Source organism: Salmo salar, chromosome 24 (genome assembly GCF_965601325.2).
Source record: "Salmo salar chromosome 24, fSalSal1, whole genome shotgun sequence".
Classification (NCBI taxonomy): Eukaryota; Metazoa; Chordata; class Actinopteri; order Salmoniformes; family Salmonidae; genus Salmo; species Salmo salar.
In genome coordinates, this window is record NC_138314.1 from 45,795,801 (window position 1) to 45,867,889 (window position 72,089).

General features: G+C 40.2%; 1 protein-coding gene across 2 annotated transcripts; it reads left to right on the plus strand.

Moving 5' to 3' along the window:
- The first annotated feature begins 5,359 nt into the window (after positions 1-5,359).
- LOC106585940 (epigen) lies at positions 5,360-34,152 on the plus strand. 2 transcript variants are annotated; one of them, XM_014172691.3, is made up of 5 exons: positions 5,360-5,637; positions 28,264-28,397; positions 28,801-28,921; positions 29,094-29,252; positions 33,047-34,152. In XM_014172691.3, exons 2-5 carry the CDS (start codon positions 28,349-28,351, stop codon positions 33,102-33,104), a joined length of 387 nt encoding a protein of 128 aa, XP_014028166.1. In that variant the 5' UTR covers positions 5,360-5,637; positions 28,264-28,348; the 3' UTR covers positions 33,105-34,152. The 2 variants fall into 2 exon arrangements, with proteins under 2 accessions (XP_014028166.1, XP_045562693.1); XM_045706737.2 differs by having other exon boundaries at positions 5,361-5,637; positions 28,264-28,404.
- The last annotated feature ends 37,937 nt before the right edge of the window (positions 34,153-72,089 follow it).

The window sequence follows — 72,089 nt, forward strand, 5'->3', positions numbered from 1 at the left end:
ATAACAGACTCACGTCACGCCTCCACCTCATAACTATCAAGACAAAAACTGCTGATAGTTAGGACCGGGGGCGGTCAAAAAAAAAAAGAAGATAATTCCAAAAAACAGGTGATTATATTCACTAAGGCCCTCCCTGGAACATACTGTACCACACTTCATTGCATTGTATTTATAATAATAGTCTACGGCACATATCAACATCAGAAAACCCTTTCATCAAAAGGATCGTCATTTACTAATACAAAAATTCACACTTCACAGTCGATACATTCACAATATTATTGGCGCGCTGGTGGGAACCCGAGGACAGGGACAGGCGTCGAGGGGTCAAACAGGTGTTGTACCTCGTTTCCCTCTTTCAGGGAACAGTAGTTACAATCATAATCCCCTTTTCAGTCAGTCAACTATCGGTACAACTATGGGGAAGTACATTGAAGAACACCTTCCTAATATTTTAGAGTTTAGAGACCGGGCTGAGACCACGTACACCTTTTCAGGAACCACACAACCAGGGGGTGGGCCCCCGGCGAGACTCCGTCAATTCCCACATGACACGCTGAGATAGTGGCCATGTACACGTTTAACGTGGAGAATGACTGCCCCCTGCTCCAAAAAAACTCCTATAGGAACACAAGGCTGTCCCCTCACAGAGCACTGAAAAGGAACAAGTCCTTTATCTTGGCACCAGATCTCAAACGCTTTCCACTTATACACATACAGCCCTCTCGTGGAGGGCACCCTTGTAGACTGAATGGTAGCAATAACATCGAGAAAAATAGACGACACTGCGCGTTTTTTCCTTTTCGTGATGCATAAAGATCTACATCGGCCCTGCCGAACACTGTGGAACTTTGGTTTGACATAACTGTCTTTGTGCACGAAAGCCTGGTCCACTATAGGTTTCGAGGGCTCTGGCAATCAGTGAATAGCCCTTCTGTCACAACAAGACTCACTCGGTTTAGGTGGTTGGATGCGTCCCAGTAACCAGCTTGGACTGCATGTATTAGTTTAGTTTTTGCGTCTTTTGCTTTTGTACATCAGCTTCAAATAGCTGAAAATACAATATTTTTTGGTTATGGAAAATATATTTCACAACAGTTGAGATGATACAATTATTCTCTACACTACACTTGCTTGTTTTTTTGTCACTAAAATTAGGCAAACTATTTTGAATTTTAGCAACCAGGAAATGGTGTAGCGATTTCTGCCTAGTGGATCTTTAAAAATAGACACAGGGGAAACCCACTGTCATAAAGGTTGTCAATGGTATCGGTGCCACAGCACCTTTTAACCCAGCTGTAAAAAGGGACAGACTGGGGCAATTCGGAATTTAATCTAATTCCCAGTAATGAAACCAATTGCCGAAAATTTGTATCACTAAGAATCTCATAGGACACGTATTCTCAGACTCGGGGTACGCGCAATGCCGTCGGGGGTAAACCAAATAAAAATGTGATTCACATTTTAAAAAATATATAAATATATATATATATATATATATTTGTTTTTTTTTTTCACATTTTTAAACAGTCCATTTATATTTTATCCAACGGGTGAGTTTTTTTTCTCGCCTCGTTTCACTGCCAATTTTTCTTTTTAACTTTCTAGTGTTCAGCGAAATAACAACACAATGTCAAATACAGGAAGCCTAGTCAAATAATTAACATCCAATCACATTAACCGTTACTCTCTCGGGGGAATTCCACTAACGGTCCGTATGTAGCCAAACGTAGCTGCTGCTCATGTTGGCATCTGTACTGATGGAGCAAAAGCCATGACAGGGAGACATAGTGGAGTGGTAACACATGTGTAAGCAGTTGCTCCCTACGCTACTTAGGGTACACTGCAGCATCCACTGAGAGGCTCTTGCTGCCAAGGGAATGCCTGACAGCTTGAAAGATGTTTTGGACACAACAGTGAAAATGGTTAACTTTGTTAAAGCAAGACCCCTGAACTTTTGTGTATTTTCTGCGTTATGCAATGATATGGGCAGTGACCATGTAACGCTTTTACAACATACAGAAGTGTGCTGGTTATCAAGGGGCAAAGTATTGACACGTTTTTTTAAAATTGAGAGACGAGCTTAAAGTTTTCTTTACTGACCATAATTTTCACTTGTCTGACCGCTTGCATGATGATGAGTTTCTCACACGACTGGCCTATCTGGGTGATGTTTTTTCTCGCCTGAATGATCTGAATCAAGGATTACAGGGACTCTCCGCAACTATATTCAATGTGCGGGACAAAACTGAGGCTATGATTAAGAAGTTGGAGCTCTTCTCTGTCTGCATTAACAAGGACAACACACAGGTCTTTCCATCATTGTATGATTTTTTGTGTGCAAATTAACTCAAGCTTACAGACAATGTCAAATGTGATATCGGGAAGCACCTGAGTGAGTTGGGTGCACAATTACTTCAGGTACTTTACCGAAACGGAGGACACAAACAACTGGATTCGTTATCCCTTTCATGCCCTGCCTCCAGTCCACTTACCGATATCTGAACAAGAGAGCCTCATCGAAATTGCAACAAGCGATTCTGTGAAAATTGAATTTAATCAGAAGCCACTGCCAGATTTCTGGATTGGGCTGTGCTCAGAGTATCCTGCCTTGGCAAATCGCGCTGTTAAGACCGATGCCCTTTGCAACCACGTACTATGTGACAGTGGATTCTCAGCCCTCACTAAAATGAAAACTAAATACAGACACAGACTGTGTGTGGAAAATGATTTAAGACTGAGACTCTCTCCAATACAACCCGACATTGCAGAGTTATGTGAATCCTTTCAAACACACCCTTCTCATTAACCTGTGGTGAGTTATTCACAATCTTTGATGAACAAATAACGTTTTATATGTAAGATGGTTAAATAAAGAGAAAAATGTATTATTATATTATTATTATTTGCACCCTGGTCCCTATAAGAGTTCTTTGTCACTTCCCACGAGCCGGGTTGTGACAAAAACTCACACACATTCTTATGTTTAATAAATGTATTGTATAGTGTGTGTGTGTGTGTGTGTGTAGCAGGCTTACAATGATGTCAAAAAACAACATTTGAGAGTGTGCTAACCCTGGTGCTAGAGGGGGTACGCAGCTGGAGGTTGAATGTTTGAAGAATTATTTCGATGTGTAGAGATTAATTTGCCTGCATGTTTTTTGGGGCATATTGGCCTAGGTTAGCCTAGCTGCATGATAGTTAGCATTCCTTAGGCAGTTAGCATAGCTGCATGATAGTTAGCATTCCTTAGGCAGTTAGCCTAGCTGCATCATAGTTAACATTCCTTAGGCAGTTAGCCTAGCTGCATCATAGTTAGCATTCCTTAGGCAGTTAGCCTAGCTGCATGATAGTTAGCATTCCTTAGGCAGTTAGCCTAGCTGCATCATAGTTAACATTCCTTAGGCAGTTAGCCTAGCTGCATCATAGTTAGCATTCCTTAGGCAGTTAGCCTAGCTGCATGATAGTTAGCATTCCTTAGGCAGTTAGCCTAGCTGCATCATAGTTAACATTCCTTAGGCAGTTAGCCTAGCTGCATCATAGTTAGCATTCCTTAGGCAGTTAGCCTAGCTGCATCATAGTTAGCATTCCTTAGGCAGTTAGACTAGCTGCATCATAGTTAGCATTCCATACTATCAGAAACACCAAGACACCCTAAAGAATGCTATACAATTGTAAAGAGAACCAGCATGGGAACAGCCGTCCCATAGTCTCGCATACAAACTAAATGGAGCGAAGGGCAGTCTGAGCATGAACCGAGCCGAGACAACCAAGACAACAAATGTCAGTATCTTTTTATTCATGGTTGCAAAAAAAAACGAACTCGGGTTGTTAGCCTTCTTCGTTATGGTCGCGTTAGCCGTCTTTTTTTTGTTTGTTTTTGTTTTAGTAATGTGAATCGTTTCTGTTCACACTGAGGTGAACTGAGAACGGAATAATGGAAGGAATGAATCTAAGCCTCACGCTTATCACCTTGTGGAAGGTTGGGGCTTCCAGCGAGGCTTGGATTTCATTGGCCTTGTCTGGTGTGATTGTAGATCCTTCAGCCGAAGTCGCGAGAGTACGATTCTCCCATAGTATGTTGTACCGAAGTTAACTGACTGAAAAGGGAACATTTACTCCAAACGTAATCTTGATTAAGCCAGAACTAAATTCTTACGTAAATGGTCAGATACAAATGTTATGGTTTCCATGTGTTGCCATGCCAATACGAATAGACTGCAAAAAAATGTTTAACACAAGCTGCACATCTGTACATTATGATTCTAAAGCGGAGTGTAGTCCACGGGGTTCCTTCCTACTTTTTCCAACTGCTTTTTTTTTTTTAGAGAGACAGACTGAACTACAACTTCTGTTTATGAACAAAAATGAATTAGGGAGAAAAGGGGGGTAGAGAGAGTCAGGGGTAGAGAAAGAGTCAGTGGTAGAGAGAGTCAAGGAGAGAGAAAGAGTCAGTGGTAGAGAGAGTCAGGGAGAGAGAAAGAGTCAGAGGTAGAGACAGAGTCAGAGGTAGAGAAAGAGTCAGGGAAAGAGGAAAAGAATGAGGAAGAGAGATCGGAGAATCAGAGGAAGAGGGAGACGGATAGAGAGAAAGAGAGGAGAGAGAGGGAGACAGGGAGAGAGAGAGAGAAAGAGGGAGACAGAGAGAGAGAAAGAGAGGAGAGAGAGAGAGAAAGAGGGAGACAGAGAGAGAAAGAGAGGAGAAAGAGAGGGAGACAGGGAGAGAGAGAGAAAGAGAGAGACAGATAGAGAAAGAGAGGAGAGAGAGAGTGAAAGAGAGGAGAGAGAGAGGGAGACGGAGAGAGGGAGAGAAAGAGGGAGACAGAGAGAGAGAAAGAGAGGAGAGAGAGAGAGAGGGAGACAGGGAGAGAGAGAGAGAAAGAGGGAGACAGAGAGTGAGAAAGAGAGGAGAGAGACAGTGTGAAAGAGAGGAGAGAGAGAGAGTGAAAGAGAGGAGAGAGAGAGGGAGACAGGGAGAGAGAGAGAAAGAGGGAGACAGGGAGAGAGAGAGAAAGAGGGAGACAGGGAGAGAGAAAGAGAGGAGAGAGAGAGTGAAAGAGAGGAGAGAGAGAGGGAGACGGAGAGAGAGAGAGAAAGAGGTAGACAGAGAGAGAGAAAGAGAGGAGAGAGAAAGAGAGGAGAGAGAGAGAAAGACACACTTCTTTAAGTGCTGTAAGCTCCAGATGATGTTTGACCTGTGTGGGCTGACAACACAACACGTTTCATCCGTGTGTGTGTGCTTGCACTTCCAAAGAAATGCTTTTATTATAGCGTGTCATCTCCTGCCCCCTGGGGCTGCATACCTGTTGAATAACTGCCAAAGAGGAGAGGCCTCTGCCTCTGCATGCAGGTAACCGAGTGCAATGGGACAGGAAGTGATACGGAAGAAGCAGCCGAGCAAGCCATTTGGGGGAAAGGAGATACTCTTTACCCCAGAATTCTGGTTCTGCCATTTGTTGTGCAAGTTGTGACAGGAATGTGTTGAAAGGGTATAAAGCGTACGGAACTTTCACTGTAATCCACACAGCTGAGGAGAAGATAGTTCTTAGACTAGCTAAAGTTCACTGGACGGCTACAACACACACACACACACTTAGAAAAACCACAAGATATCAGGACTAAAACAGACTGTGATGGGTGAGTATCCTGCAACTGTGTAGTGTGTGTGTGTAGTGTGTGTGTGTGTGTGTGTGTGTGTGTCTTTGCGGTCCTAACACATAATTTGGTAACACTTAACCATGTCATAATATCTCATAACAGCTGACATAACTTGTCATAACCTGTCATAATATGATCATAACTCTGTCATGACCCATATATTTACACCTGTTGAGACATATATATTGCGTTATATGTTATTGAAATTTTATTGAAAATGTGTTTCTTAAATCCTTTGTTGTTGTTGTCGTCGTCGTTGTGAATTCTTTACGGTCGTGTTTGTTTGTTGATGCACTGTGACCCTCCTGTGTCCGACTAAGAAAATACCATTTATGACACTGTCAAGAGGCATTATGACATCATAATCAAATAAGCCAGATAGGCCAATCACGTACTGTACGTGCCCTTACATCAGTCCTCAGTCACAAAGAGGGTGTCTCGTCCTGCTCCTACATTCAGCCCAGTCATCAGCAAACAGAGCATTGGTGTAGGTGCATAGTCTTCCCTGTGGCTCAGTTGGTAGAGCATGGTGTTTGCAACGCCAGCATGGTGTTTGCAACGCCAGCATGGTGTGTGCAACGCCAGGGTTGTGGGTTTGATTCCCACATTTTTTAACAACCAGGGGCACACTCCAACACTCAGACATCATTTACAAACTAAATATTTGTGTTTAGTGAGTCCTCCAGATCAGAGGCAGTAGATGACCAGGGATGTTCTCTGTTTAGTGAGTCCTCCAGATCAGAGGCAGTAGGAATAACCAGGGATGTTCTCTGTTTAGTGAGTCCTCCAGATCAGAGGCAGTAGATGACCAGGGATGTTCTCTGTTTAGTGAGTCCTCCAGATCAGAGGCAGTAGGAATAACCAGGGATGTTCTCTGTTTAGTGAGTCCTCCAGATCAGAGGCAGTAGGGATGACCAGGGATGTTCTCTGTTTAGTGAGTCCACCAGATCAGAGGCAGTAGGGATGACCAGGGATGTTCTCTGTTTAGTGAGTCCTCCAGATCAGAGGCAGTAGGGGTGACCAGGGATGTTCTCTGTTTAGTGAGTCCACCAGATCAGAGGCAGTAGGAATAACCAAGGATGTTCTCTGTTTAGTGAGTCCTCCAGATCAGAGGCAGTAGGGATGACCAGGGATGTTCTCTGTTTAGTGAGTCCACCAGATCAGAGGCAGTAGGGATGACCAGGGATGTTCTCTGTTTAGTGAGTCCTCCAGATCAGAGGCAGTAGAGGTGACCAGGGATGTTCTCTGTTTAGTGAGTCCACCAGATCAGAGGCAGTAGGGATGACCAGGGATGTTCTCTGTTTAGTGAGTCCTCCAGATCAGAGGCAGTAGGGGTGACCAGGGATGTTCTCTGTTTAGTGAGTCCACCAGATCAGAGGCAGTAGGGATGACCAGGGATGTTCTCTGTTTAGTGAGTCCTCCAGATCAGAGGCAGTAGGGATGACCAGGGATGTTCTCTGTTTAGTGAGTCTGCTGCCAGATCAGAGGCAATAGGGATGACCAGGGATGTTCTCTGTTTAGTGAGTCCTCCAGATCAGAGGCAGTAGGGATGACCAGGGATGTTCTCTGTTTAGTGAGTCTGCTGCCAGATCAGAGGCAATAGGGATGACCAGGGATGTTCTCTGTTTAGTGAGTCCTCCAGATCAGAGGCAGTAGGGATGACCAGGGATGTTCTCTGTTTAGTGAGTCCACCAGATCAGAGGCAGTAGGAATGACCAGGGATGTTCTCTTGACAAGTGTATGAATTAGACAATTTTCCTGTCCTGCTAATCATTCAAAATGTAACGAGTACTTTTGGGTGTCACGGAAAATGTATGGAGTATAAAGTATATTATTTTCTTTAGGAATGTAGTGAAGTAAAAGTAAAAGTTGTCAAAAATATGAATAGTAAAGTAAAGTACAAATACCCCCCCCCCCCCCCCCAAAAAAAATATATACTTAAGAGGTACTTTAAAGTATTTTTACTAAAGTACTTTATACCGCTGGGTGTCAAGTAACATGTTACCTTTTTCCCCTATCCATTAACACACTTGACTAACCTACTCAGCCAACAAACCATTCATTAGTGCTGTGGCTAGATCAACAATGTTCATACCATGGTGCTACTATGGTATTTTCATTCATAACATGGTATACGTCTGAATCATGGAAACGTATGATGGTTTTAGCCTTGAAGTATGATGTTACTACCATGTTACTACCATTGTATCTAAATAATACCATGGTATTGCCTGATTTATACCGGGATGGTAGATGTGGATCATGGGAATTCCCTTTTTTTGTGTTTTTTTATTATTATTTTTTTACACATTTTTCTCCACGATTTCGTGGTGTCCAATTGGTAGTGACTGTCCTGTCCCATCGCTGCAACTCCCGTACGGATTCGGGAGAGGCGAAAGGTTGAGAGCCACGCATCCTCCCGAAACACAACCCAGCCAAGCCGCCCTGCTTCTTGACACAACACCTGGTTAACCTGGAAGCCAGCCTCTCCAATGTGTCTGAGGAAACACCGTACACCTGGCAACCGTGTAAGCGTGCATTGGGACCAGCCCGCCACAGGTGTCGCTAGTGCATGATGGGACAGGAACATCCCTGCCGGCCAAATACGTCTTTAGACATTTTTGAAAATGTATTACAATTTTTGAAATTGAAATATCACATTTACATAAGTATTCAGACGCTTTACTCAGTACTTTGTTGAAGCAACTTTGGCAGCAATTACAGCCTTGAGTCTTCTTGGGTATGACGCTACAAGCTTTGCACACCTGTATTTGGGGAGTTTCTCCCATTCTTCTCTGCAGATCTTCCGGGCTCTGGCTCTAGCTAAGCCACTCAAAGACATTCAGAGACTTCTCCCAAAGCCACTCCTGCGTTGTCTTGGCTGTGTGCTTAGTGTTGTTGTCCTGTTGGCAGGTGAACCTTTACCCCAGTCTGAGGTCCTGAGCGATCTAGAGCAGGTTTTCATCAAGCATCTATCTGTACTTTGCTCGTTCATCTTTCCCTCGATCCTGACTAGTCTCCCATTCCCTTCCACTGAAAAACATCTCCACAGCATGATGCTGCCACCACCATGCTTCACCGTAGAGATGGTGCCAGGTTTCCTCCAGATGTGACGCTTGGCATTCAGGCCAAAGCATTAAATCTTGGTTTCATCAGACCAGAGACTCTTGTTTCTCATGGTCTGAGTCCGTTAGGTGCCTTTTGGCGAACTCCAAGCAGGCTTTCATGTGCCTTTTACTGAGGAGTAGCTCCCATCTGGCCACCCTACCATAAAGGCCTGATTGGTGGAGTGCTGCAGAGATGGTTGTCCTTCTGGAAGGTTTTCCCATCTCCACAGAGGAACTCTGGAGCTCTGTCAGAGTGACCATCGGGTTCTTGGTCACCTCCCTGACCAAGGCCCTTCTTATGTAAATAAGATATTTCTGCTTTTTCATTTTCAATACATTTGCAAAAATGTCTAAAAACCTGTTTTTGCTTTGTCATTATGTAGTATTGTGTGTAGATTGATGAGGAAATACATTTTATTTCATCCATTTTAGAATAAGGCTGTAATGTAACAAAATGTGGAAAAAGTAAATACTTTCCGAATGCACTGTACATTGATGAATTTACACAAAACAAAAATATAAACGCAACATGGAAAGGTCCCATGTTTCATGAGCTGAAATAAAGATCCCAGAAATGTTTCATACACCCAAAAAGTTTATTTCTGTAAAATGTTTGTGTTTATGCCACAAATTTGTTTACGTCCCTATTAGTGAGCATTTCTCCTTTGCCAAGATAATCCATCCACTTGACAGATGTGGCATATCAAGAAGAAGATTAAACCGCATGATCATTACTCAGGTGCACCTTGTGCTGGCGGACAATAAAAGGCAACTTTGAAATGTGCAGTTTTTTGTCACACAACACAATGCCACATATGTCTCAAGTTGAGGCAGCATCCAATTGGCATGCTGACTGCAGGAATGTCCACCAGAGCTATTGCCAGATATTTTAATGTTCATTTCTCTACCATAAGCCGCCTCCAACGTCGTTTTAGAGGAATTTGTCAGTACATCCAACCGGCTTCACAACCACAGAACATGTGTAATCAGGCCAGGACCTCCACATCCTGTGGGAAACAGACCATCATAATACATTGTAAACAACTACTATGCGTTCATGTTTCACTACGTGCTTCTAGTACAAAACCATGGTATGTTTTATTTTCATTCTACTACCATGGTTCATTTGTGTACCATGGTAGCTAGTACAATTAACAAAAATATAAATGTTGTTTGTCACTATCATGGCAGGAAAACACCATAGTACTGGTCAGAGTTATATGTTGTATTTTATGTATATTTTATCTACATGACTTTATCTATAGAAATATACTGCAGTAGACTATACATAATTTAATTGTATGATTTTGAATCTAAACAAACACAGCGTATGTCAAAATCCCAAAGTCGTGTGACGTAGCGTATGTGAGTGTTTTGTGGAGCAGGGAGAATAGCATTCTGCTTCTGAACTGCAGTATTGTTAGGATACAGTTGTTCTCGATACAGCTCTTCAACAGTTTTGGACCTTTCCCACCATTTTGAACAGTTCTTTCCTTTTGAACAGCGCCTACATTTCGAACAGCTCCTCCATTTTGAACAGCTCCTTCATTTTGAACAGCACTTCCATTTTGAACAGCTCCTTCATTTTGAACAGCTCCTTCATTTTGAACGGTTCCTCCATTTTGAATATTGCCTCCATTTTGAACAGCGCCTCCATTTTGAACAGCTCCTTCATGAACAGCTCCTTCATTTTGAACAGCTCCTTCATTTTGAACAGCTCCTCCATTTTGAACAGCGCCTCTATTTTGAACAGCTCCTTCATTTTGAACAGCTCCTATATTTTGAACAGCTCCTCCATTTTAGCTCCTCCATTTTGAACAGCTCCTTCATTTTGAACAGCTCCTCCATTTTGAACAGCTCCTCCATTTAGAACAGCTCCTCCATTTTGAACAGCTCCTCCATTTTGAACAGCTCCTTCATTTGAAACAGCTCCTTCATTTTGAACAGCTCCTTCATTTTGAACAGCGCCTCCATTTTGAACAGCTCCTCCATTTTGAAATGCTCCTCCATTTTGAACAGATCCTCCATTTTGAACAGCTCCTTCATTTTGAACAGCTCCTCCATTTTGAACAGCTCCTTCATTTTGAACAGCTCTTCCATTTTGAACAGCTCCTCCATTTTGAACAGCTTCTTCATTTTGAACAGCTCCTTCATTATGAACAGCTCCTCCATTTTGAACAGCTCCTCCATTTTGAACAGCTCCTTCATTTTGAACAGCTCCTTCATTTTGAACAGCTCCTCCATTTTGAACAGCTCCTTCATTTTGAACAGCTTCTTCATTTTGAAAAGCGCCTCTATTTTGAACAGCTTCTTCATTTTGAACAGCTCCTCCATTTTGAACAGCTCCTCCATTTTGAACAGCTCCTTCATTATGAACAGCTCCTCCATTTTGAACAGCTCCTTCATTTTGAACAGCGCCTCCATTTTGAACAGCTCCTTCATTATGAACAGCTCCTCCATTTTGAACAGCTCCTTCATTTTGAACAGCTCCTTCATTTTGAACAGCTCCTTCATTCTGAACAGCTCCTTCATTCTGAACAGCTCCTTCATTTTGAACAGCTCCTCCATTTTGAACAGCTTCTTCATTTTGAACAGCTCCTTCATTTTGAACAGCTCTTCCATTTTGAACAGCTCCTCCATTTTGAACAGCTCCTTCATTATGAACAGCTCCTTCATTATGAACAGCTCCTTCATTATGAACAGCTCCTTCATTATGAACAGCTCCTTCATTTTGAACAGCTCCTTCATTTTGAACAGCTTCTACATTTTGAACAGCTCCTCCATTTTGAACAGCTCCTTCATTTTGAACAGCTCCTTCATTTTGATCAGCTCCTTCATTTTGACCAGCTCCTCCATTTTGAACAGCTCCTTCATTTTGAACAGCTCCTCCATTTTGAACAGCTCCTTCATTTTGAACAGCTCCTCCATTTTGAACAGCTCCTCCATTTTGAACAGCTTCTTCATTTTGAACAGCTCCTTCATTTTGAACAGCTCCTTCATTTTGAACAGCTCCTTCATTTTGAACAGCTCCTTCATTTTGAACAGCTCCTTCATTTTGAACAGCTCCTTCATTTTGAACAGCTCCTTCATTTTGAACAGCTCCTCCATTTTGAACAGCTCCTACATTTTGAACAGCTCCTCCATTTTGAACAGCTCCTTCATTTTGAACAGCTCCTTCATTTTGAACAGCTCCTCCATTTTGAACAGCGCCTCCATTTTGAACAGCTCCTTCATTTTGAACAGCTCCTTCATTTTGAACAGCTCCTTCATTTTGAACAGCTCCTCCATTTTGAACAGCTCCTCCATTTTGAACAGCGCCTCCATTTTGAACAGCTCCTCCATTTTGAACAGCTCCTTCATTTTGAACAGCTCCTTCATTTTGAACAGCTTCTTCATTTTGAACAGCTCCTCCATTTGAACAGCTCCTCCATTTTAGCTCCTCCATTTTGAACAGCTCCTCCATTTTGAACAGCTCCTTCATTTTGAACAGCTTCTCCATTTTGAACAGCTCCTTCATTTTGAACAGCTTCTTCATTTTGAACAGCTCCTCCATTTTGAACAGCTCCTCCATTTTGAACAGCTCCTTCATTTTGAACAGCTACTCCATTTTGAACAGCTCCTTCATTTTGAACAGCTCCTTCACTTGAAACAGCTCCTGCATTTTGAACAGCGCCTCCATTTTGAACAGCTCCTTCATTTGAAACAGCTCCTTCATTTTGAACAGCTCCTTCATTTTGAACAGCTCCTTCATTTTGAACAGCTCCTTCATTTTGAACAGCTTCTTCATTTTGAACAGCTCCTTTATTTTGAACAGCTCCTTCATTTTGAACAGCTTCTTCATTTTGAACAGCTCCTCCATTTTGAACAGCTCCTCCATTTTGAACAGCTCCTTCATTTTGAACAGCTACTCCATTTTGAACAGCTCCTTCATTTTCAACAGCTCCTTCACTTGAAACAGCTCCTCCATTTTGAACAGCGCCTCCATTTTGAACAGCTCCTTCATTTGAAACAGCTCCTTCATTTTGAACAGCTCCTTCATTTTGAACAGCTCCTCCATTTTGAACAGCTCCTTCATTTTGAACAGCTCCTTCATTTTGAACAGCTCCTTCATTTTGAACAGCTCCTTCATTTTGAACAGCTTCTTCATTTTGAACAGCTCCTCCATTTTGAACAGCTCCTCCATTTTAGCTCCTCCATTTTGAACAGCTCCTCCATTTTGAACAGCTCCTTCATTTTGAACAGCTTCTCCATTTTGAACAGCTCCTTCATTTTGAACAGCTCCTTCATTTTGAACAGCTTCTTCATTTTGAACAGCTCCTCCATTTTGAACAGCTCCTCCATTTTGAACAGCTCCTTTATTTTGAACAGCTACTCCATTTTGAACAGCTCCTTCATTTTGAACAGCTCCTTCATTTGAAACAGCTCCTTCATTTTGAACAGCTCCTTCATTTTGAACAGCTCCTTCATTTTGAACAGCTCCTCCATTTTGAACAGCTCCTCCATTTTGAACAGCTCCTCCATTTTGAACAGCTCCTTCATTTTGAAACAGCTCCTTCATTTTGAACAGCTCCTCCATTTTGAACAGCTCCTCCATTTAGAACAGCTCCTCCATTTTGAACAGCTCCTCCATTTTGAACAGCTCCTTCATTTGAAACAGCTCCTCCATTTTGAACAGCTCCTTCATTTTGAACAGCGCCTCCATTTTGAACAGCTCCTCCATTTTGAACAGCTCCTCCATTTTGAACAGCGCCTCCATTTTGAACAGCTCCTTCATTTTGAACAGCTCCTCCATTTTGAACAGCTCCTTCATTATGAACAGCTCCTTCCATTATGAACAGCTCCTTCATTTTGAACAGCTCCTTCATTATGAACAGCTCCTCCATTTTGAACAGCTCCTTCATTTTGAACAGCTCCTTCATTTTGAACAGCTCCTACATTTTGAACAGCTCCTCCATTTTGAACAGCTCCTTCATTTTGAACAGCTCCTTCATTTTGAACAGCTCCTCCATTTTGAACAGCTCCTCCATTTTGAACAGCTTCTTCATTTTGAACAGCTCCTTCATTTTGAACAGCTCCTTCATTTTGAACAGCTCCTTCATTATGAACAGCTCCTCCATTTTGAACAGCTCCTTCATTTTGAACAGCTCCTCCATTTTGAACAGCTCCTTCATTTTGAACAGCTTCTTCATTTTGAAAAGCGCCTCCATTTTGAACAGCTTCTTCATTTTGAACAGCTCCTCCATTTTGAACAGCTCCTTCATTATGAACAGCTCCTTCATTATGAACAGCTCCTTCATTATGAACAGCTCCTTCATTATGAACAGCTCCTTCATTTTGAACAGCTTCTTCATTTTGAACAGCTTCTACATTTTGAACAGCTCCTCCATTTTGAACAGCTCCTTCATTTTGAACAGCTCCTTCATTTTGATCAGCTCCTTCATTTTGACCAGCTCCTCCATTTTGAACAGCTCCTTCATTTTGAACAGCTTCTTCATTTTGAACAGCTCCTCCATTTTGAACAGCTCCTCCATTTTGAACAGCTCCTTCATTTTGAACAGCTCCTTCATTTTGAACAGCTCCTTCATTTTGAACAGCTCCTTCATTTTGAACAGCTTCTGCATTTTGAACAGCTCCTTCATTTTGAACAGCTCCTTCATTTTGAACAGCTTCTTCATTTTGAACAGCTCCTCCATTTTGAACAGCTCCTCCATTTTGAACAGCTCCTTCATTTTGAACAGCTACTCCATTTTGAACAGCTCCTTCATTTTGAACAGCTCCTTCACTTGAAACAGCTCCTCCATTTTGAACAGCGCCTCCATTTTGAACAGCTCCTTCATTTGAAACAGCTCCTTCATTTTGAACAGCTCCTTCATTTTGAACAGCTCCTCCATTTTGAACAGCTCCTCCATTTTGAACAGCGCCTCCATTTTGAACAGCTCCTCCATTTTGAACAGCTCCTTCATTTTGAACAGCTCCTTCATTTTGAACAGCTCCTTCATTTTGAACAGCTCCTCCATTTGAACAGCTCCTCCATTTTGAACAGCGCCTCCATTTTGAACAGCTCCTTCATTTGAAACAGCTCCTTCATTTTGAACAGCTCCTTCATTTTGAACAGCTCCTCCATTTTGAACAGCTCCTCCATTTTGAACAGCTCCTTCATTTTGAACAGCTTCTCCATTTTGAACAGCTCCTTCATTTTGAACAGCTTCTTCATTTTGAACAGCTCCTCCATTTTGAACAGCTCCTCCATTTTGAACAGCTCCTTCATTTTGAACAGCTACTCCATTTTGAACAGCTCCTTCATTTTGAACAGCTCCTTCACTTGAAACAGCTCCTGCATTTTGAACAGCGCCTCCATTTTGAACAGCTCCTTCATTTTGAAACAGCTCCTTCATTTTGAACAGCTCCTCCATTTTGAACAGCTCCTTCATTTTGAAACAGCTCCTTCATTTTGAACAGCTCCTTCATTTTGAAACAGCTCCTTCATTTTGAACAGCTCCTTCATTTTGAACAGCTTCTTCATTTTGAACAGCTCCTCCATTTTGAACAGCTCCTCCATTTTGAACAGCTCCTTCATTTTGAACAGCTACTCCATTTTGAACAGCTCCTCCATTTTCAACAGCTCCTCCATCTTGAAACAGCTCCTCCATTTTGAACAGCGCCTCCATTTTGAACAGCTCCTTCATTTTGAAACAGCTCCTTCATCTTGAAACAGCTCCTCCATTTTGAACAGCTCCTCCATTTTGAACAGCTCCTTCATTTTGAAACAGCTCCTTCATTTTGAACAGCTCCTTCATTTTGAACAGCTCCTCCATTTTGAACAGCTCCTCCATTTTGAACAGCTCCTCCATTTTGAACAGCTCCTCCATTTTAGCTCCTCCATTTTGAACAGCTCCTCCATTTTGAACAGCTCCTTCATTTTGAACAGCTTCTCCATTTTGAACAGCTCCTTCATTTTGAACAGCTCCTTCATTTTGAACAGCTTCTTCATTTTGAACAGCTCCTCCATTTTGAACAGCTCCTCCATTTTGAACAGCTCCTTTATTTTGAACAGCTACTCCATTTTGAACAGCTCCTTCATTTTGAACAGCTCCTTCCATTTGAAACAGCTCCTTCATTTTGAACAGCTCCTTCATTTAGAACAGCTCCTTCATTTTGAACAGCTCCTCCATTTTGAACAGCTCCTCCATTTTGAACAGCGCCTCCATTTTGAACAGCTCCTTCATTTGAAACAGCTCCTTCATTTTGAACAGCTCCTTCATTTGAAACAGCTCCTTCATTTTGAACAGCTCCTTCATTTTGAACAGCTTCTTCATTTTGAACAGCTCCTTCATTTTGAACAGCTCCTTCATTTTGAACAGCTTCTTCATTTTGAACAGCTCCTCCATTTTGAACAGCTCCTCCATTTTGAACAGCTCCTCCATTTTGAACAGCTCCTCCATTTTGAACAGCTCCTTCATTTTGAACAGCTCCTTCATTTTGAACAGCTCCTTCACTTGAAACAGCTCCTTCACTTGAAACAGCTCCTCCATTTTGAACAGCGCCTCCATTTTGAACAGCTCCTTCATTTGAAACAGCTCCTTCATTTTGAACAGCTCCTCCATTTTGAACAGCGCCTCCATTTTGAACAGCTCCTTCATTTGAAACAGCTCCTTCATTTTGAACAGCTCCTTCATTTGAAACAGCTCCTTCATTTTGAACAGCTCCTTCATTTTGAACAGCTCCTCCATTTTGAACAGCTCCTCCATTTTGAACAGCGCCTCCATTTTGAACAGCTCCTCCATTTTGAACAGCTCCTTCATTTTTAACAGCTCCTTCATTTTGAACAGCTCCTTCATTTTGAACAGCTCCTTCATTTTGAACAGCTTCTTCATTTTGAACAGCTCCTCCATTTTGAACAGCTCCTCCATTTTAGCTCCTCCATTTTGAACAGCTCCTCCATTTTGAACAGCTCCTCCATTTTAGCTCCTCCATTTTGAACAGCTCCTCCATTTTGAACAGCTCCTGTGCCAGGATAAACATACTGATTAACATAGTCTCCTTTTTTGACTGTGTTTGTTCTGTGCTTTTCAATGTTGTGTTTTTAAAAAATATATTTTTTATTATTATTTTTTTTTGGGGGGGGGGGGGAGATCTTGGGGCGGAAGATAGCCTAGTGGTTAAAGTGTTTGGCCAGTAACTGAAAGGTTGCTGGATCAAATTCCTGAGCTGACAAGGTAAAACATCTGTCGTTCTGCCTCTGGACAAGGCAGTTAACCCACTGTTCCCTGGTAGGCTGTCATTGTCACTAGTGGTTCTGTGGGGGGGTTGCCACTGTCCGTTATTAGACAGTGGCAATGTGGAACATGGTCTTTTGCCTGCAATGCAGTGAAGAAAACGATATGACAACAATAACGTCTAATGCAGGGGTGTCAAACTCAAATACCCAGTGGGCCAAAATGTAAAACCTGAACAAAGTCGCGGGCCAACATTGAACAAATGAACCTTTTAATATGGACCCAAACAAGTTTTGCTTTAACATTGAATATGGAACAAGCATCGCTTATTACCATACAATATATAATTTAATAGTGGAGACATGCAAAATCAAATTTCAAATGAAAAAACACATCAATGGCATTCATTTATTAAATAAATTAAATTTTAATAAAAATCGTATGCCTCTTTTCTATTCGCAGCCTTCTGATTTAAATACCAAAATAAACTTTTTCCACTGGCTAATAATTTTACAAATAAAATGATAATACTCCACGGATGAAGACTGACAGCTGAGCAGTATCAGATGCGTCGCAGCTCTCATCCACAGCGAGGGAGAACGCAACGAAATCTTTTCCATCAGCTGGTCATACAGATTGGTGGCAAGATCACATGTGCAATCAGCTACTGTGTTCCTGCTCAGGCTCACGTTTGAAAATGCTTGCTTTTTCTCTGGGCATACGAGGTCACAAACTTTCATAATGCACTTTTTCACGAACTCTCCCTCATTAAAGGGCCGGGCTGATTTTGCGATCTCTGCTGCCACTATATAACTAGCCTTTACAGCAGCCTCACTTTGTGATGTGGCTTTTTTGAACATATTCCGTTGTGAAACCAAACTTCTTTTCATCTCCTCTACTTTCTGGCTCCTTTGAGTCATGTCCAGGTCCTTGTATTTGTCATGGTGTTTCGTGTTTCAGTATGATATATTGGATAAAGTAATAAAGACAGACACCAATGTCTAGTTCAATAGCCTTGTTCATGCATTGTACAAATCCCTACACGCGGAGTCCGGGGAACAGTCCGGCTAGTCGATTACCTATCAACTAGACTCCGTAACATCATCCTTTTCAATAGAAAGTGCAAACATAACAGCATAACATTAAATTCTTAACAATCAAGTCATAACAATTAAGAACGCATGACATTTTCTTTTTACTTCAGTTGTCATCTTCCTTTCTTTTTAAATGTTCTTTTTCTTTTTTCTTTATTTTATTTTATTTAATTTTTTAAAAATGTTTTAATTTTTAAATGTTTATTTTTATAAACAGTCTCTTGCTTACAGAGTAAGCCTGTCCGGTGGCTTGCACAGCCGACCCACCCGTGAGTAAGTATTGGCTCTGACAGGGGTAGGATTAGGGCCACGAGCTGGAGAGCTTGGTGGGGTAGAAGCCTCACCTTCAGTTGGCTCATGTCTCAATTCTGCACCTCTTACCCTTAGGCCTGGACTGTGATCCATCTCATCTAGGTGAGTGTATGGCGTGTTCTGGTTTGTCCGCTCTGCTACGCGCAGATCCACCCGATTGCGACGATAGAGGGAGCCACCAACATCCACCAGGTAAGAGCGTGGTGCAACTCTCTGTAGGCACGTGCCCAGCCTCCAAAGTCCTGTGTGGTCTCCCGGCAGCGGTTTCATCCTTATCGTTTCACCCACCTCCAGTTCTGGTAGGTCTCGAGCAGTCCGGTCGTAGAAGCACTTAGCGAGCTGCTTTCTGCGACGCAGTTTGTCCGTGACGCCAACCATGACGCAGGGCTCAAGTAGCTTGTTAGCTACGGGGATGGTAGTCTTCAGACGTCTGGACAGAAGGCGTTGTGCTGGGCTGCTGTCCATGTTTTCGGTGGGTGTGTTCCTCCACTGTAAGATCGCTTTCCATGGGTCGTTGCTGTCGCGCGCGGCCCTGCTTAACAGGTTTTTTGCAATCTTGACAGCTGACTCTGCCTTGCCATTTGCTTTTGGGTGTCTTGGAGAGGAGGTTACATGGTCAAACTCCCATTCTGAGGCGAAACGCTTGAACTGTGCAGTGAATTGTGGGCCATTGTCCGTGATTACCTTGTCAGGCTGACCTTGCCTGGCAAACTGCGCCTTGCAGCGCTTTATGACCGTCTCTGCAGACAAGTCAGGGAGCAGTTCAATTTCCCAAAAGTCAGAGTAGTGATCCACAATGAGAAGATAGTCCTTTTGTCTGTGGCTGAATAAGTCCATGCTGACGATTTGCCAGGCCCTTGTGGGCAGTTCGTGTGACATCATGGTTTCCTTTTGCTGTTCATGAGCGTACTCGTTGCACGTGGTACAGTTGCTGACAAAGTCTTTAATTTCTGCTTGCATGTTTGGCCAGTATAATGTTTCACGAGCCTGGCGGTAGCATGCGTCACCTCCAACGTGACTGGAGTGTATGCGGGTAAGCATCTCTGGACGTAGTGATTTGGGAATAATGACCTTCTGACCTCTGAACAAGACGCCATTTTGCACGCTGATCTCATCTCGAAAGGTCCAGTTTTCTCTCACTGTGAAAGGTGTCTCCTCTTTCAGGTATGGCCAACCTGCGAGAGCCATGGACTTCAGTGATTGTAGGTGTTCGTCCTTGTCAGTGTGTTGCCTGATCTGGGCTAGGCGGTGATCTGTGACGTTTAAGTAGTCTGCCTGATTGATCTGTTGAACATCTTGTTGTTCCTGCTGTAGCGAACAGATGGCCTGCCGCTGATAGGCAGTGCCTCTGCCTGTACATTGTGCCGTTGCTCAGTGTGTCGCTGATGTACATCTCTGGTCCTGGCTTGTAAATGACCTTCAGGCTGTAGTTTTGCAGAGTCAGGAGCATGCTTTGAAGCCTCTTGGGCGCGTTGAGGAGAGGTTTACTGAATATGGCAATGAGTGGTTTGTGGTCAGTTTCAGCGGTGACCAGCTCTCGACCATACAAGTAGTGATGGAATCGCTGGCAAGAGAAGACGATGCTGAGGCACTCTTTCTCAATTTGTGCATAGATCTGTTAGGTGGGGGTGAACGCTCTCGAGGCAAACGCAACGGGTTGGCCTTCCTGCATAAGGCAGCATCCAAGTCCCCTTTGACTGGAGTCACTCTGGATCGTGACAGGCTTCGTGACGTCGTAGTAGCGCAACACTGGCATGGATGAAGCCAGAGATTTCATCTCCTGCACCGCTGCCTCGTGCTTGGGTAGCCAGTGCCATGGTGTGTCTTTGTCCAGCAACCGGCGCAGAGGCTCACAGACTGCTGATAGGTGTGGCATGAACTTTGCAAGATAGTTTGCAAAACCGATGAGACGCTGTACTCCTTTTGCATCAGATGGGTTTGGCATGTCGAGGATCGCTCGGACCTTGTCTGGGTCCGGCTTCAGGCCTTTTGCCGAAAGAATGTGGCCATGGAAGTGGATGTCTTTCACCTTGAACTGTAGCTTCTTCAGGCCAAGACGAAGCTTAACTGTTCGACAGCGCTCCATCAGTGCCAGGAGCTTCACATCGTGGTCGCGTTCTGCTTCATTGTCTGTGTCACCACAGCCTACGATCAGGACATCATCAGCGATGGGTTCAATGCCCTTGAACCCAGCCAGTAACTCGTGCTGCTTGCGTTGGTATACCTCAGGTGCCACTGAGACACCAAACGGGAGCTTGAGCCAGCGTTTCCGACCCCAGGGGGTCCAGAAGGTAGTCATGAAGCTGCTTTCTTCGTCCAGCTTGCATTGAAGGAATGCATCTCGGGCATCCACCAAGGTGAAAATCCTGGCCTTGGGAAGCTTGTAGAGGACATCCTCTAGTGTCGGCATGATGTAGTGGGATCGTTTTAATGCTTGGTTCAGATGCTTTGGGTCGATGCAGACCCTCAGCTTCTCTGGTTTTTTCACTATGACCATATTGCTGATCCAGTCAGTTGGTTCGGTCACAGATGTCATGTGGCCATCGGCCTCATACTTGTCCAGCTGGGCCTTCACAGCCACTTTCATTGCAATGGGCACATTGCGAGGAGCACACTGGACTGGAGTGATGCTCTCATCCACTTCAAAGTGTACCTCACCAGGCACTGATTCAACGGGCATGTTGAATACATCGTCATATCTGCTGAGTAGTTGTTCTTTGGACAGGGGTCCATGCTGGACATGATCCACAATGTGCAGGTCATTTGGTACAGTGAACTGCATCAGTCCCAGGCGTTCGCATGTAGAGCCTGAGAGGAGAGGATGTTGACTGGTTTTCACAATCTCAAACTCCAGCTTGTGTTTGCGTCCCCGAATAACACATTCGGTCTCAAAGGTGCCCATAGAGCTCATTAGCTCTCCTGAGTACAGCTTTAGTCTAGTATCGCTGGGCAATAGATGTGTGTCAGGTGCCAGATTGATTTTGTCTTTTGTAGCTCATTATGTTGCACCGGAATCCAGTTGACATTGTTGTTGCTTGTTGTGTAATCGTAGTGTCACGAACCATTTCTTCCCTCTTGAGTGTACAGCCCCAATGGATTCATGCATGTAAACGTCACTTTCACTGTTCAGCTCTGAACATTGAGTGACATCATCAACACAGTGAATCTTGCCCTCGCTCACCCTTCTTTTGCTTTTGAGACACACTTTTTGCAAAGTGATTATTAGTTCCACAAGCTCTGCATGGTTTTCCATAGGCAGGGCAGTGCTCTTTGCCACGTGTGTGTGTATTCCCACAGTATTTACATGCTACTGGGCTCTCTGTGTTCACCGTTCGTGGTGAATTACTCTGCCTTGATTGGTTTTGCCTGAATGTCTGCCTAGCAACAGCGTGAACAGTGTCAACGTCGGAGCGTGGGGTTTCGATTTCCATTGCTCTCATTCTCATGTCAGTGACTTCAGCAGTGCGGCACATTTTGATGGCAGTTACTAATGTTAAGCCTCTCTCTCTCAGTAGACGCCGGCGTGTATCCTCATTTGCAATTCCCAGTACTATTTTGTCACGAATCAATTCATCTTTCAATCCCCCGTATTCACAAGTGGCGGATTTTTCTCTCAAACGGGTTACAAAGTTGTGTACTGACTCACCCTCTTCCTGTTTGCAGCTTCCGAAAACGAACCGCTCGTAAATTACGTTTCTGGCGGGTTTGAAGTAATTCTCCAATGCATCCAATATAGCCTTTGCATCACACTGTTGTCGCGCTGTGAGGGTGAGATTGTGCCGGTAGATATGCCTGCATTCGCTGCCCATTAAACTCCTCAGAGTTGCCGCTTGTACCTCGTTGGGTTTCTCATGTAGACCGGTCGCCAGCGCATAGTCCTCGAATTCATCCCTGAAATTGTCCCAATTAGTATTCCAGTCCCCTGTGAGAACCATGGGATTAGGTGGCGGAATGTTCGCTGCCATAGCGATGGAATAGGAGACTTCTTTGCCTTCAGTCATCGAGGTAGGTAGTGATGCTAGCTAACCAGCTAACAACTAGTTGATCAGTGTTGTGAGTAGGAATCGGCGTGTGTTCGCATATGGAACGTAACCGCGCCTATACTGTACTTAGCTACAAAAATAACAAACGTATGGTTTTCGAGCCACTTCTGATACCATGTTTCAGTATGATATATTGGATAAAGTAATAAAGACAGACACCAATGTCTAGTTCAATAGCCTTGTTCATGCATTGTACAAATCCCTACACGCGGAGTCCGGGGAACAGTCCGGCTAGTCGATTACCTATCAACTAGACTCCGTAACATCATCCTTTTCAATAGAAAGTGCAAACATAACAGCATAACATTAAATTCTTAACAATCAAGTCATAACAATTAAGAACGCATGACATTTTCTTTTTACTTCAGTTGTCATCTTCCTTTCTTTTAAATGTTCTTTTTCTTTTTCTTTATTTTATTTTATTTAATTTTTTAATTTTTTTTTAATTTTTAAATGTTTATTTTTATAAACAGTCTCTTGCTTACAGAGTAAGCCTGTCCGGTGGCTTGCACAGCCGACCCACCCGTGAGTAAGTATTGGCTCTGACAGGGGTAGGATTAGGGCCACGAGCTGGAGAGCTTGGTGGGGTAGAAGCCTCACCTTCAGTTGGCTCATGTCTCAATTCTGCACCTCTTACCCTTAGGCCTGGACTGTGATCCATCTCATCTAGGTGAGTGTATGGCGTGTTCTGGTTTGTCCGCTCTGCTACGCGCAGATCCACCCGATTGCGACGATAGAGGGAGCCACCAACATCCACCAGGTAAGAGCGTGGTGCAACTCTCTGTAGGCACGTGCCCAGCCTCCAAAGTCCTGTGTGGTCTCCCGGCAGCGGTTTCATCCTTATCGTTTCACCCACCTCCAGTTCTGGTAGGTCTCGAGCAGTCCGGTCGTAGAAGCACTTAGCGAGCTGCTTTCTGCGACGCAGTTTGTCCGTGACGCCAACCATGACGCAGGGCTCAAGTAGCTTGTTAGCTACGGGGATGGTAGTCTTCAGACGTCTGGACAGAAGGCGTTGTGCTGGGCTGCTGTCCATGTTTTCGGTGGGTGTGTTCCTCCACTGTAAGATCGCTTTCCATGGGTCGTTGCTGTCGCGCGCGGCCCTGCTTAACAGGTTTTTTGCAATCTTGACAGCTGACTCTGCCTTGCCATTTGCTTTTGGGTGTCTTGGAGAGGAGGTTACATGGTCAAACTCCCATTCTGAGGCGAAACGCTTGAACTGTGCAGTGAATTGTGGGCCATTGTCCGTGATTACCTTGTCAGGCTGACCTTGCCTGGCAAACTGCGCCTTGCAGCGCTTTATGACCGTCTCTGCAGACAAGTCAGGGAGCAGTTCAATTTCCCAAAAGTCAGAGTAGTGATCCACAATGAGAAGATAGTCCTTTTGTCTGTGGCTGAATAAGTCCATGCTGACGATTTGCCAGGCCCTTGTGGGCAGTTCGTGTGACATCATGGTTTCCTTTTGCTGTTCATGAGCGTACTCGTTGCACGTGGTACAGTTGCTGACAAAGTCTTTAATTTCTGCTTGCATGTTTGGCCAGTATAATGTTTCACGAGCCTGGCGGTAGCATGCGTCACCTCCAACGTGACTGGAGTGTATGCGGGTAAGCATCTCTGGACGTAGTGATTTGGGAATAATGACCTTCTGACCTCTGAACAAGACGCCATTTTGCACGCTGATCTCATCTCGAAAGGTCCAGTTTTCTCTCACTGTGAAAGGTGTCTCCTCTTTCAGGTATGGCCAACCTGCGAGAGCCATGGACTTCAGTGATTGTAGGTGTTCGTCCTTGTCAGTGTGTTGCCTGATCTGGGCTAGGCGGTGATCTGTGACGTTTAAGTAGTCTGCCTGATTGATCTGTTGAACATCTTGTTGTTCCTGCTGTAGCGAACAGATGGCCTGCCGCTGATAGGCAGTGCCTCTGCCTGTACATTGTGCCGTTGCTCAGTGTGTCGCTGATGTACATCTCTGGTCCTGGCTTGTAAATGACCTTCAGGCTGTAGTTTTGCAGAGTCAGGAGCATGCTTTGAAGCCTCTTGGGCGCGTTGAGGAGAGGTTTACTGAATATGGCAATGAGTGGTTTGTGGTCAGTTTCAGCGGTGACCAGCTCTCGACCATACAAGTAGTGATGGAATCGCTGGCAAGAGAAGACGATGCTGAGGCACTCTTTCTCAATTTGTGCATAGTTCTGTTAGGTGGGGGTGAACGCTCTCGAGGCAAACGCAACGGGTTGGCCTTCCTGCATAAGGCAGCATCCAAGTCCCCTTTGACTGGAGTCACTCTGGATCGTGACAGGCTTCGTGACGTCGTAGTAGCGCAACACTGGCATGGATGAAGCCAGAGATTTCATCTCCTGCACCGCTGCCTCGTGCTTGGGTAGCCAGTGCCATGGTGTGTCTTTGTCCAGCAACCGGCGCAGAGGCTCACAGACTGCTGATAGGTGTGGCATGAACTTTGCAAGATAGTTTGCAAAACCGATGAGACGCTGTACTCCTTTTGCATCAGATGGGTTTGGCATGTCGAGGATCGCTCGGACCTTGTCTGGGTCCGGCTTCAGGCCTTTTGCCGAAAGAATGTGGCCATGGAAGTGGATGTCTTTCACCTTGAACTGTAGCTTCTTCAGGCCAAGACGAAGCTTAACTGTTCGACAGCGCTCCATCAGTGCCAGGAGCTTCACATCGTGGTCGCGTTCTGCTTCATTGTCTGTGTCACCACAGCCTACGATCAGGACATCATCAGCGATGGGTTCAATGCCCTTGAACCCAGCCAGTAACTCGTGCTGCTTGCGTTGGTATACCTCAGGTGCCACTGAGACACCAAACGGGAGCTTGAGCCAGCGTTTCCGACCCCAGGGGGTCCAGAAGGTAGTCATGAAGCTGCTTTCTTCGTCCAGCTTGCATTGAAGGAATGCATCTCGGGCATCCACCAAGGTGAAAATCCTGGCCTTGGGAAGCTTGTAGAGGACATCCTCTAGTGTCGGCATGATGTAGTGGGATCGTTTTAATGCTTGGTTCAGATGCTTTGGGTCGATGCAGACCCTCAGCTTCTCTGGTTTTTTCACTATGACCATATTGCTGATCCAGTCAGTTGGTTCGGTCACAGATGTCATGTGGCCATCGGCCTCATACTTGTCCAGCTGGGCCTTCACAGCCACTTTCATTGCAATGGGCACATTGCGAGGAGCACACTGGACTGGAGTGATGCTCTCATCCACTTCAAAGTGTACCTCACCAGGCACTGATTCAACGGGCATGTTGAATACATCGTCATATCTGCTGAGTAGTTGTTCTTTGGACAGGGGTCCATGCTGGACATGATCCACAATGTGCAGGTCATTTGGTACAGTGAACTGCATCAGTCCCAGGCGTTCGCATGTAGAGCCTGAGAGGAGAGGATGTTGACTGGTTTTCACAATCTCAAACTCCAGCTTGTGTTTGCGTCCCCGAATAACACATTCGGTCTCAAAGGTGCCCATAGAGCTCATTAGCTCTCCTGAGTACAGCTTTAGTCTAGTATCGCTGGGCAATAGATGTGTGTCAGGTGCCAGATTGATTTTGTCTTTTGTAGCTCATTATGTTGCACCGGAATCCAGTTGACATTGTTGTTGCTTGTTGTGTAATCGTAGTGTCACGAACCATTTCTTCCCTCTTGAGTGTACAGCCCCAATGGATTCATGCATGTAAACGTCACTTTCACTGTTCAGCTCTGAACATTGAGTGACATCATCAACACAGTGAATCTTGCCCTCGCTCACCCTTCTTTTGCTTTTGAGACACACTTTTTGCAAAGTGATTATTAGTTCCACAAGCTCTGCATGGTTTTCCATAGGCAGGGCAGTGCTCTTTGCCACGTGTGTGTGTATTCCCACAGTATTTACATGCTACTGGGCTCTCTGTGTTCACCGTTCGTGGTGAATTACTCTGCCTTGATTGGTTTTGCCTGAATGTCTGCCTAGCAACAGCGTGAACAGTGTCAACGTCGGAGCGTGGGGTTTCGATTTCCATTGCTCTCATTCTCATGTCAGTGACTTCAGCAGTGCGGCACATTTTGATGGCAGTTACTAATGTTAAGCCTCTCTCTCTCAGTAGACGCCGGCGTGTATCCTCATTTGCAATTCCCAGTACTATTTTGTCACGAATCAATTCATCTTTCAATCCCCCGTATTCACAAGTGGCGGATTTTTCTCTCAAACGGGTTACAAAGTTGTGTACTGACTCACCCTCTTCCTGTTTGCAGCTTCCGAAAACGAACCGCTCGTAAATTACGTTTCTGGCGGGTTTGAAGTAATTCTCCAATGCATCCAATATAGCCTTTGCATCACACTGTTGTCGCGCTGTGAGGGTGAGATTGTGCCGGTAGATATGCCTGCATTCGCTGCCCATTAAACTCCTCAGAGTTGCCGCTTGTACCTCGTTGGGTTTCTCATGTAGACCGGTCGCCAGCGCATAGTCCTCGAATTCATCCCTGAAATTGTCCCAATTAGTATTCCAGTCCCCTGTGAGAACCATGGGATTAGGTGGCGGAATGTTCGCTGCCATAGCGATGGAATAGGAGACTTCTTTGCCTTCAGTCATCGAGGTAGGTAGTGATGCTAGCTAACCAGCTAACAACTAGTTGATCAGTGTTGTGAGTAGGAATCGGCGTGTGTTCGCATATGGAACGTAACCGCGCCTATACTGTACTTAGCTACAAAAATAACAAACGTATGGTTTTCGAGCCACTTCTGATACCATGTTTCAGTATGATATATTGGATAAAGTAATAAAGACAGACACCAATGTCTAGTTCAATAGCCTTGTTCATGCATTGTACAAATCCCTACACGCGGAGTCCGGGGAACAGTCCGGCTAGTCGATTACCTATCAACTAGACTCCGTAACATTTCGTTTCATAGTGTCGTCTAATGTTGTACTCCTTACTTACAGCCACGTTGACTCCACAAACAAGACAAACAGGTTTGTCTTTTACATATGTAAACAGATATTCTGCCTCCCACTTGTCCAGAAAGCTCCTGTTTTCTGCCTTTCTTTTCGCCATTTTTGGGAAGGGATAGCGCGCTGACAGTTGTAGCGTCTATGTTGCTATGACTACTGTCACAGAGAGGGCGTTTCTGGGTCCTGTCCTGATTGGCGCGCGAAAACAACAGCAGAGCATTATGGGATTCGTAGTATTAGCGGTGAATGCGCTGTATAATACCGGCGGGCCAGCTCTAGTAGTAATTTGGTATTGTCTCGCGGGCCAAATATAATTACCCCGCGGGCCAAAGTTTGACACCCATGGTCTAATGTAACTGGCCCCTCTAACAGTACAACTGGCCCCAGCTTGGCCCCCCTTCCAGTTGAAATGGTCTAGAACCGCCACTGGTCATTGTAAATAAGAATATGTTCTTAACTGACTTGCCTAGTTAAAAATAACATGATTAAAACCAATCTTTCATCTAGCCTAGAAATTGTCAAGCCTAATCACTAATCTGACAAGTGTCTGGACAGGTGCTAGCTTTCACCGGTCAGATCAGGAAGTACCTGATCAGTCCTGTGTCCCGTGTGGCTCAGTTGGTAGAGCATGGTGTTTGCAACGCTAGGGTTGTGGGTTCGATTCCCACGGGGTACCAGTACAAAAACAAACAAAAAATATGAAATGTATGCATTCACTACTGTAAGTTGCTCTGGATGAGAGTGTCTGCTAACTTATTAAAATGTAAAATGTACCCTACTAAGGATTCCGATAATTCGATTCTTTAACAACTTTAGAGCAGTGTAATTGTGTTGGTATAGAAGGATAACATTTAAAGGTGTGAGGGAAAACCCTTCATTTATCTCCTTTCTTCCCGTCCCACAGACTCCACCACACTGGTTGCAGTGTTGCTTCTCCTCTCCACAGGGATCCAGTCAGCAAAACGTTCAGACAACCTTCAACCAACACAATGGACACTCAGCCCGGACCGCGCAGAATCCAAAATCTCCACGCTGCCTGTAAATGGTGATTTATAGGATAGAAACAGCCATTCTGTGTCTTAATGCTCCAAACGACATGGGGAAGAAGGTTTAGTGTGAGTTTAAAGGTTGGGGACACAGGTGCTTCTTGGGAAAAAAATAACAGGTATTCTAATCCTGAACAAACTGGAAGGACCACTTTAGTTTTTTTTGTTGCATGTACTACAGAGTTTTACCCTTCACAACAAACGAGAGCCTTCCAGTTTGTTCAGGATTCAGAAACCTGTTTCACTTGCTCCTGGCTACGCTCCACACCCCACCTTGGATAGACTGGATGGAAGGGTTAAGGGCTTTAGATCAAAGCTGCTACATGACCAGTCTGTTGTTGTTCTTTAATAAAGATCTGATTGATTGATCTGATCGATTGACTGATTGATTGCAGGTAGTGATATGGAGGAACCTCGTGTTCTGAGGATGTCAAGACCCTGTAAAGATGAGGATTCTGACTACTGCCTGAACGGACAGTGCATGTACCCCCCTGACAGCAATACCCCTGCCTGCACGTAAGACCACACACACACACACACACACACACACACACACACACCCACACACACCACACACACACACACACACACACACACACAAATACAGTTACTTCAAACTAACTGAGCTCGTCAACTCTCTCTCTCTCTCTCTCTCTCTCTCTCTCTCTCTCTCTCTCTCTGTGTGTAGGTGTGATGCTTCCTACAGCGGAGCTCGCTGTGGTCTGTTGGTCCACCAGGCGACGCTGTGCGAGTTAGCCACAACAGAGGAGGTGATTGCCATCTGCGTGGGTGTGGCCATGTTAGTGTGCTGCCTCACTATCGGTCTCTACTGCTGCATCAAGAGAAGGTAAGCAACTCACAGTAAATAAAACACACACACACACAGACCACCTGTCAGGGGCTACTACAGAGACAGGGGAAGACAGACGAAGAGAGACGGAAAGATAATGAGAGATTTGTGGAGTAATACAGCGTCAACAGGTTACGTATAGCAGAGTGTAGCAGACGCGTCATGCCCGTAGGGGGCACAAATGCACGTATGGACTCGCAGAAGGTATGTTTGTAAATTAATTTGATCAAGCAACTGTAGGTATTTATTCCTTCTTGATTAATATGTTGTTTTCTTGTTCGTCTGTAATACTAGCTAGCCCATTATTAATTTCATGAAGTTGGGTTTAGCTGGCCAGCTAAATAGGTTCCCAATCTACCAACCTCATAACTAGATACCAAGCCATTTCAGGCTATCAATCAAGTTAGAGTAGCTTATCTAACTATCTTACCTGGTGTCATGACGTTGGCCTGTGGGTAAGGTTTATGACCCCCCCCCCCCCCCCCATAAATACCTTTCTCCCTTCCCCTCTCTGACCCTACTGAAGGACTGCTGTCCTGAAGGACTGCTGTCCTGTTAAATATAGAGAGTCTGGGAACATCAAACAAATGGGGAAAGGAACCATATTTTGGTAATAAAACCAGTTGGAAATATGCTTTGGAACATAATGAGTATGGATGTTAGTTCGGTTGTCATCTGAGACATTATGACTGATGACAGGACGACATAAACTGTACCTGGGAAAGTATACACCCTCTAGTTATCAGAGTCACATGGAATTGTTATGCAATTGAAATGTTTGATATTGAAATTGTTTGTTAGGAGATTAAATGTAATTTTAGCTTCCAAATGAGAGAATTGGGTTTTCATAAGGAAAGTGCCCTGCTTGATCAGTGGCCCACCCCTGTGAAGAGACAGGGGTTATAAACGATGAAACACATCCTTCCCCCTCTCCACTATATAAGCCTTTGATGAAAAGATAACCACATGTTCCAGTACGTGAGGTCTGCAGCCTCTACGTTAGAAGGACACACGTCAAGTACAGAACTAAGCCAACCTCGGCGTGAGCTTTCGTGGCGAATGGTATGAACTTTGAGCTTATTCACTACAGAAGTGATACTTCCTAGTCGTTGAGTTAGCAGCGGCCGCTGTAGACGGGGGCTAGGAAAGGACGGACGACGGATCCAGTCTAACAGACGGATGAAGATACCACCACGTATCCAATTTATCACCAGAGACATTCTTCCGAGGACAGGAAGATCTGTTGGCCAACCCGGCCAGCATCTACGACCAATATACCGAAGCGCAGCTCAGAGTAAATATTTATTGCATTTTCCTTTTCCAAATGGGCGGTAATTTAGTAATGCATAAGATAATGTATTTACGATAGCATAGCTGCTGTTTCTTCGTTCCTAAATCTTCCCGCTCTTTCATTCAAGCCCAACCCCCTTTCCTTTGTGTAACCAGCCATCATACAGGTTCCGTCCACCAGGACGTTTTCTGTATGACATAATTTGTATTCTGTGTATATGTAATTCTGTGTGATTAGTTTAGGTATTTAGTAAATAAATAATTAAACCCAATTTGGTATTGCTGATTCAACTTGTTAGCCAGGGTTTGTGAAGATAGCCAAGAATTTAAAACTTTCATTATGAGACTGAAAATAAGATAAGGGTTAATATTGACTGCTACCGATGTAAAGTATTACTAAGTATTTTAAGAGTTTATTCGGAAGATAACGGCTCTATAAACGTTCTTCCGTGGTGCCCCGACTTTCTAGTTAATTACATTTACATGATTAGCTTAATCAGGTAATATTAATTAGAGAAAGAATTTTATAGGTTAGCATGTCATATCACTTAATCCGGCATAGCCAAAGACACGACACTGGCATGCCTGCTGGCAAGGAGTGTAACAATTGTACTAAACTCCTAAGGCATAAAAGTTATAAATAAATCAATGTGCATCATTAATTAAAATGACAATTGAACAGGTAAAAAGGGACATTTAACCTTTTGACATGTTGATCTGTCTGACTCTTTTCCCACAAAAACTCGTTTGACTCATCACATACACTGTTGTTACTGTTTATCCATCCTGTTGCCGAGTTACTTTAGCCCTACCTATATCTACATATCTACCTCAATAACCCCGTACCCCTTCACATCGACTCTGTCCTGTTGCCGAGTTACTTTAGCCCTACCTATATCTACATATCTACCTCAATAACCCCGTACCCCTTCACATCGACTCTGTCCTGTTGCCGAGTTACTTTAGCCCTACCTATATCTACATATCTACCTCAATAACCCCGTACCCCTTCACATCGACTCTGTCCTGTTGCCGAGTTACTTTAGCCCTACCTATATCTACATATCTACCTCAATAACCCCGTACCCCTTCACATCGACTCTGTCCTGTTGCCGAGTTACTTTAGCCCTACCTATATCTACATATCTACCTCAATAACCCCGTACCCCTTCACATCGACTCTGTCCTGTTGCCGAGTTACTTTAGCCCTACCTATATCTACATATCTACCTCAATAACCCCGTACCCCTTCACATCGACTCTGTCCTGTTGCCGAGTTACTTTAGCCCTACCTATATCTACATATCTACCTCAATAACCCCGTACCCCTTCACATCGACTCTGTCCTGTTGCCGAGTTACTTTAGCCCTACCTATATCTACATATCTACCTCAATAACCCCGTACCCCTTCACATCGACTCTGTCCTGTTGCCGAGTTACTTTAGCCCTACCTATATCTACATATCTACCTCAATAACCCCGTACCCCTTCACATCGACTCTGTCCTGTTGCCGAGTTACTTTAGCCCTACCTATATCTACATATCTACCTCAATAACCCCGTACCCCTTCACATCGACTCTGTCCTGTTGCCGAGTTACTTTAGCCCTACCTATATCTACATATCTACCTCAATAACCCCGTACCCCTTCACATCGACTCTGTCCTTCACATCAACCCCCTACGGTCGATGTGACTCTGTCCTTCACATCAACCCCCTACGGTCGATGTGACTCTGTCCTTCACCTCAACCCCCTACGGTCGATGTGACTCTGTCCTTCACATCAACCCCCTACGGTCGATGTGACTCTGTCCTTCACCTCAACCCCCTACGGTCGATGTGACTCTGTCCTTCACATCAACCCCCTACGGTCGATGTGACTCTGTCCTTCACCTCAACCCCCTACGGTCGATGTGACTCTGTCCTTCACAACAACCCCCTACGGTCGATGTGACTCTGTCCTTCACATCAACCCCCTACGGTCGATGTGACTCTGTCCTTCACATCAACCCCCTACGGTCGATCAACCCCCTACGGTCGATGTGACTGTCCTTCACATCAACCCCCTACGGTCGATGTGACTCTGTCCTTCACCTCAACCCCCTACGCTCGATGTGACTCTGTCCTTCACATCAACCCCCTACGGTCGATCAACCCCCTACGGACCACCTCCCATCTATCCTCATGTGCTTCTGGCACCTCCTAATAATATTAATAAGTGCATGACACCACTGACATACAGAACATAGAAATATCATGAATAGAGCTGACATAATTGCTTCCTTTAATCAGAGAGGCATGTCTCTTCTAGACAATATGAGGACATAGAAGCAGAGCAAGTTGAGACAGAACTGTCTTTTGGAAACATTGGTAACGCAGAAACAAACCTCACACAGAACACAACATTTAAATATGTGTAAGATATAATACCGGGATTTCTATCGTTTGTCTCACTTTAAATTTTCTGTCTCGACCTCCTTTTCTCTCTCTCTCGTTCTAGGTGTGAAAAACAGCCCCTTCTCTACAAGACCTACGGTGGCTCGGAGAACTCAGTTTGATCCCCGTCTTCATCATCCCCACCGCCATCATCATCATCATCTTCATCATCAGCATCATAATTACCATCATCATCATCATCATCACCACCAACCTCGTCTTGTTTTGCTGTCCCAACAATTCCATAACCAACAAAGACTTCCCAAATCAAATTGAGGCTATTTATTTAAATATCTAAAATAAGTTATTATTAAAAATAAAAAATAATGTATGTGTACATGTATTTAATGGGGTTTGTTTTGTAACAAATGTCTATAAAATCTGATCCCTGTTGTCTGAAGATGGTGATTTTTCATAAAGAAGTCAACATCACCAATTACATGAGAGAGGTCTACATGTTGCCTCATTTAACCACCAGGTATTAGAATTACAACCGATTGAAAAGATTCCTAAAACAGCAGGGACACTAACAGTCAGCCAGGTCAGGATGAAAGAGTGGTACAAAATGGCACCATATTCCCTATAGAAGGACTCTACAGCCCCGTTTATACCTGGTGCTAACATGCACCTGTTGTCACTCCAAAAATATACCGTAAAAAGATTTGCTCCCCCCCCCCCCCCACCTCGTAGAATTTACGACGACAAAATAACAATAACGACCCTCTGTTTATAAACGGGGATATCGACGTTGCCACTTTAAGCATGCGTTTGTGTTACAGTCGTTGCAGCGCAGGGCTATGAGCCAGAAGGTGGAGGGTTTTCACTCTCCCTTCCTGTTTCCTTAGGCCTACGTCACAGAGCCGTCTGCAGACAACGATCAGCTAAGGGGGGAAATCTGATTTTCAACATTCTGATGCCATATTTATAATATAAAATATATGCAACGAATTTTCCAACAACAGGTTTCTGTGCCAATGCACCACACAACCAATAAAGAAAGCCTACCGGCTTTGTGCGCTTCAATATCCAAGTCTATTGTGGTGTTGAAAACGAAAACGATGTAAATCTTGACAAACAGAAAATACATCCCTCCCTACCTTGTAGGCTTTACCCAGGATCAAAGGCTTGGCTTGACTCAGAATGTCATTAAACTTTATGGTGTTTTTGTAACAGGTGTCTCTTTCCATTCATCAAATGGCCGCTGTACAGTTTGGATTGACTGATTTTTCATTTTATTTCTCAGTCAAAAAATAAAAATACACACACACACACAAACACACACACACACACACACACACACACACACACACACACACACACACACACACACACACACACACACACACACACACACACACACACACACACACACACACACACACACACACACACACACACACACACACACACGACACACACACACACACAACAAAGATTTTTTCAAGTGACTGAGATCGCATGATAAAGTTGTGGACATAAATACATATACAATGACATTACAGAGACATTACAGAGATACAGACACATTACAGAGATACAGACACATTACAGAGACAGACACATTACAGAGATACAGACACATTACAGAGATACATTACAGAGATACAGACACATTACAGAGATACACACACATTACAGAGATACAGACACATTACAGAGATACAGACACATTACAGAGATACAGACACATTACAGAGACACATTACAGAGATACAGACACATTACAGAGATACAGACACATTACAGAGATACAGACACATTACAGAGACACATTACAGAGATACAGACACATTACAGAGATACAGACACATTACAGAGACACAGACACATTACAGAGACACATTACAGAGATACAGACACATTACAGAGATACAGACACATTACAGACACATTACAGAGACACAGACACATTACAGAGATACAGACACATTACAGAGATACAGACACATTACAGAGACACATTACAGAGATACAGACACATTACAGAGATACATTACAGAGATACAGACACATTACAGCGACACAGACACATTACAGAGACACAGACACTTAACAGAGACATTACAGAGATACAGACACATTACAGAGATACATTACAGAGATACAGACACATTACAGAGATACAGACACATTACAGAGACACATTACAGAGACACATTACAGAGATACAGACACATTACAGAGATACAGACACATTACAGAGATACAGACACATTACAGAGATACAGACACATTACAGAGATACAGACACATTACAGAGACACAGACACATTACAGAGATACAGACACATTACAGAGATAGACACATTACAGAGATACATTACAGAGATACAGACACATTACAGAGATACAGACACATTACAGACAAATTACAGAGACACAGACACATTACAGAGACACAGACGCATTATAGAGATACAGACACATTACAGAGATACAGACACATTACAGAGATACATTACAGAGATACAGACACATTACAGAGATACAGACACATTACAGAGATACATTACAGAGATACAGACACATTACAGAGATACAGACACATTACAGACACATTACAGAGATACAGACACATTACAGACACATTACAGAGATACAGACACATTACAGACACATTACAGAGATACAGACACATTACAGACACATTACAGAGATACAGACACATTACAGAGATACATTACAGAGATACAGACACATTACAGAGATACAGACACATTACAGAGTTACAGACACATTACAGAGATACATTATATAGATACAGACACATTACAGAGATACAGACACATTACAGACACATTACAGAGATACAGACACATTACAGAGATACAGACACATTATATAGATACAGACACATTACAGAGACATTATATAGATACAGACACATTACAGACACATTACAGAGACAGACACATTACAGAGATACAGACACATTACAGAGACATTACAGAGATACAGACACATTACAGAGATACAGACACATTATATAGATACAGAGACATTACAGAGACACATTACAGAGATACAGACACATTACAGAGATACAGAGACATTACAGACACATTACAGAGATACAGACACATTACAGAGATACAGACACATTACAGACACAGACACATTACAGAGATACAGACACATTACAGAGATACATTACAGAGATACAGACACATTACAGAGATACAGACACATTACAGAGATACAGACACATTACAGAGATACAGACACATTATATAGATACAGACACATTACAGAGATACAGACACATTACAGAGATACAGACACATTACAGAGATACAGACACATTACAGAGATACAGACACATTACAGAGACATTACAGAGACACAGACACATTACAGAGATACAGACACATTACAGAGATACAGACACATTACAGAGACACATTACAGAGATACAGACACATTATATAGATACAGACACATTACAGAGATACATTATATAGATACAGACACATTACAGAGATACAGACACATTACAGAGATACAGACACATTACAGAGATACAGACACATTATATAGATACAGACACATTACAGAGACATTATATAGATACAGACACATTACAGACACATTACAGAGACAGACACATTACAGAGATACAGACACATTACAGAGACATTATAGAGATACAGACACATTACAGAGATACAGACACATTATATAGATACAGAGACATTACAGAGACACATTACAGAGATACAGACACATTACAGAGATACAGAGCCATTACAGACACATTACAGAGATACAGACACATTACAGAGATACAGACACATTATATAGATACAGACACATTACAGACACATTACAGAGACATTATATAGATACAGACACATTACAGACACATTACAGAGACAGACACATTACAGAGATACAGACACATTACAGAGATACAGACACATTACAGAGATACAGACACATTATATAGATACAGAGACATTACAGAGACACATTACAGAGATACAGAGACATTACAGACACATTACAGAGACACATTACAGAGATACAGACACATTACAGAGATACATTACAGAGATACAGACACATTACAGAGACACAGACACATTACAGAGACACAGACACATTACAGAGATACAGACACATTACAGAGATACAGACACATTACAGAGATACAGACACATTACAGAGACATTACAGAGACACAGACACATTACAGAGATACAGACACATTACAGAGATACAGACACATTACAGAGACACATTACAGAGATACAGACACATTACAGAGATACATTACAGAGATACAGACACATTACAGAGACACAGACACATTACAGAGACACAGACACATTACAGAGATACAGACACATTACAGAGATAGACACATTACAGAGATACATTACAGAGATACAGACACATTACAGAGATACAGACACATTACAGACAAATTACAGAGACACAGACACATTACAGAGACACAGACACATTACAGAGACACAGACACATTATAGAGATACAGACACATTACAGAGATACAGACACATTACAGAGATACAGACACATTACAGAGACACAGACACATTACAGAGACACAGACACATTACAGAGATACAGACACATTACAGAGATAGACACATTACAGAGATACATTACAGAGATACAGACACATTACAGAGATACAGACACATTACAGACAAATTACAGAGACACAGACACATTACAGAGACACAGACACATTACAGAGACACAGACACATTATAGAGATACAGACACATTACAGAGATACAGACACATTACAGAGATACATTACAGAGATACAGACACATTACAGAGATACAGACACATTACAGAGATACATTACAGAGATAGACACATTACAGAGATACAGACACATTACAGACACATTACAGAGATACAGACACATTACAGACACATTACAGAGATACAGACACATTACAGACACATTACAGAGATACAGACACATTACAGACACATTACAGAGATACAGACACATTACAGAGATACATTACAGAGATACAGACACATTACAGAGATACAGACACATTACAGAGTTACAGACACATTACAGAGACACATTACAGAGATACAGACACATTATATAGATACAGACACATTACAGAGATACATTATATAGATACATACACATTACAGAGATACAGACACATTACAGACACATTACAGAGATACAGACACATTACAGAGATACAGACACATTATATAGATACAGACACATTACAGACACATTACAGAGACATTATATAGATACAGACACATTACAGACACATTACAGAGACAGACACATTACAGAGATACAGACACATTACAGAGATACAGACACATTACAGAGATACAGACACATTATATAGATACAGACACATTACAGAGACATTATATAGATACAGACACATTACAGACACATTACAGAGACAGACACATTACAGAGATACAGACACATTACAGAGACATTACAGAGATACAGACACATTACAGAGATACAGACACATTATATAGATACAGAGACATTACAGAGACACATTACAGAGATACAGACACATTACAGAGATACAGAGACATTACAGACACATTACAGAGATACAGACACATTACAGAGATACAGACACATTATATAGATACAGACACATTACAGACACATTACAGAGACATTATATAGATACAGACACATTACAGACACATTACAGAGACAGACACATTACAGAGATACAGACACATTACAGAGACATTACAGAGATACAGACACATTACAGAGATACAGACACATTATATAGATACAGAGACATTACAGAGACACATTACAGAGATACAGAGACATTACAGACACATTATAGAGATACAGACACATTACAGAGATACAGACACATTACAGACACAGACACATTACAGAGATACAGACACATTACAGAGATACATTACAGAGATACAGACACATTACAGAGATACAGACACATTACAGAGATACAGACACATTATATAGATACAGACACATTACAGAGATACAGACACATTACAGAGACACATTACAGAGATACAGACACATTACAGAGATACATTACAGAGATACAGACACATTACAGAGACACAGACACATTACAGAGACACAGACACATTACAGAGATACAGACACATTACAGAGATACAGACACATTACAGAGATACAGACACATTACAGAGACATTACAGAGACACAGACACATTACAGAGATACAGACACATTACAGAGATACAGACACATTACAGAGACACATTACAGAGATACAGACACATTACAGAGATACATTACAGAGATACAGACACATTACAGAGACACAGACACATTACAGAGACACAGACACATTACAGAGATACAGACACATTACAGAGATAGACACATTACAGAGATACATTACAGAGATACAGACACATTACAGAGATACAGACACATTACAGACAAATTACAGAGACACAGACACATTACAGAGACACAGACACATTACAGAGACACAGACACATTATAGAGATACAGACACATTACAGAGATACAGACACATTACAGAGATACAGACACATTACAGAGACACAGACACATTACAGAGACACAGACACATTACAGAGATACAGACACATTACAGAGATAGACACATTACAGAGATACATTACAGAGATACAGACACATTACAGAGATACAGACACATTACAGACAAATTACAGAGACACAGACACATTACAGAGACACAGACACATTACAGAGACACAGACACATTATAGAGATACAGACACATTACAGAGATACAGACACATTACAGAGATACATTACAGAGATACAGACACATTACAGAGATACAGACACATTACAGAGATACATTACAGAGATACAGACACATTACAGAGATACAGACACATTACAGAGATACAGACACATTATATAGATACAGACACATTACAGAGACATTATATAGATACAGACACATTACAGACACATTACAGAGACAGACACATTACAGAGATACAGACACATTACAGAGACATTACAGAGATACAGACACATTACAGAGATACAGACACATTATATAGATACAGAGACATTACAGAGACACATTACAGAGATACAGACACATTACAGAGATACAGAGACATTACAGACACATTACAGAGATACAGACACATTACAGAGATACAGACACATTATATAGATACAGACACATTACAGACACATTACAGAGACATTATATAGATACAGACACATTACAGACACATTACAGAGACAGACACATTACAGAGATACAGACACATTACAGAGACATTACAGAGATACAGACACATTACAGAGATACAGACACATTATATAGATACAGAGACATTACAGAGACACATTACAGAGATACAGAGACATTACAGACACATTACAGAGATACAGACACATTACAGAGATACAGACACATTACAGACACAGACACATTACAGAGATACAGACACATTACAGAGATACATTACAGAGATACAGACACATTACAGAGATACAGACACATTACAGAGATACAGACACATTATATAGATACAGACACATTACAGAGATACAGACACATTACAGAGACACATTACAGAGATACAGACACATTACAGAGATACATTACAGAGATACAGACACATTACAGAGACACAGACACATTACAGAGACACAGACACATTACAGAGATACAGACACATTACAGAGATACAGACACATTACAGAGATACAGACACATTACAGAGACATTACAGAGACACAGACACATTACAGAGATACAGACACATTACAGAGATACAGACACATTACAGAGACACATTACAGAGATACAGACACATTACAGAGATACATTACAGAGATACAGACACATTACAGAGACACAGACACATTACAGAGACACAGACACATTACAGAGATACAGACACATTACAGAGATAGACACATTACAGAGATACATTACAGAGATACAGACACATTACAGAGATACAGACACATTACAGACAAATTACAGAGACACAGACACATTACAGAGACACAGACACATTACAGAGACACAGACACATTATAGAGATACAGACACATTACAGAGATACAGACACATTACAGAGATACAGACACATTACAGAGACACAGACACATTACAGAGACACAGACACATTACAGAGATACAGACACATTACAGAGATAGACACATTACAGAGATACATTACAGAGATACAGACACATTACAGAGATACAGACACATTACAGACAAATTACAGAGACACAGACACATTACAGAGACACAGACACATTACAGAGACACAGACACATTATAGAGATACAGACACATTACAGAGATACAGACACATTACAGAGATACATTACAGAGATACAGACACATTACAGAGATACAGACACATTACAGAGATACATTACAGAGATACAGACACATTACAGAGATACAGACACATTACAGACACATTACAGAGATACAGACACATTACAGACACATTACAGAGATACAGACACATTACAGACACATTACAGAGATACAGACACATTACAGACACATTACAGAGATACAGACACATTACAGAGATACATTACAGAGATACAGACACATTACAGAGATACAGACACATTACAGAGTTACAGACACATTACAGAGACACATTACAGAGATACAGACACATTATATAGATACAGACACATTACAGAGATACATTATATAGATACAGACACATTACAGAGATACAGACACATTACAGACACATTACAGAGATACAGACACATTACAGAGATACAGACACATTATATAGATACAGACACATTACAGACACATTACAGAGACATTATATAGATACAGACACATTACAGACACATTACAGAGACAGACACATTACAGAGATACAGACACATTACAGAGACATTACAGAGACACAGACACATTACAGAGATACAGACACATTACAGAGATACAGACACATTACAGAGACACATTACAGAGATACAGACACATTACAGAGATACATTACAGAGATACAGACACATTACAGAGACACAGACACATTACAGAGACACAGACACATTACAGAGATACAGACACATTACAGAGATAGACACATTACAGAGATACATTACAGAGATACAGACACATTACAGAGATACAGACACATTACAGACAAATTACAGAGACACAGACACATTACAGAGACACAGACACATTAAAGAGACACAGACACATTATAGAGATACAGACACATTACAGAGATACAGACACATTACAGAGATACAGACACATTACAGAGACACAGACACATTACAGAGACACAGACACATTACAGAGATACAGACACATTACAGAGATAGACACATTACAGAGATACATTACAGAGATACAGACACATTACAGAGATACAGACACATTACAGACAAATTACAGAGACACAGACACATTACAGAGACACAGACACATTACAGAGACACAGACACATTATAGAGATACAGACACATTACAGAGATACAGACACATTACAGAGATACATTACAGAGATACAGACACATTACAGAGATACAGACACATTACAGAGATACATTACAGAGATACAGACACATTACAGAGATACAGACACATTACAGAGATACAGACACATTATATAGATACAGACACATTACAGAGACATTATATAGATACAGACACATTACAGACACATTACAGAGACAGACACATTACAGAGATACAGACACATTACAGAGACATTACAGAGATACAGACACATTACAGAGATACAGACACATTATATAGATACAGAGACATTACAGAGACACATTACAGAGATACAGACACATTACAGAGATACAGAGACATTACAGACACATTACAGAGATACAGACACATTACAGAGATACAGACACATTATATAGATACAGACACATTACAGACACATTACAGAGACATTATATAGATACAGACACATTACAGACACATTACAGAGACAGACACATTACAGAGATACAGACACATTACAGAGACATTACAGAGATACAGACACATTACAGAGATACAGACACATTATATAGATACAGAGACATTACAGAGACACATTACAGAGATACAGAGACATTACAGACACATTACAGAGATACAGACACATTACAGAGATACAGACACATTACAGACACAGACACATTACAGAGATACAGACACATTACAGAGATACATTACAGAGATACAGACACATTACAGAGATACAGACACATTACAGAGATACAGACACATTATATAGATACAGACACATTACAGAGATACAGACACATTACAGAGACACATTACAGAGATACAGACACATTACAGAGATACATTACAGAGATACAGACACATTACAGAGACACAGACACATTACAGAGACACAGACACATTACAGAGATACAGACACATTACAGAGATACAGACACATTACAGAGATACAGACACATTACAGAGACATTACAGAGACACAGACACATTACAGAGATACAGACACATTACAGAGATACAGACACATTACAGAGACACATTACAGAGATACAGACACATTACAGAGATACATTACAGAGATACAGACACATTACAGAGACACAGACACATTACAGAGACACAGACACATTACAGAGATACAGACACATTACAGAGATAGACACATTACAGAGATACATTACAGAGATACAGACACATTACAGAGATACAGACACATTACAGACAAATTACAGAGACACAGACACATTACAGAGACACAGACACATTACAGAGACACAGACACATTATAGAGATACAGACACATTACAGAGATACAGACACATTACAGAGATACAGACACATTACAGAGACACAGACACATTACAGAGACACAGACACATTACAGAGATACAGACACATTACAGAGATAGACACATTACAGAGATACATTACAGAGATACAGACACATTACAGAGATACAGACACATTACAGACAAATTACAGAGACACAGACACATTACAGAGACACAGACACATTACAGAGACACAGACACATTATAGAGATACAGACACATTACAGAGATACAGACACATTACAGAGATACATTACAGAGATACAGACACATTACAGAGATACAGACACATTACAGAGATACATTACAGAGATACAGACACATTACAGAGATACAGACACATTACAGACACATTACAGAGATACAGACACATTACAGACACATTACAGAGATACAGACACATTACAGACACATTACAGAGATACAGACACATTACAGACACATTACAGAGATACAGACACATTACAGAGATACATTACAGAGATACAGACACATTACAGAGATACAGACACATTACAGAGTTACAGACACATTACAGAGACACATTACAGAGATACAGACACATTATATAGATACAGACACATTACAGAGATACATTATATAGATACAGACACATTACAGAGATACAGACACATTACAGACACATTACAGAGATACAGACACATTACAGAGATACAGACACATTATATAGATACAGACACATTACAGACACATTACAGAGACATTATATAGATACAGACACATTACAGACACATTACAGAGACAGACACATTACAGAGATACAGACACATTACAGAGACATTACAGAGATACAGACACATTACAGAGATACAGACACATTATATAGATACAGAGACATTACAGAGACACATTACAGAGATACAGAGACATTACAGACACATTACAGAGATACAGACACATTACAGAGATACAGACACATTACAGACACAGACACATTACAGAGATACAGACACATTACAGAGATACATTACAGAGATACAGACACATTACAGAGATACAGACACATTACAGAGATACAGACACATTACAGAGATACAGACACATTATATAGATACAGACACATTACAGAGATACAGACACATTACAGAGATACAGACACATTACAGAGATACAGACACATTACAGAGATACAGACACATTACAGAGATACAGACACATTACAGAGATACAGACACATTACAGAGATACAAACACATTACAGAGACATTACAGAGATACAGACACATTACAGAGATACAGACACATTACAGAGATACAGACACATTACAGAGACATTACAGAGATACAGACACATTACAGAGATACAGACACATTACAGAGATACAGACACATTACAGAGACACATTACAGAGATACAGACACATTACAGAGACACATTACAGAGACACATTACAGAGATACAGACACATTACAGAGACACAGACACATTACAGAGATACAGACACATTACAGAGACATTACAGAGATACAGACACATTACAGAGATACAGACACATTACAGAGATACAGACACATTACAGAGACACATTACAGAGATACAGACACATTACAGAGACACATTACAGAGACACATTACAGAGATACAGACACATTACAGAGACACAGACACATTACAGAGATACAGACACATTACAGAGACACATTACAGAGATACAGACACATTACAGAGACACATTACAGAGATACAGACACATTACACAGACATTACAGAGATACAGACACATTACAGAGATACATACACATTACAGAGATACAGACACATTACAGAGACACATTACAGAGATACAGACACATTACAGAGACACATTACAGAGACACATTACAGAGATACAGACACATTAGAGACACAGACACATTACAGAGATACAGACACATTACAGAGACACATTACAGAGATACAGACACATTACAGAGACACATTACAGAGATACAGACACATTACACAGACACATTACAGAGATACAGACACATTACAGAGATACAGACACATTACAGAGACAGACACATTACAGAGATACAGACACATTATATAGATACAGACACATTACAGAGACAGACACATTACAGAGATACAGACACATTACAGAGATACAGACACATTACAGAGATACAGACACATTACAGAGATACAGACACATTACAGAGACACATTACAGAGATACAGACACATTACAGAGACATTATATAGATACAGACACATTACAGAGACATTATATAGATACAGACACATTACAGACACATTACAGAGACAGACACATTACAGAGATACAGACACATTACAGAGACATTACAGAGATACAGACACATTACAGAGATACAGACACATTATATAGATACAGAGACATTACAGAGACACATTACAGAGATACAGACACATTACAGAGATACAGAGACATTACAGACACATTACAGAGATACAGACACATTACAGAGATACAGACACATTATATAGATACAGACACATTACAGACACATTACAGAGACATTATATAGATACAGACACATTACAGACACATTACAGAGACAGACACATTACAGAGATACAGACACATTACAGAGACATTACAGAGATACAGACACATTACAGAGATACAGACACATTATATAGATACAGAGACATTACAGAGACACATTACAGAGATACAGAGACATTACAGACACATTACAGAGATACAGACACATTACAGAGATACAGACACATTACAGACACAGACACATTACAGAGATACAGACACATTACAGAGATACATTACAGAGATACAGACACATTACAGAGATACAGACACATTACAGAGATACAGACACATTATATAGATACAGACACATTACAGAGATACAGACACATTACAGAGACACATTACAGAGATACAGACACATTACAGAGATACATTACAGAGATACAGACACATTACAGAGACACAGACACATTACAGAGACACAGACACATTACAGAGATACAGACACATTACAGAGATACAGACACATTACAGAGATACAGACACATTACAGAGACATTACAGAGACACAGACACATTACAGAGATACAGACACATTACAGAGATACAGACACATTACAGAGACACATTACAGAGATACAGACACATTACAGAGATACATTACAGAGATACAGACACATTACAGAGACACAGACACATTACAGAGACACAGACACATTACAGAGATACAGACACATTACAGAGATAGACACATTACAGAGATACATTACAGAGATACAGACACATTACAGAGATACAGACACATTACAGACAAATTACAGAGACACAGACACATTACAGAGACACAGACACATTACAGAGACACAGACACATTATAGAGATACAGACACATTACAGAGATACAGACACATTACAGAGATACAGACACATTACAGAGACACAGACACATTACAGAGACACAGACACATTACAGAGATACAGACACATTACAGAGATAGACACATTACAGAGATACATTACAGAGATACAGACACATTACAGAGATACAGACACATTACAGACAAATTACAGAGACACAGACACATTACAGAGACACAGACACATTACAGAGACACAGACACATTATAGAGATACAGACACATTACAGAGATACAGACACATTACAGAGATACATTACAGAGATACAGACACATTACAGAGATACAGACACATTACAGAGATACATTACAGAGATACAGACACATTACAGAGATACAGACACATTACAGACACATTACAGAGATACAGACACATTACAGACACATTACAGAGATACAGACACATTACAGACACATTACAGAGATACAGACACATTACAGACACATTACAGAGATACAGACACATTACAGAGATACATTACAGAGATACAGACACATTACAGAGATACAGACACATTACAGAGTTACAGACACATTACAGAGACACATTACAGAGATACAGACACATTATATAGATACAGACACATTACAGAGATACATTATATAGATACAGACACATTACAGAGATACAGACACATTACAGACACATTACAGAGATACAGACACATTACAGAGATACAGACACATTATATAGATACAGACACATTACAGACACATTACAGAGACATTATATAGATACAGACACATTACAGACACATTACAGAGACAGACACATTACAGAGATACAGACACATTACAGAGACATTACAGAGACACAGACACATTACAGAGATACAGACACATTACAGAGATACAGACACATTACAGAGACACATTACAGAGATACAGACACATTACAGAGATACATTACAGAGATACAGACACATTACAGAGACACAGACACATTACAGAGACACAGACACATTACAGAGATACAGACACATTACAGAGATAGACACATTACAGAGATACATTACAGAGATACAGACACATTACAGAGATACAGACACATTACAGACAAATTACAGAGACACAGACACATTACAGAGACACAGACACATTACAGAGACACAGACACATTATAGAGATACAGACACATTACAGAGATACAGACACATTACAGAGATACAGACACATTACAGAGACACAGACACATTACAGAGACACAGACACATTACAGAGATACAGACACATTACAGAGATAGACACATTACAGAGATACATTACAGAGATACAGACACATTACAGAGATACAGACACATTACAGACAAATTACAGAGACACAGACACATTACAGAGACACAGACACATTACAGAGACACAGACACATTATAGAGATACAGACACATTACAGAGATACAGACACATTACAGAGATACATTACAGAGATACAGACACATTACAGAGATACAGACACATTACAGAGATACATTACAGAGATACAGACACATTACAGAGATACAGACACATTACAGAGATACAGACACATTATATAGATACAGACACATTACAGAGACATTATATAGATACAGACACATTACAGACACATTACAGAGACAGACACATTACAGAGATACAGACACATTACAGAGACATTACAGAGATACAGACACATTACAGAGATACAGACACATTATATAGATACAGAGACATTACAGAGACACATTACAGAGATACAGACACATTACAAAGATACAGAGACATTACAGACACATTACAGAGATACAGACACATTACAGAGATACAGACACATTATATAGATACAGACACATTACAGACACATTACAGAGACATTATATAGATACAGACACATTACAGACACATTACAGAGACAGACACATTACAGAGATACAGACACATTACAGAGACATTACAGAGATAGAGACACATTACAGAGATACAGACACATTATATAGATACAGAGACATTACAGAGACACATTACAGAGATACAGAGACATTACAGACACATTACAGAGATACAGACACATTACAGACACAGACACATTACAGAGATACAGACACATTACAGAGATACATTACAGAGATACAGACACATTACAGAGATACAGACACATTACAGAGATACAGACACATTATATAGATACAGACACATTACAGAGATACAGACACATTACAGAGACACATTACAGAGATACAGACACATTACAGAGATACATTACAGAGATACAGACACATTACAGAGACACAGACACATTACAGAGACACAGACACATTACAGAGATACAGACACATTACAGAGATACAGACACATTACAGAGATACAGACACATTACAGAGACATTACAGAGACACAGACACATTACAGAGATACAGACACATTACAGAGATACAGACACATTACAGAGACACATTACAGAGATACAGACACATTACAGAGATACATTACAGAGATACAGACACATTACAGAGACACAGACACATTACAGAGACACAGACACATTACAGAGATACAGACACATTACAGAGATAGACACATTACAGAGATACATTACAGAGATACAGACACATTACAGAGATACAGACACATTACAGACAAATTACAGAGACACAGACACATTACAGAGACACAGACACATTACAGAGACACAGACACATTATAGAGATACAGACACATTACAGAGATACAGACACATTACAGAGATACATTACAGAGATACAGACACATTACAGAGATACAGACACATTACAGAGATACATTACAGAGATACAGACACATTACAGAGATACAGACACATTACAGACACATTACAGAGATACAGACACATTACAGACACATTACAGAGATACAGACACATTACAGACACATTACAGAGATACAGACACATTACAGAAACATTACAGAGATACAGACACATTACAGAGATACATTACAGAGATACAGACACATTACAGAGATACAGACACATTACAGAGTTACAGACACATTACAGAGACACATTACAGAGATACAGACACATTATATAGATACAGACACATTACAGAGATACATTATATAGATACAGACACATTACAGAGATACAGACACATTACAGACACATTACAGAGATACAGACACATTACAGAGATACAGACACATTATATAGATACAGCCACATTACAGACACATTACAGAGACATTATATAGATACAGACACATTACAGACACATTACAGAGACAGACACATTACAGAGATACAGACACATTACAGAGACATTACAGAGATACAGACACATTACAGAGATACAGACACATTATATAGATACAGAGACATTACAGAGACACATTACAGAGATACAGAGACATTACAGACACATTACAGAGATACAGACACATTACAGAGATACAGACACATTACAGACACAGACACATTACAGAGATACAGACACATTACAGAGATACATTACAGAGATACAGACACATTACAGAGATACAGACACATTACAGAGATACAGACACATTACAGAGATACAGACACATTATATAGATACAGACACATTACAGAGATACAGACACATTACAGAGATACAGACACATTACAGAGATACAGACACATTACAGAGATACAGACACATTACAGAGATACAGACACATTACAGAGATACAGACACATTACAGAGATACAAACACATTACAGAGACATTACAGAGATACAGACACATTACAGAGATACAGACACATTACAGAGATACAGACACATTACAGAGACATTACAGAGATACAGACACATTACAGAGATACAGACACATTACAGAGATACAGACACATTACAGAGACACATTACAGAGATACAGACACATTACAGAGACACATTACAGAGACACATTACAGAGATACAGACACATTACAGAGACACAGACACATTACAGAGATACAGACACATTACAGAGACATTACAGAGATACAGACACATTACAGAGATACAGACACATTACAGAGATACAGACACATTACAGAGACACATTACAGAGATACAGACACATTACAGAGACACATTACAGAGATACAGACACATTACAGAGACACAGACACATTACAGAGATACAGACACATTACAGAGACACATTACAGAGATACAGACACATTACAGAGACACATTACAGAGATACAGACACATTACACAGACATTACAGAGATACAGACACATTACAGAGATACATACACATTACAGAGATACAGACACATTACAGAGACACATTACAGAGATACAGACACATTACAGAGACACATTACAGAGACACATTACAGAGATACAGACACATTAGAGACACAGACACATTACAGAGATACAGACACATTACAGAGACACATTACAGAGATACAGACACATTACAGAGACACATTACAGAGATACAGACACATTACACAGACACATTACAGAGATACAGACACATTACAGAGATACAGACACATTACAGAGACAGACACATTACAGAGATACAGACACATTATATAGATACAGACACATTACAGAGACAGACACATTACAGAGATACAGACACATTACAGAGATACAGACACATTACAGAGATACAGACACATTACAGAGATACAGACACATTACAGAGACACATTACAGAGATACAGACACATTAAAGAGACACATTACAGAGACACATTACAGAGATACAGACACATTACAGAGACACAGACACATTACAGAGACACATTACAGAGATACAGATACATTACAGAGATACAGACACATTACAGAGATACATTACAGAGATACAGACACATTACAGAGACACAGACACATTACAGAGACACAGACACATTACAGAGACACATTACAGAGATACAGACACATTACAGAGACACATTACAGAGATACAGACACATTACAGAGACACAGACACATTACAGAGATACAGACACATTACAGAGACACATTACAGAGATACAGACACATTACAGAGACACAGACACATTACAGACACATTGCAGAGACACATTACAGAGACAGAGACATTACAGAGACAGACACATTACAGAGACACAGACACATTACAGAGATACATTACAGAGACACATTACAGATACATTACAGAGCTGGATAAAATCAGAGACACATTACAGAGATACAGACATATTACAGAGACACAGACACATTACAGAGATACAGACACATTACAGAGACACATTACAGAGATACAGACACATTACAGAGATACAGACACATTACAGAGACACATTACAGAGACACATTACAGAGATACAGACATATTACAGAGACACAGACACATTATAGAGATACAGACACATTACAGAGACATTACAGAGATACAGACACATTACAGAGATACAGACACATTACAGAGATACAGACACATTACAGAGACACATTACAGAGATACAGACACATTACAGAGACACATTACAGAGATACAGACACATTACACAGACACATTACAGAGATACAGACACATTACAGAGATACAGACACATTACAGAGATACAGAGACATTACAGACACATTACAGAGATACAGACACATTACAGAGATACAGACACATTACAGACACAGACACATTACAGAGATACAGACACATTACAGAGATACATTACAGAGATACAGACACATTACAGAGATACAGACACATTACAGAGATACAGACACATTACAGAGATACAGACACATTATATAGATACAGACACATTACAGAGATACAGACACATTACAGAGATACAGACACATTACAGAGATACAGACACATTACAGAGATACAGACACATTACAGAGACACATTACAGAGATACAGACACATTATATAGATACAGACACATTACAGAGATACATTATATAGATACAGACACATTACAGAGATACAGACACATTACAGAGATACAGACACATTACAGAGATACAGACACATTATATAGATACAGACACATTACAGAGACATTATATAGATACAGACACATTACAGACACATTACAGAGATACAGACACATTACAGAGACATTACAGAGATACAGACACATTACAGAGATACAGACACATTATATAGATACAGAGACATTACAGAGACACATTACAGAGATACAGACACATTACAGAGATACAGAGACATTACAGACACATTACAGAGATACAGACACATTACAGAGATACAGACACATTACAGACACAGACACATTACAGAGATACAGACACATTACAGAGATACATTACAGAGATACAGACACATTACAGAGATACAGACACATTACAGAGATACAGACACATTACAGAGATACAGACACATTATATAGATACAGACACATTACAGAGATACAGACACATTACAGAGATACAGACACATTACAGAGATACAGACACATTACAGAGACATTACAGAGACACAGACACATTACAGAGATACAGACACATTACAGAGATACAGACACATTACAGAGATACATTACAGAGATACAGACACATTACAGAGACACAGACACATTACAGAGACACAGACACTTAACAGAGACATTACAGAGATACAGACACATTACAGAGATACAGACACATTACAGAGATACAGACACATTACAGAGATACAGACACATTACAGAGATACAGACACATTACAGAGACACAGACACATTACAGAGACACAGACACATTACAGAGATACAGACACATTACAGAGATAGACACATTACAGAGATACATTACAGAGATACAGACACATTACAGAGATACAGACACATTACAGACAAATTACAGAGACACAGACACATTACAGAGACACAGACACATTACAGAGACACATTACAGAGATACAGACACATTACAGAGACACAGACACATTACAGACACATTACAGAGACACATTACAGAGACAGAGACATTACAGAGACAGACACATTACAGAGACACAGACACATTACAGAGATACAGACACATTACAGAGACATATTACAGAGACACATTACAGAGATACAGACATATTACAGAGACACAGACACATTACAGAGATACAGACACATTACAGAGACACATTACAGAGACACATTACAGAGACAGAGACATTACAGAGACAGACACATTACAGAGACACAGACACATTACAGAGATACAGACACATTACAGAGACACATTACAGAGACACATTACAGAGATACAGACATATTACAGAGACACAGACACATTACAGAGATACAGACACATTACAGAGACACATTACAGAGATACAGACACATTACAGAGATACATTACAGAGATACATTACAGAGACACATTACAGATACATTACAGAGCTGGATAAAATCAGAGACACATTACAGAGATACAGACATATTACAGAGATACAGACACATTACAGAGACACATTACAGAGATACAGACACATTACAGAGATACAGACACATTACAGAGACACATTACAGAGACACATTACAGAGATACAGACATATTACAGAGACACAGACACATTACAGAGATACAGACACATTACAGAGACATTACAGAGATACAGACACATTACAGAGATACAGACACATTACAGAGATACAGACACATTACAGAGACACATTACAGAGATACAGACACATTACAGAGACACATTACAGAGACACATTACAGAGATACAGACACATTACAGAGACACAGACACATTACAGAGATACAGACACATTACAGAGACACATTACAGAGATACAGACACATTACAGAGACACATTACAGAGATACAGACACATTACACAGACACATTACAGAGATACAGACACATTACAGAGATACAGACACATTACAGAGATACAGAGACATTACAGACACATTACAGAGATACAGACACATTACAGAGATACAGACACATTACAGACACAGACACATTACAGAGATACAGACACATTACAGAGATACATTACAGAGATACAGACACATTACAGAGATACAGACACATTACAGAGATACAGACACATTACAGAGATACAGACACATTATATAGATACAGACACATTACAGAGATACAGACACATTACAGAGATACAGACACATTACAGAGATACAGACACATTACAGAGATACAGACACATTACAGAGATACAGACACATTACAGAGATACAGACACATTACAGAGACACATTACAGAGATACAGACACATTATATAGATACAGACACATTACAGAGATACATTATATAGATACAGACACATTACAGAGATACAGACACATTACAGAGATACATTACAGAGATACAGACACATTACAGAGACACAGACACATTACAGAGACACAGACACTTAACAGAGACATTACAGAGATACAGACACATTACAGAGATACAGACACATTACAGAGATACAGACACATGACAGAGATACAGACACATTACAGAGATACAGACACATTACAGAGATACAGACACATTACAGAGACACAGACACATTACAGAGACACAGACACATTACAGAGATACAGACACATTACAGAGATAGACACATTACAGAGATACATTACAGAGATACAGACACATTACAGAGATACAGACACATTACAGACAAATTACAGAGACACAGACACATTACAGAGACACAGACACATTACAGAGACACATTACAGAGATACAGACACATTACAGAGACACAGACACATTACAGACACATTACAGAGACACATTACAGAGACAGAGACATTACAGAGACAGACACATTACAGAGACACAGACACATTACAGAGATACAGACACATTACAGAGACATATTACAGAGACACATTACAGAGATACAGACATATTACAGAGACACAGACACATTACAGAGATACAGACACATTACAGAGACACATTACAGAGACACATTACAGAGACAGAGACATTACAGAGACAGACACATTACAGAGACACAGACACATTACAGAGATACAGACACATTACAGAGACACATTACAGAGACACATTACAGAGATACAGACATATTACAGAGACACAGACACATTACAGAGATACAGACACATTACAGAGACACATTACAGAGATACAGACACATTACAGAGATACAGACACATTACAGAGATACAGACACATTACAGAGATACATTACAGAGATACATTACAGAGACACATTACAGATACATTACAGAGCTGGATAAAATCAGAGACACATTACAGAGATACAGACATATTACAGAGATACAGACACATTACAGAGACACATTACAGAGATACAGACACATTACAGAGATACAGACACATTACAGAGATACATTGCAGAGACACATTACAGAGATACAGACATATTACAGAGACACAGACACATTACAGAGATACAGACACATTACAGAGACATTACAGAGATACAGACACATTACAGAGATACAGACACATTACAGAGATACAGACACATTACAGAGACACATTACAGAGATACAGACACATTACAGAGACACATTACAGAGACACATTACAGAGATACAGACACATTACAGAGACACAGACACATTACAGAGATACAGACACATTACAGAGACACATTACAGAGATACAGACACATTACAGAGACACATTACAGAGATACAGACACATTACACAGACACATTACAGAGATACAGACACATTACAGAGATACAGACACATTACAGAGATACAGAGACATTACAGACACATTACAGAGATACAGACACATTACAGAGATACAGACACATTACAGACACAGACACATTACAGAGATACAGACACATTACAGAGATACATTACAGAGATACAGACACATTACAGAGATACAGACACATTACAGAGATACAGACACATTACAGAGATACAGACACATTATATAGATACAGACACATTACAGAGATACAGACACATTACAGAGATACAGACACATTACAGAGATACAGACACATTACAGAGATACAGACACATTACAGAGATACAGACACATTACAGAGATACAGACACATTACAGAGACACATTACAGAGATACAGACACATTATATAGATACAGACACATTACAGAGATACATTATATAGATACAGACACATTACAGAGATACAGACACATTACAGAGATACATTACAGAGATACAGACACATTACAGAGACACAGACACATTACAGAGACACAGACACTTAACAGAGACATTACAGAGATACAGACACATTACAGAGATACAGACACATTACAGAGATACAGACACATGACAGAGATACAGACACATGACAGAGATACAGACACATTACAGAGATACAGACACATTACAGAGACACAGACACATTACAGAGACACAGACACATTACAGAGATACAGACACATTACAGAGATAGACACATTACAGAGATACATTACAGAGATACAGACACATTACAGAGATACAGACACATTACAGACAAATTACAGAGACACAGACACATTACAGAGACACAGACACATTACAGAGACACATTACAGAGATACAGACACATTACAGAGACACAGACACATTACAGACACATTACAGAGACACATTACAGAGACAGAGACATTACAGAGACAGACACATTACAGAGACACAGACACATTACAGAGATACAGACACATTACAGAGACATATTACAGAGACACATTACAGAGATACAGACATATTACAGAGACACAGACACATTACAGAGATACAGACACATTACAGAGACACATTACAGAGACACATTACAGAGACAGAGACATTACAGAGACAGACACATTACAGAGACACAGACACATTACAGAGATACAGACACATTACAGAGACACATTACAGAGACACATTACAGAGATACAGACATATTACAGAGACACAGACACATTACAGAGATACAGACACATTACAGAGACACATTACAGAGATACAGACACATTACAGAGATACAGACACATTACAGAGATACAGACACATTACAGAGATACATTACAGAGATACATTACAGAGACACATTACAGATACATTACAGAGCTGGATAAAATCAGAGACACATTACAGAGATACAGACATATTACAGAGATACAGACACATTACAGAGACACATTACAGAGACACATTACAGAGATACAGACACATTACAGAGACACAGACACATTACAGAGATACAGACACATTACAGAGACACATTACAGAGATACAGACACATTACAGAGACACATTACAGAGATACAGACACATTACACAGACATTACAGAGATACAGACACATTACAGAGATACATACACATTACAGAGATACAGACACATTACAGAGACACATTACAGAGATACAGACACATTACAGAGACACATTACAGAGACACATTACAGAGATACAGACACATTAGAGACACAGACACATTACAGAGATACAGACACATTACAGAGACACATTACAGAGATACAGACACATTACAGAGACACATTACAGAGATACAGACATATTACACAGACACATTACAGAGATACAGACACATTACAGAGATACAGACACATTACAGAGACAGACACATTACAGAGATACAGACACATTATATAGATACAGACACATTACAGAGACAGACACATTACAGAGATACAGACACATTACAGAGATACAGACACATTACAGAGATACAGACACATTACAGAGATACAGACACATTACAGAGACACATTACAGAGATACAGACACATTAAAGAGACACATTACAGAGACACATTACAGAGATACAGACACATTACAGAGACACAGACACATTACAGAGACACATTACAGAGATACAGACACATTACAGAGATACATTACAGAGATACAGACACATTACAGAGACACAGACACATTACAGAGACACAGACACATTACAGAGACACATTACAGAGATACAGACACATTACAGAGACACATTACAGAGATACATACACATTACAGAGACACATTACAGAGACACATTACAGAGATACAGACACATTACAGAGACACAGACACATTACAGAGATACAGACACATTACAGAGACACATTACAGAGATACAGACACATTACAGAGACACAGACACATTACAGACACATTGCAGAGACACATTACAGAGACAGAGACATTACAGAGACAGACACATTACAGAGACACAGACACATTACAGAGATACATTACAGAGACACATTACAGATACATTACAGAGCTGGATAAAATCAGAGACACATTACAGAGATACAGACATATTACAGAGACACAGACACATTACAGAGATACAGACACATTACAGAGACACATTACAGAGATACAGACACATTACAGAGATACAGACACATTACAGAGACACATTACAGAGACACATTACAGAGATACAGACATATTACAGAGACACAGACACATTATAGAGATACAGACACATTACAGAGACATTACAGAGATACAGACACATTACAGAGATACAGACACATTACAGAGATACAGACACATTACAGAGATACAGACACATTACAGAGACACATTACAGAGATACAGACACATTACACAGACACATTACAGAGATACAGACACATTACAGAGATACAGACACATTACAGAGATACAGAGACATTACAGACACATTACAGAGATACAGACACATTACAGAGATACAGACACATTACAGACACAGACACATTACAGAGATACAGACACATTACAGAGATACATTACAGAGATACAGACACATTACAGAGATACAGACACATTACAGAGATACAGACACATTACAGAGATACAGACACATTATATAGATACAGACACATTACAGAGATACAGACACATTACAGAGATACAGACACATTACAGAGATACAGACACATTACAGAGATACAGACACATTACAGAGACACATTACAGAGATACAGACACATTATATAGATACAGACACATTACAGAGATACATTATATAGATACAGACACATTACAGAGATACAGACACATTACAGAGATACAGACACATTACAGAGATACAGACACATTATATAGATACAGACACATTACAGAGACATTATATAGATACAGACACATTACAGACACATTACAGAGATACAGACACATTACAGAGACATTACAGAGATACAGACACATTACAGAGATACAGACACATTATATAGATACAGAGACATTACAGAGACACATTACAGAGATACAGACACATTACAGAGATACAGAGACATTACAGACACATTACAGAGATACAGACACATTACAGAGATACAGACACATTACAGACACAGACACATTACAGAGATACAGACACATTACAGAGATACATTACAGAGATACAGACACATTACAGAGATACAGACACATTACAGAGATACAGACACATTACAGAGATACAGACACATTATATAGATACAGACACATTACAGAGATACAGACACATTACAGAGATACAGACACATTACAGAGATACAGACACATTACAGAGACATTACAGAGACACAGACACATTACAGAGATACAGACACATTACAGAGATACAGACACATTACAGAGATACATTACAGAGATACAGACACATTACAGAGACACAGACACATTACAGAGACACAGACACTTAACAGAGACATTACAGAGATACAGACACATTACAGAGATACAGACACATTACAGAGATACAGACACATTACAGAGATACAGACACATTACAGAGATACAGACACATTACAGAGATACAGACACATTACAGAGACACAGACACATTACAGAGACACAGACACATTACAGAGATACAGACACATTACAGAGATAGACACATTACAGAGATACATTACAGAGATACAGACACATTACAGAGATACAGACACATTACAGACAAATTACAGAGACACAGACACATTACAGAGACACAGACACATTACAGAGACACATTACAGAGATACAGACACATTACAGAGACACAGACACATTACAGACACATTACAGAGACACATTACAGAGACAGAGACATTACAGAGACAGACACATTACAGAGACACAGACACATTACAGAGATACAGACACATTACAGAGACATATTACAGAGACACATTACAGAGATACAGACATATTACAGAGACACAGACACATTACAGAGATACAGACACATTACAGAGACACATTACAGAGACACATTACAGAGACAGAGACATTACAGAGACAGACATATTACAGAGACACAGACACATTACAGAGATACAGACACATTACAGAGACACATTACAGAGATACAGACACATTACAGAGATACAGACACATTACAGAGATACATTACAGAGATACATTACAGAGACACATTACAGATACATTACAGAGCTGGATAAAATCAGAGACACATTACAGAGATACAGACATATTACAGAGATACAGACACATTACAGAGACACATTACAGAGATACAGACACATTACAGAGATACAGACACATTACAGAGACACATTACAGAGACACATTACAGAGATACAGACATATTACAGAGACACAGACACATTACAGAGATACAGACACATTACAGAGACATTACAGAGATACAGACACATTACAGAGATACAGACACATTACAGAGATACAGACACATTACAGAGACACATTACAGAGATACAGACACATTACAGAGACACATTACAGAGACACATTACAGAGATACAGACACATTACAGAGACACAGACACATTACAGAGATACAGACACATTACAGAGACACATTACAGAGATACAGACACATTACAGAGACACATTACAGAGATACAGACACATTACACAGACACATTACAGAGATACAGACACATTACAGAGATACAGAGACATTACAGACACATTACAGAGATACAGACACATTACAGAGATACAGACACATTACAGACACAGACACATTACAGAGATACAGACACATTACAGAGATACATTACAGAGATACAGACACATTACAGAGATACAGACACATTACAGAGATACAGACACATTACAGAGATACAGACACATTATATAGATACAGACACATTACAGAGATACAGACACATTACAGAGATACAGACACATTACAGAGATACAGACACATTACAGAGATACAGACACATTACAGAGATACAGACACATTACAGAGATACAGACACATTACAGAGACACATTACAGAGATACAGACACATTATATAGATACAGACACATTACAGAGATACATTATATAGATACAGACACATTACAGAGATACAGACACATTACAGAGATACATTACAGAGATACAGACACATTACAGAGACACAGACACATTACAGAGACACAGACACTTAACAGAGACATTACAGAGATACAGACACATTACAGAGATACAGACACATTACAGAGATACAGACACATGACAGAGATACAGACACATTACAGAGATACAGACACATTACAGAGATACAGACACATTACAGAGACACAGACACATTACAGAGACACAGACACATTACAGAGATACAGACACATTACAGAGATAGACACATTACAGAGATACATTACAGAGATACAGACACATTACAGAGATACAGACACATTACAGACAAATTACAGAGACACAGACACATTACAGAGACACAGACACATTACAGAGACACATTACAGAGATACAGACACATTACAGAGACACAGACACATTACAGACACATTACAGAGACACATTACAGAGACAGAGACATTACAGAGACAGACACATTACAGAGACACAGACACATTACAGAGATACAGACACATTACAGAGACATATTACAGAGACACATTACAGAGATACAGACATATTACAGAGACACAGACACATTACAGAGATACAGACACATTACAGAGACACATTACAGAGACACATTACAGAGACAGAGACATTACAGAGACAGACACATTACAGAGACACAGACACATTACAGAGATACAGACACATTACAGAGACACATTACAGAGACACATTACAGAGATACAGACATATTACAGAGACACAGACACATTACAGAGATACAGACACATTACAGAGACACATTACAGAGATACAGACACATTACAGAGATACAGACACATTACAGAGATACAGACACATTACAGAGATACATTACAGAGATACATTACAGAGACACATTACAGATACATTACAGAGCTGGATAAAATCAGAGACACATTACAGAGATACAGACATATTACAGAGATACAGACACATTACAGAGACACATTACAGAGATACAGACACATTACAGAGATACATTACAGAGACACATTACAGAGATACAGACATATTACAGAGACACAGACACATTACAGAGATACAGACACATTACAGAGACATTACAGAGATACAGACACATTACAGAGATACAGACACATTACAGAGATACAGACACATTACAGAGACACATTACAGAGATACAGACACATTACAGAGACACATTACAGAGACACATTACAGAGATACAGACACATTACAGAGACACAGACACATTACAGAGATACAGACACATTACAGAGACACATTACAGAGATACAGACACATTACAGAGACACATTACAGAGATACAGACACATTACACAGACACATTACAGAGATACAGACACATTACAGAGATACAGACACATTACAGAGATACAGAGACATTACAGACACATTACAGAGATACAGACACATTACAGAGATACAGACACATTACAGACACAGACACATTACAGAGATACAGACACATTACAGAGATACATTACAGAGATACAGACACATTACAGAGATACAGACACATTACAGAGATACAGACACATTACAGAGATACAGACACATTATATAGATACAGACACATTACAGAGATACAGACACATTACAGAGATACAGACACATTACAGAGATACAGACACATTACAGAGATACAGACACATTACAGAGATACAGACACATTACAGAGATACAGACACATTACAGAGACACATTACAGAGATACAGACACATTATATAGATACAGACACATTACAGAGATACATTATATAGATACAGACATATTACAGAGATACAGACACATTACAGAGATACATTACAGAGATACAGACACATTACAGAGACACAGACACATTACAGAGACACAGACACTTAACAGAGACATTACAGAGATACAGACACATTACAGAGATACAGACACATTACAGAGATACAGACACATGACAGAGATACAGACACATTACAGAGATACAGACACATTACAGAGATACAGACACATTACAGAGACACAGACACATTACAGAGACACAGACACATTACAGAGATACAGACACATTACAGAGATAGACACATTACAGAGATACATTACAGAGATACAGACACATTACAGAGATACAGACACATTACAGACAAATTACAGAGACACAGACACATTACAGAGACACAGACACATTACAGAGACACATTACAGAGATACAGACACATTACAGAGACACAGACACATTACAGACACATTACAGAGACACATTACAGAGACAGAGACATTACAGAGACAGACACATTACAGAGACACAGACACATTACAGAGATACAGACACATTACAGAGACATATTACAGAGACACATTACAGAGATACAGACATATTACAGAGACACAGACACATTACAGAGATACAGACACATTACAGAGACACATTACAGAGACACATTACAGAGACAGAGACATTACAGAGACACAGACACATTACAGAGATACAGACACATTACAGAGACACATTACAGAGATACAGACACATTACAGAGATACAGACACATTACAGAGATACAGACACATTACAGAGATACATTACAGAGATACATTACAGAGACACATTACAGATACATTACAGAGCTGGATAAAATCAGAGACACATTACAGAGATACAGACATATTACAGAGATACAGACACATTACAGAGACACATTACAGAGACACATTACAGAGATACAGACACATTACAGAGACACAGACACATTACAGAGATACAGACACATTACAGAGACACATTACAGAGATACAGACACATTACAGAGACACATTACAGAGATACAGACACATTACACAGACATTACAGAGATACAGACACATTACAGAGATACATACACATTACAGAGATACAGACACATTACAGAGACACATTACAGAGATACAGACACATTACAGAGACACATTACAGAGACACATTACAGAGATACAGACACATTAGAGACACAGACACATTACAGAGATACAGACACATTACAGAGACACATTACAGAGATACAGACACATTACAGAGACACATTACAGAGATACAGACATATTACACAGACACATTACAGAGATACAGACACATTACAGAGATACAGACACATTACAGAGACAGACACATTACAGAGATACAGACACATTATATAGATACAGACACATTACAGAGACAGACACATTACAGAGATACAGACACATTACAGAGATACAGACACATTACAGAGATACAGACACATTACAGAGATACAGACACATTACAGAGACACATTACAGAGATACAGACACATTAAAGAGACACATTACAGAGACACATTACAGAGATACAGACACATTACAGAGACACAGACACATTACAGAGACACATTACAGAGATACAGACACATTACAGAGATACATTACAGAGATACAGACACATTACAGAGACACAGACACATTACAGAGACACAGACACATTACAGAGACACATTACAGAGATACAGACACATTACAGAGACACATTACAGAGATACATACACATTACAGAGACACATTACAGAGACACATTACAGAGATACAGACACATTACAGAGACACAGACACATTACAGAGATACAGACACATTACAGAGACACATTACAGAGATACAGACACATTACAGAGACACAGACACATTACAGACACATTGCAGAGACACATTACAGAGACAGAGACATTACAGAGACAGACACATTACAGAGACACAGACACATTACAGAGATACATTACAGAGACACATTACAGATACATTACAGAGCTGGATAAAATCAGAGACACATTACAGAGATACAGACATATTACAGAGACACAGACACATTACAGAGATACAGACACATTACAGAGACACATTACAGAGATACAGACACATTACAGAGATACAGACACATTACAGAGACACATTACAGAGACACATTACAGAGATACAGACATATTACAGAGACACAGACACATTATAGAGATACAGACACATTACAGAGACATTACAGAGATACAGACACATTACAGAGATACAGACACATTACAGAGATACAGACACATTACAGAGACACATTACAGAGATACAGACACATTACAGAGACACATTACAGAGATACAGACACATTACACAGACACATTACAGAGATACAGACACATTACAGAGATACAGACACATTACAGAGATACAGAGACATTACAGACACATTACAGAGATACAGACACATTACAGAGATACAGACACATTACAGACACAGACACATTACAGAGATACAGACACATTACAGAGATACATTACAGAGATACAGACACATTACAGAGATACAGACACATTACAGAGATACAGACACATTACAGAGATACAGACACATTATATAGATACAGACACATTACAGAGATACAGACACATTACAGAGATACAGACACATTACAGAGATACAGACACATTACAGAGATACAGACACATTACAGAGACACATTACAGAGATACAGACACATTATATAGATACAGACACATTACAGAGATACATTATATAGATACAGACACATTACAGAGATACAGACACATTACAGAGATACAGACACATTACAGAGATACAGACACATTATATAGATACAGACACATTACAGAGACATTATATAGATACAGACACATTACAGACACATTACAGAGATACAGACACATTACAGAGACATTACAGAGATACAGACACATTACAGAGATACAGACACATTATATAGATACAGAGACATTACAGAGACACATTACAGAGATACAGACACATTACAGAGATACAGAGACATTACAGACACATTACAGAGATACAGACACATTACAGAGATACATTACAGAGATACAGACACATTACAGAGATACAGACACATTACAGAGATACAGACACATTACAGAGATACAGACACATTATATAGATACAGACACATTACAGAGATACAGACACATTACAGAGATACAGACACATTACAGAGATACAGACACATTACAGAGACATTACAGAGACACAGACACATTACAGAGATACAGACACATTACAGAGATACAGACACATTACAGAGATACATTACAGAGATACAGACACATTACAGAGACACAGACACATTACAGAGACACAGACACTTAACAGAGACATTACAGAGATACAGACACATTACAGAGATACAGACACATTACAGAGATACAGACACATTACAGAGATACAGACACATTACAGAGATACAGACACATTACAGAGATACAGACACATTACAGAGACACAGACACATTACAGAGACACAGACACATTACAGAGATACAGACACATTACAGAGATAGACACATTACAGAGATACATTACAGAGATACAGACACATTACAGAGATACAGACACATTACAGACAAATTACAGAGACACAGACACATTACAGAGACACAGACACATTACAGAGACACATTACAGAGATACAGACACATTACAGAGACACAGACACATTACAGACACATTACAGAGACACATTACAGAGACAGAGACATTACAGAGACAGACACATTACAGAGACACAGACACATTACAGAGATACAGACACATTACAGAGACATATTACAGAGACACATTACAGAGATACAGACATATTACAGAGACACAGACACATTACAGAGATACAGACACATTACAGAGACACATTACAGAGACACATTACAGAGACAGAGACATTACAGAGACAGACATATTACAGAGACACAGACACATTACAGAGATACAGACACATTACAGAGACACATTACAGAGATACAGACACATTACAGAGATACAGACACATTACAGAGATACATTACAGAGATACATTACAGAGACACATTACAGATACATTACAGAGCTGGATAAAATCAGAGACACATTACAGAGATACAGACATATTACAGAGATACAGACACATTACAGAGACACATTACAGAGATACAGACACATTACAGAGATACAGACACATTACAGAGACACATTACAGAGACACATTACAGAGATACAGACATATTACAGAGACACAGACACATTACAGAGATACAGACACATTACAGAGACATTACAGAGATACAGACACATTACAGAGATACAGACACATTACAGAGATACAGACACATTACAGAGACACATTACAGAGATACAGACACATTACAGAGACACATTACAGAGACACATTACAGAGATACAGACACATTACAGAGACACAGACACATTACAGAGATACAGACACATTACAGAGACACATTACAGAGATACAGACACATTACAGAGACACATTACAGAGATACAGACACATTACACAGACACATTACAGAGATACAGACACATTACAGAGATACAGAGACATTACAGACACATTACAGAGATACAGACACATTACAGAGATACAGACACATTACAGACACAGACACATTACAGAGATACAGACACATTACAGAGATACATTACAGAGATACAGACACATTACAGAGATACAGACACATTACAGAGATACAGACACATTACAGAGATACAGACACATTATATAGATACAGACACATTACAGAGATACAGACACATTACAGAGATACAGACACATTACAGAGATACAGACACATTACAGAGATACAGACACATTACAGAGATACAGACACATTACAGAGATACAGACACATTACAGAGACACATTACAGAGATACAGACACATTATATAGATACAGACACATTACAGAGATACATTATATAGATACAGACACATTACAGAGATACAGACACATTACAGAGATACATTACAGAGATACAGACACATTACAGAGACACAGACACATTACAGAGACACAGACACTTAACAGAGACATTACAGAGATACAGACACATTACAGAGATACAGACACATTACAGAGATACAGACACATGACAGAGATACAGACACATTACAGAGATACAGACACATTACAGAGATACAGACACATTACAGAGACACAGACACATTACAGAGACACAGACACATTACAGAGATACAGACACATTACAGAGATAGACACATTACAGAGATACATTACAGAGATACAGACACATTACAGAGATACAGACACATTACAGACAAATTACAGAGACACAGACACATTACAGAGACACAGACACATTACAGAGACACATTACAGAGATACAGACACATTACAGAGACACAGACACATTACAGACACATTACAGAGACACATTACAGAGACAGAGACATTACAGAGACAGACACATTACAGAGACACAGACACATTACAGAGATACAGACACATTACAGAGACATATTACAGAGACACATTACAGAGATACAGACATATTACAGAGACACAGACACATTACAGAGATACAGACACATTACAGAGACACATTACAGAGACACATTACAGAGACAGAGACATTACAGAGACAGACACATTACAGAGACACAGACACATTACAGAGATACAGACACATTACAGAGACACATTACAGAGACACATTACAGAGATACAGACATATTACAGAGACACAGACACATTACAGAGATACAGACACATTACAGAGACACATTACAGAGATACAGACACATTACAGAGATACAGACACATTACAGAGATACATTACAGAGATACATTACAGAGACACATTACAGATACATTACAGAGCTGGATAAAATCAGAGACACATTACAGAGATACAGACATATTACAGAGATACAGACACATTACAGAGACACATTACAGAGATACAGACACATTACAGAGATACATTACAGAGACACATTACAGAGATACAGACATATTACAGAGACACAGACACATTACAGAGATACAGACACATTACAGAGACATTACAGAGATACAGACACATTACAGAGATACAGACACATTACAGAGATACAGACACATTACAGAGACACATTACAGAGATACAGACACATTACAGAGACACATTACAGAGACACATTACAGAGATACAGACACATTACAGAGACACAGACACATTACAGAGATACAGACACATTACAGAGACACATTACAGAGATACAGACACATTACAGAGACACATTACAGAGATACAGACACATTACACAGACACATTACAGAGATACAGACACATTACAGAGATACAGACACATTACAGAGATACAGAGACATTACAGACACATTACAGAGATACAGACACATTACAGAGATACAGACACATTACAGACACAGACACATTACAGAGATACAGACACATTACAGAGATACATTACAGAGATACAGACACATTACAGAGATACAGACACATTACAGAGATACAGACACATTACAGAGATACAGACACATTATATAGATACAGACACATTACAGAGATACAGACACATTACAGAGATACAGACACATTACAGAGATACAGACACATTACAGAGATACAGACACATTACAGAGATACAGACACATTACAGAGATACAGACACATTACAGAGACACATTACAGAGATACAGACACATTATATAGATACAGACACATTACAGAGATACATTATATAGATACAGACATATTACAGAGATACAGACACATTACAGAGATACATTACAGAGATACAGACACATTACAGAGACACAGACACATTACAGAGACACAGACACTTAACAGAGACATTACAGAGATACAGACACATTACAGAGATACAGACACATTACAGAGATACAGACACATGACAGAGATACAGACACATTACAGAGATACAGACACATTACAGAGATACAGACACATTACAGAGACACAGACACATTACAGAGACACAGACACATTACAGAGATACAGACACATTACAGAGATAGACACATTACAGAGATACATTACAGAGATACAGACACATTACAGAGATACAGACACATTACAGACAAATTACAGAGACACAGACACATTACAGAGACACAGACACATTACAGAGACACATTACAGAGATACAGACACATTACAGAGACACAGACACATTACAGACACATTACAGAGACACATTACAGAGACAGAGACATTACAGAGACAGACACATTACAGAGACACAGACACATTACAGAGATACAGACACATTACAGAGACATATTACAGAGACACATTACAGAGATACAGACATATTACAGAGACACAGACACATTACAGAGATACAGACACATTACAGAGACACATTACAGAGACACATTACAGAGACAGAGACATTACAGAGACACAGACACATTACAGAGATACAGACACATTACAGAGACACATTACAGAGATACAGACACATTACAGAGATACAGACACATTACAGAGATACAGACACATTACAGAGATACATTACAGAGATACATTACAGAGACACATTACAGATACATTACAGAGCTGGATAAAATCAGAGACACATTACAGAGATACAGACATATTACAGAGATACAGACACATTACAGAGACACATTACAGAGATACAGACACATTACAGAGATACAGACACATTACAGAGACACATTACAGAGATACAGACATATTACAGAGACACAGACACATTACAGAGATACAGACACATTACAGAGACATTACAGAGATACAGACACATTACAGAGATACAGACACATTACAGAGATACAGACACATTACAGAGACACATTACAGAGATACAGACACATTACAGAGACACATTACAGAGATACAGACACATTACAGAGACACAGACACATTACAGAGATACAGACACATTACAGAGACACATTACAGAGATACA

Bases quoted from the DNA above. Each gene is read 5' to 3' on its own strand.
- LOC106585940 (XM_045706737.2), top strand. The intron at 28,922-29,093 runs GTAAGACCACAC...CTCTGTGTGTAG, and splicing joins AGCAATACCCCTGCCTGCAC to GTGTGATGCTTCCTACAGCG. The intron at 29,253-33,046 runs GTAAGCAACTCA...CTCTCGTTCTAG, and splicing joins TACTGCTGCATCAAGAGAAG to GTGTGAAAAACAGCCCCTTC.